Consider the following 72089-nt stretch of genomic DNA (forward strand, 5'->3'; position numbering starts at 1 on the left):
CTAAATACACATAAACGAAGTTTCAGGTGTATTACAATACACGCTAATAAATATTATTCGTTTTAAATGTTCCTCAAAAATACATATACATACAAAACCAACTTTATCTATATATTTTAATGAACACGTTATTAATTTTAATGCTTATTATGTATAAATCTATCTTACTATTTCGTAAGTCATACATTTACATTTTACATTTTTTTATTGTTTGCATTTAGGTACCACAACTGTAAAATTTCATTTTATTATTATTTCTATAAATCACTAGATATAGGTAGGTCATAGCTATAACTATTTATTTAGTGCCAAACAATTTGTATTGTCATTTTCATAAAAATTAAGAATATTGTATAAAAAATTGGCCATACAAATTACATTTTAATCAGAAAAAATTTAAAAAAAAATCAAATTATACGTTTTTGAAAGTTTTTAAATATTCTATTTCACTATACAAAAAAAAAAAATATTTAAGTATAAAAATGCATTATCTTTTTCAAGAGAAAGTCTAATCTTTGTAGATCAGAAGTAGATTTACTTATTAACATATTATTATATTTATTTTAGTTTATTTTTAAAATGATAGTTTTTTTTTTTTGGAAATTTACCAATATAACCAAAAAGAAGGTTAAAATAATCATCATACTGTACAATCCAGTATTGCCGAGTTTTGATTATTATAATTCAATTTAAAAGTTGTAGATTTTTTTGGAATTAAAAAAAATACATTTTTAATTTTAGTTAAATTATTTTATATTTGTTCAATCTCATCATCTATAATTATTATTAAGTACTAATGAGATAATTCCACACACTCTTTGAAATAAAATTAAAAACATAGATACATATTAAAATTTAAAATATAAACTTTATCACAGGTATAATAATATGTTATAATATATAAAGTAGGTAAGTGATGTAGTTACACGATACGATAGATTTGAGTTTTTTTATTCAATGAAACACTGGCCATGTGAACCACGAGAAACATCTATAAACAGATAAAATTACATATAAATAAAGTTTTAATAATATAAAAATTAAATAAAAATTATTATATTTTTTTAATGGCATTCGCATTAAAGCTACTTTTAATTATTTTATTTTAACACATTCGCTAAGCTTAATGAATATAACACATGTAAGATAACCTACATACACTTTTTTTTTAATATTTAAGTGTGCAGGTACGACTTTATAGGAACATTTCCTGTATTTATTTTTATCTGAATTTAATGAAATATTAAGCTTTCATGTACTAAATTTTTATTTGAAAAATATAATATGCGTTTTCAATTAAAATATGCTGTAGATGTATTGAAACATCTAAAAATGTAGATGAATTTAAGTACCTGTAACACAACATTTTAAATAATGTTTGTCAGTAAAAGCAAAAATAGTAATAGTGGTTAATAATAATTATTGCAAAAATAAAAATTGACAAATAGCATTCAAAACGACTAATTAAACCATTAATAAAACAAATCTATTCAATTGAAAATGATTTGCTTTAGTTTATTTTAATAGTAATGCATATAGACACACAATTGTTGCTAATCTATAATTTAAAATATAATTCATATTGTTTTTTTGTTATACTAAAAAAGAAATAAATTAAATCACATGTATGATATTATGATAAAATAATAATAAAAGACATTCATAATAATTACAATTTTATTTAGAACATACATATAATATAAATAATAATTAATAAAGCAAACAAAATATTTAAATAACATAACATTAATAAGTAGAAAACCTTTAAGGCTTGAAAAGCAAAATATATAAATAAAAAAAATTAAACATAATATTATGAAGGAAATAATACTGGATAAAATAAACATATTGTAATAAGAGCATGCCTAAAAGAATAATGACGTTATAATATATAAAGTAAGTCATAAAATGTACCTACGATTATTAATAAGGCCAACGAGGGTGCAAAATATACTAGTCATAATATACAATTTTGAAAACAAATTTTCATTTTTTTTTTTATTAATAAAATTATTTGTATTACATTTATATATTTATTATTATTTTATTTTATTTTTTAACTGATCAAAAGTAATAATTTATTTGGTATTTTCTATTTAAAGTAAGAAATACCTAACCATAAATAATGGATTTTCCTGATGTAATAGTACTACTTAAGTGTGTTAATTCCATAATATAGTTACATTATTTTATAAACGTGAAATAGATTGTTAAAAACTGTCATTATTTTCACACCGAAATAAAAAATTTTAGGATCTATGTATGTATCGATACCATTTTTTTTTTTAATATTTTGAATAATAATACTTTAGTTCATATTCCAGTATCTATTTGTATTATAGATTTAATTTTTTTTATTTTACCTTGTAGTTAATAGTTGTTTTATTTTAGTAAAAAACAAAACTGTAAATTGTATTTACGACTATTTCATATTAAAAACAAATGATATAATGCGTGGAACAATATGCAATAAATGATTATATTTTAAAAGGTTTAAAACAATGACAACACTATTTAATTTTATAAGCACACATGAATTTCTATTTTAATTATTTATTTTGAGTGGGTGAATCCTTGTTTATTTTTACTATCCGTGAATTATTTTAGTTTAGAACATGTAAAGAGAATTGCATTATGGATAACTTAAGTAGTGCCGCTGACAAAAACAACATTTTAAACAATATTCTAACTTGTAAGTAATAAATAGGAAATTCATAAAAACAAAACAATTTATAATTTTTATAATTTTCGTACTTAAATGCATACATCTGCAAACTTTCTATCAGTTAGAGGCTATACAATTATGTGTATTCGTATAGGTAAAGGAGCTATAAAATTAATTTATATTAAAATATATTTAGAGTTAAAAGTGAACATATATAACTATAATTTTTAACTTATAGTACATAATGAATACAAATTTATACCTTGGACCTTGATATAGGTATAATTACATTTTACATTTAAAACCTTCAAGTATAAAATCATTATTTTTTCACAATATTGGCAAATTTGAAGTTAAAAATGATTTAATTGTTAAATACATTTTTGCTTTAGTCTTTGATACAAATGTCTCTAAACTCTAAACTCTCCAAATAAATAACAACATTTTTTTTTTTTAATTAAAATATTCAAATTTTCTCATTGGCATATAATACGCTAATTCACAGTAGATTAAAATAACTTAAGTATTTTTTAACTACATGAGTATTAGTTTTATATTATAAGATTGTGAAATTAAATTATCAGGTGTAGATATTTAATATGTATAATGGCAATACTATGTACATACTATAATAATCATACATTCATACTAATAGATTAATTTACCTATTATATAATTTCATTATCTACAAATCGAATCTCGTTGTATCAAAGAAAAATAAGATGTTTTAAATTCTATTTGTTTATGCACATTTAATAACAGCTTAAAAGCCTTTGTAAAAATCTTTTCTTTTTTTTTAACAGAAGGTACCTATAACACGGGTGTCACAAATTTCTTAAATGCATTTATTATTCACGAATTAACGATATAAATATCATCAGTATATAATAATTAATATTAAAAGAAAATAAGTATATCTTTATGAATTTCCACTTAGTTTTCGCACTTGATAAAAAATGTGTATAAGTTAGCTACAAACAAACCTAAAACAAGAATAATTGCGTGTTTGCCTCACGCTTATAAAAATTTCTACGGAAAAAATGAATAAAAGGTATAGGTACAGGTGTGCTACTATTTTTAAATTTTAAAGTTTTTTTGCACGACTAACCCATTTATAGTATATGTAATTTCGTTCTTTCCCGCCGTCGGGTCTGGGAGTAGATATGATATGTATATATACCTATTTATTACTATGCATGTATATATACATATATTGGACAATTATCACTGGCACATTCGCTGGTAGTTTTCCAAAAATGCAAAAATAATAATAAAATATCATCGTAACACAATATGATGGTATATATATTATAATTGTATATTATTATACGGTCATGCCCAAACACACGCGTGCAGCAGTAGACTTCAACCGTCGTATATCGCAATCAGAGCGGCTGCTGCGAGAATACTTCGTACGTTGTTCTCATGGAACTGCTGCGACTCACGCTCGTGCTGCCACCGTTGGCATTTTTTTTGTTCTTCGGTCGCAAGCAGATGGACTTTACTAACGTCCAGTGCTGGAGCACGTATAGATACGGGTCCAGTGCGAAGTGCATAGCCAGAAGCATGTCTGCAGCCATGGTGAACGGTCGAATCTTTGTCTCATCCTCGATGAACCTGGATAACGGTATCGATATCTGTGAAGAAGTACACACAAGTATAAATGTATATAATTGTTTACATAAATAAATCTGATATGAATTATTTACTACCAAATTGTAAATTTAAAGATAACTGGTCCCGATTTCAATAAAATTATATCAATAGATTCTTTGAGACTAATAAAACGACTTTAGCTTCTCTTTTTAGCTTCAATAGCACATTGCTGTTGAGTGGTTAATATATAAATACCATTTTGATTCACCAAAATCGAATAGTTTTTTATTTATATATATATATATTGGTTATAAGAATATAATTTTTAAAAAAAATAAACCATATGTATCCATACCTATGTAGCTATGAGATTTTTTTTTTTAATAAAAGATAAATAAAATTTATTGTTTGATATTCAAAAAGCAATATCCTTATTTTTGTAGCTCCTTATAAATTAAAACACTGATCGATCAATTTTAATGACTATTTCAAAGATGTTCTTCTAAAAATGTAATCAGAGAATCTTTGAAAGTAGTTTTAACTACATTCGAAAATTTATCAAGTGTCAATGTGATATTATGGTCAAGTTTCTTTGCAAAACGAGGTACACCAATGCCGAATTTCACATATTTGCCAATTTGAAAAATTTGCTTTACATGAGGACTGAAGAGGTACAGATTTTCGGGTATAGGATTAGGTAGTAAGTACCTATATGAACATCATTTTAGAATCATGAGAATGAAATACTTATCTGTGGATCGCTTACACACATACACAAGCATTGGCTTCTATTAAAATATATGGATAAGTAGATAATAATACAGCGTGCTTACAAAAGATGCTTAAAAATTTTGAAAAATCTTAGCATGAAAATTAGTAAACAATACGATATTGGCATCTACCATTATGTAGGAATAGTAAAGTTTAGGAGTTTTTATAAGTTACCGGTAGATAGCTCTTAATATACTATATACCTATAACGCGATGATAATATACCTCGACAAAAAGCAATTTTCGTATATCAAAATAAGTCTAGTGTAGATTTACATAAAAAATTTATAGAGATGTTTTATGCCCGAAAAATACTCTAGCTATGTCTTGTTTACAATTAAAATAATTGTTGCCACTTGCTATTAGTGGCTTAAGCCGTCTATTCTATCGAAATACCACGTTTTAAAATAACAATAATTTAACAAAATTATATTATAATAAAACTAAAATATAAAATATTTGACGTAACATTCATTTAGGAACTCATTTTTTAATTTTAATTTAATATTAAAGTATTTTTTTATATTTTAAATTAAGAAATATTTTCAACCGTCTAATAAACACAATAAAACGTTTAAAAAAAATTTAAATTAAAGGAACGATGACTGCAGTTTATAACGTCCAATAAATATTAAGATATTATTATTATTTAATATTTATATTAACTTTCTTATTTATGCTATAATTTACTAATTTACAATATCACATTTAATAATAATTTATAATATTTACTATTACCTATATTCACTTTTAATGCTTTGATTATGTAATTTTTATAACATCCTAAAAACTGATAAAATATGTAGACATACCATGGTTTTATACTTTTATGGTGTATTCAAAAAGACATAGAATTCATATTTTAAGTTTAGGACACCTTCAAAACTTTCATTCTAATTTTGTTCAAAAGTCATTTTTTACTGATTACCAACTATCATTCAATAAATACACATATTTTTGGGAATGCAAATATAAATTAATTTAATATTAAAATTATCTGAAAATTATCAAAACGTGAAGATAATTTTATCGAAACAAAAATTCATCTATTGTTCAATTCAGGGTGTTAAATGAATAACGCAATTCTTGATGATTAAAATTGTATTTAACGTGACATTAATACTCTTTTATAACAAGCGTTGTAAAAAAATAGGCATAGGTATACAGAAATTCTTGTATTATATATTTAGTAAAACCTAATATTAAAAAATAACGCCAAAAAAATAATTACGCAATTTTAAATTTTCAGAATGCAATTTTACTCTAGAAAAATTCACGGAAATGAGATAAAAGTAATCTTATAATAATTAACGATTTATTAGGAAGATTATAATATAAAATTACATTATTCCACAGAAAAAAAAAAATTAACACACAAATAATGTCAAATTTAGTTGTACTAAATTGTTTTGTCCCTCAATAAAAGATTGTGTAATTAATCGCGTTCGTAATACCAATATAGTTTCTATATAATATTATTATCTGGTACACAACAACAATAACTGATAACAAGAACATTTGTTAAAATTATAATTTCATTTGTACGTCTTTTTTTAAATAGATACGTCAACGTAGATCACCAAAATATTGTATTTTTCGTGTTTTTTTATGAAAATATATTTAATAAATATAAAATATAATAATATGTTACAACAACTTTTTTTGTCATAAAATAAAATCTTTGAAATTGTATTTTTTATTTATAAATACAGTTTACAAATATAGGTACTGCATATTATATAAGCTATATTAACCAGTAGAGTCACATAATTTGTTTACAAACTAGCTAACTAACATATTTTAACATTCGATTGAAATTCAACTGTTATGATTGAATGTGTGCAAGGGTTGAAGGAAAATATAATAACGGTAGCCAACTCGTAGGTCGAAAATCCGAAACAACTATGTATTTCACACTATATAACCATTGATTAAATATACATCAAAAGTATATTCATTAAATATTTAATCAATGTTTTTATATTATATTTGTAACATTTTGTAATTTTGCTGTTCATAACTCCAGACCTTCTTGCAATAATATTGTTTATGCCAATTTATACACTGTACAGTAGAGTAATATTCTAATACTTAGTTCACACTGTAAATGTAGAATTCTATAATGTATTGTAGTATTTACCATTTGCGGGACCCAACATGTAACAAACGCGACGCACAGCAAAAACATGAGCCAACCGAACGCTCTTTCTTCTTTGGTAGCAGCGTTGCAAGTTAATGACGATCCTCGACTGATGCGTCTCATTAACACGTTGTGCTTGTTGTGAGGACTGTCCTTCATACACAGAGCTTTCATTACGGCTAAGTTCGTGTAGACTATTGCAAAGCATAAAAATACACCTAAAGCAATAAAATAAAAAATTGTATTTTTATTATGAATTGAAAAAATTATAACGAAACTCTTATTAAGTTTTAAAAACTTAGATATAAAAAAAAATGCTTATGAACTCGAAACTACAATTTTATTTGTAAATGTTTCCGATTTTGTGGAAAATTATAAAATCTACTATTATAAAGTCTAAATATATTTTGACTTTTATTTTTTAAATTTTTAACCGATCAACAATAATTTTATCGACAGTAATTTAAAAAAAAAATTTAAAAATCAAGAAATTCTCAAAACTAAACTATTGACTATAGCTCGAAAATCAAAATATTTTGAATATTTTATTATTTATATTGGTAAGAGATAAACTTTAAATATACTATAAACTTCAAAATATGTATTATAGTACAATAAATTATTATTTTTGTTAGGTACCTACCTGTATTTTATAGAAATAGAAAATGAATTTATTTTATTTTAAATAATGCCAAATCATTAGTTAAGTTTTTAAATTATTTGTTAATTTATAATTAATTATATGACCTAAACCTCGTTTTAAAGATTACCTACTTACCATGACCGAAATATAAGTAAGCGTATAACACATCCAAAGGCTTCTTGGCATTCCGGTAACGTACACACGTCAACGATTTCTCATCCCAGTAGAGACCAAATCCGAAGTATGGTGCGCACACTAAACACAGTACTCCTAACCAAAGTATGACCATCATTCGTTTGAGTAGACGAAGGCTAATATGCTGAAATCACATGGGTTCTATAATTAGTATATTATATTTTGTTGAATATATTATATGATGAAAAATTATGCTTGATAGAAAATGCACAAAGTATTTACAATTATTTGATGTTCTCGTCAATCATCTATAAAACTATTATAGTTTTTTAAGAAATCTCTGTCAGTATATTTTATATACTCTATAACCATTTATCTAACCCGATTTAAAAAAAAAATAAGAATTTCTGTTTTCTATAACGATTATTTACGACTTAGAATTATAATACATCAATATTATTTATATAATTAAAGATATATATGCATTTGTTTATTATTTATGATTTTTAATAACATCAATGACAAAAAACCATTAGTTATATTATATATATTTTTAAAACCGCTAAAAAAGTTGTGGTTCGCATTATTTATTATATATATAATTATACAGTTTTTATACAATATTTCTCTTTTTAAAAAACAAAAAAATTATCATATGATTGTCGATATTTAGGTCAGGTCCTAATGTTTTAAATTTGTTCGATATATTGAGACTGGTGAGGTTGTTAGTGTATTAACGGAATTATTCGTTATTATATGTTTGACTGTAATTAATATCATTCCGCAAATTTTACATGTTTATTGGTAATTGTTTGCCACTAGGAATCCACGAGTTAATCATATATGACAAATATATGAAGGTAGACTTATGACTTATGAGTATATGGATTTTAATTGTCCAATTACATAGTGTAGGCCCATAAACCTAAATATTTTTGTACTTAAATGTTATAAAGTTAACTATACTTATAAATTATGTTGGCCTAAACTCACAAATATATATGCATAGGCATAATTATCCTCAAAAATCATCTTAATTTAAACGAGTACACATTGTACACAATATTATGTAGGTAAAATGCAGTAAATATATTATCAAACTCGTCCAATACAGTCAGTGTTTGATGGTTATACAAACATACTTTTATAAACTTCTTATTAAAACATAGAAAACGTATTTAATAAGCAAAACAAACATTTGCAATAATATAATACATCATACTGTAGGTCCCGCTTGAAAATCAAAAGTAATATACGTTAAGTATTAGTTCACGTATAAAGTACAGCAACGTCCTGTATAATATGCGCCTTCGCAAACAATATATTAATATAGTGAACGGCCGATAAATCGATTCGATTTGTGTATAGCAATGCACATAATGCATATTACTATATCGTAATACATTATACTCGTATTTCTGTCGAAACGGAAACAGATTTTGACTCATCAAGTCGTGTATGTATGTATATATATATATATATATATGTATATAGGGTATTGACGCATATACATAGTATGATGATATCAAATATATACGAACTATAGTAATAAAATACTATCGCTAAAATCATGACTACTTTTAGGCAAATATAGAACGTATACTTCACCTATATTTTATATTAATTAGAAAAATTATATTTATAGAGTATAGGTCGTGGCTATAAAAAATAAAATCCTTAGTAAAATTGACAAATCTGCCTGTGCCCAAATACATAAATTTTATTATAATTATTTATTTATTTATTTATTTTTTTTTTTTTTGAAACACAAGTGTTTTTATGATAATTTCAATACTTTGTTAGAACGAGTGTTAAGATTTTTTAAATATTAAATAAATCTTATGCAAAATTTTAGTATGTGATGAAATAGAAATATTTTAATAGTTAGGAAAAATTAACTCGTGTAAAAAATGAGTGTTTGAAGAATATTACGCGATTCGATGCTATTCGTACAATGAAAAACTATATTGTAATACTCTACGTCTCTACTAGTCATTTTTAACGAAAAAAAAAGCATTAGACTGAAGTGTCTGAAGTGACGCATTACTTCCAACCACTGTGTATACATATACAACCGTCTGCTGGTGGACTCAACGGCCACCAACTCGACCTGATGACTTCGATAACTGTTAGTGATGCAACAACGTCTCGCCATGTAACTATACCAAGGTAACTATTATATGTATATGTTTTTATATTATATTGCTAATTATACTCTCATCACAGCTTACCAAGTCTACGTGATCTACGCCACATAAAATAGATTAAAGCCACTGCTGTTGCAAACTTAACTATTCCGGTGTAGCGTTTCCGTCTCACATTAAAATATCAATAAGTACTAGTTTAATATTGGCATCACACTATAGTGTTATTATTATTGTTATTATTATTACAACAAAAGCAAACAATATTTTTATTTATTTTTTTATGCCAGAAGATATATAATTAGATACTATTTATCTCAACGATTATGGTTAGGTTAGGACATTGTGTGTATGTGTTACTAAAATTTCAAGGTGGTCACCTATCCGGGAACTAGGAATGGAGCCGCTCGCTTAACAGCAAACAATATTATAATCGTTAACCGTTCGCTTGCGCGTGAGCAATTAAAACATTTCATAGATACCCACAACGTAAAACACGTGTCATTTTCCTTTATCGGATACGTAATGCAACACAATATTCATAGGTAAAGGTAGTACATTATATGTTAGCCTCGTACAATAATAATATAACATTGTTGTATACAGGCGCCTATCATATATAATGTTATACATGTAGTTAAACCTACAATTTTATATATTTATAGACAAACACATTACACATAACTCTACGGTCTCTACGGTATTATTATGACGACTGAGTCGCCGTTGCAACGCCAATACTAACGAGACTAGCATATTCGCAATATGAATATCAAACACGAAAAAAGTCACACACATTTTCTTACTGTCATATTATTATTATGACTTGTTAGAATTTTTTTGGCGCAAAAATAGAAACTTTCATAATGGATAAGCTGATGAATCAAAACTTTCAGTGATGCTCCATTCAACTGAAAATAGCAAATGTTATATAGCTAACAATAAGCATAACCTAATCTCTTCAGAACTATACCTATAAGGCTAAAGAACACGATAAGTCTAGGATTAGAAAAACATTTTTTTTAAATAATACTAAAAAAACGTTTTATTCTTTTGAAATATTTTTTTAATGTTTTTTTTTTTTTGTAATTTTTTAAACATGCTTTAAAAATTATAAAAATGCTTTGTTATTAGTGTATATAGTATGATCTACAAATAAAATATATATCTTACAGAAAAAATTCCTATACAATTTATGTTTTATAAAACTTTTATTAAAACGTCTTAAGCACATTCCAACCCTGAGTCAATAACTATAATCTATAAAACACAATAATATGTAGTAAGTGAATAAAGTAAATAAACAAACTAAAGTTTAGAAATGAAACGTTATTCGATAAAATTAAACACGTTATATAGATTTGAACAATAATAATTATATAAAAGTCAAAAGTTATTTTAATGGTCAGTGACAAAAATTGATCCTTCCATTCAAAATCGATTTGATTTAATAAAAGTAAAACGCCACAAATATACACAATTTAATTATATTTTTAAATAATATGTGCTACGACTGTAATGAGTTAATTGTCGAATTCTATTACAAAAAGACACGCACAGTATAATATATAATATAATATAAGTGTCGTGACGAATTAATTATATCTAGTTCCTCCTTCCTGCCACGCTAGGTAAACGGAAAAGAAAAGATTTCTGTGCGTGTGTATCTATACACCTTATATAAAAACACATGTACATAGAATATTTTGTTTTTACTAACGACCTTCAATATCATTAATCCAAGACTTTGCAGCTTGCTTGTATATTTTATAGTGTCACAAACAGAATAATAATTTTTAATCGGCAAAAATAGAATATAATAATTGCGTTGTTTGTTTTCATCGCTTAATGTATCTATATGTGATGCATGTCGTGTTTTCATCAACAGACATACATTTTCTCAAAAAAAAAAATTACGCGTCGTCAACCGTACACTGTTATCTGTTTTTCCACACTGGTGGTCTATATATTATATATATTGATCAAAGGTCATATATAGACTCAAATGCATCGAAACGTCTTATCAAGACATTTGAGATATTTTTTTAGCAACTCCCGTTCATTGCTTTTTCAATTAATCCCCCGCGGGTTAAATTTACCAATTTCAAAAAAAAAAAAAAATAAGCCAATTGATTCGATAATAAGGTCAAATGAAACCAAACCCCAATAAAATATATTATATATATATGTATAAAATAGTGTCGTATTAATAACTGATAAAATATTGCAAAATGTAAACAAAATATCAAATAATATTGATCACATCGTAGTTTATTAGTTTATTACAAATGATAATTATATTTATTGTATTATGTCACAATGCTTCTATTATTTATGCATATGTTATGTAATACAATATGATAGACATTATTTAATTATTAAACACGATTTTAATTAATTAATAATAAATTATTATATTATTTTAATATCACGCAGTAGGATGTATAAGTACTAAGTACCTATGTCTACGAGAATAAATTTAACATATTATATATTTTTATTTATATTAGTTAATAGGTAAGATAAAATATTGTGTATACTTACCTACTTATGATTTGTAATTTTATTTTGTTATGTTATCTTTAATAACTATTGCAATTATTTGCAGTATTGCGTGATAAGTTGAAAAACGTAAAAATTAAAAAATCAAAACTTTATGTAAATGTAATGTGACCATTAAAAAACCTAAAATCCTTAAAGATATAACTTATCATATCAGTTTTCATATTGTTATTTCCTAGAGAAGAAAACATTGGAATCTACAAAATATTTTTCAGTTAAACTTTGGTAGGAAAAATAATTGTTGTTTAAGAGATATATTCTATTCTATTGAAGTCTATTAATAAAATATTTCTAATATTTTCATTGAGCATTTCTTTAAATTAATGGATCTAAAAATATAATATTACCTGTAAATATTTACTATAACATTGTTATACCTTGGCAGCTTTATACTTGAAATGTAATTTCTAAAATATTTTAAATTACTAAACTTAAGGGGTAGTAATAATTATTCAAATATATTGATTATAAGATATTGATAAAAGCTGATTATAAAATTAAAAATAACTATCACACAATAGTACCATCATAATAAATATATTTTAATTTTTTTTATTTAAAATTATAAATAAAACAAGAAAATAATTGGTTTTTCTACCAATGTTTGTAATATTATCTTTTTCTTGTGGAGCATTTTTTCGCAGGTAAAGGCGGGAGTATTCTATACGTTTCAAGTAGTCCTATTGATTGTAAAACGAAACTAGTTGGTCATTTTTCATTTTTTTTCAGAAATTCTCTAATAAGCTCAAGAAGAAACTACAAATAAGTTATAATGAATTTAAGTAGGTTTGGTTTTAACCAATCTTTACATGGTCAATATAATTTTTTTACCATTAATGTTAAATTTAATAAAAAAAAACAAAATATGTTATACGCTCAACGCTAATAATATAATATGTATTACCTAATCATTATCACAACTTATTTTCCGTAATAAATTAGTATTTGTGATTCATATTACATTTTTTCAGATTTAAAAAAAATAATTATCTATAGATTATTAATTTTTTTAAATAATAATCGTAGATACATATATAACAATTTTTCGTTCAATAACCATTACATAATTCACTATTCTATCTTATACATATACAATTTGAATAATAGATGATCACTGTAAGATCGAGATACTTTTCAAGTCTTAAATTTTTTTTTGAAGTTAAGAATGATTAATAAACATAGCTTCATGCAATTATAATGATCCATGAAGTCTAATGAATTTAATCATATAAGTTTACACTAAACAATTATACAACGAATTAAAAATTAATTGATTTTTGTTTTACTATTAACCGAGTAAAATTGTTTGAACACAAACATATACTGTTTGGCATAAGTATGTTTTACAATTTAAAAATATAAAAATACATGATGCGTATGAACATCTGAAGAACTATAGTTGACTAATATGCATTTTTCTGTAATTCATGAATAATCGAGCATATTTTTAATATCATCTATATTCTATATGATAAAAACTTTTATGAAAAATTATAAATAAATTTGTTTTCAATCGAATATTATGAAATTCAATTACTTTTAGCATTTTATGTTTATTTTTGTTCACTTAACACAACAAAATACGGCTGTATGTACATTCTCTCAAGGTCTTTTAACATACGTCTCATTAGAGTAACCGAATCGAGGTGCCTCCTATATACTATTCAGACTTTGAAGTCTCCTTTTCAATCACCATTATTCAATGTTTGTAAATAGTATGATAATAATATATATTTTACATGCAGGATACCAATGTAATATAATATTACTAGCAAGTAGCAGTATAACTCGGCTTCGTCCAGAAAAAAATGAACAAATATGAAATATAGTGCTATAGCTATTTTGATATAATATCTTGATTTTAGTGTATCTCAGTCAACGTTCAAATCGGCGTCGGTGTTTCTCGTTCTGTGAACTAATTCGATCGGGATGGGAAATCAATTTAGCTGTAACGAATTAAATATTGCACTTGGTATGTTTTCGAACGCGGTTCAAACTATACTTTTTCTACACTTTTTGGAATCTCAGAGAACAATCTCTAACATTTAGGTAAAAAAAAACAGTCGAGTGGTTTTCGAATATATAAGCAAAGTACACATATAATTCATTTATATATAATATATTATAAGTTTCTTTTATTCTTTCGACCGATCACAAATATTTATACGAACAGAAAATATTCGATTTTTGTGAACCAAAACGAAATTCTCACGTCAGCTAAGATTCATTTAGGAACCTAAATGGGTTGAAAAACTAAGTTATAAATACTCTTCCGGGTCTCAAGGAATACATTTATATGCAAAATTTGATGCCAATTAGTTCAGCAGTTTCCGAGATTACCGGATACGAATCAATTAACAAAGCATAATCACTTTCTATGTACAGAGGAGAAAAATATATAGCTATCTGTATTCGGTCTGTAATCTGGTATAAGCAATATCGAAAAATATCTCCTGCTACCCCGAATACGTGTTATTCGCGTAATGCCGCAATTATATACTGAACACGGACACTGGACGACGTACGTTTATAAATTATAATATAATATATCTAAGTCGTATTTAATATAACGCTGTGTCGTATCGGTTGTTATTAGTCGAGGAAACGACGATACGTTTGTGTTCGTTCGGCGTTAATATTCCAACAGGCACGCGATGGCCGGTTGCAAATTCTTCGCCATTACATTCCGTGGGCGACAACAATAATATATTAATGAAAATAAAAATATCGGCGACGTGGAATCGTGGTTGTGCGCAGATTTAGAAAATATGCTTGGCGAATATTATAGGTATATCGTATAATATATCAATATATACATGTCATTGCATCGTGTTATTGTATTATTATTATTATTATTGTACATGGTGTCGATGAGCATTGTGTAAAACATACACACACGACACACACTCCCTCGCTAGCTATACACAATGTGAACGGGATCCGTGTCAGCATACGCTCATTTACCCGGAAACGGGACAAAATAACTGCGTGTTCGTTTCAGGAGGGCTGGCAAATATTTGTTCGTTTACCTGTATGCAATTTTATAAATACGAAATTTTTTTATTTTTTTTTTTTTTATTACTAGTAATTCGCCCAACCTTGAAAACTGATACGTGAAATTGACTTGCATTTATTTTTCATTATAGTGCGATAACAATCGTCAATGTCAATAGCGATAAGAACACTGTCGTTCGGAACAAAAAAAAATATTATTTCTAATGCATTGACTATTTCATTTGAATTCAAACGACGTAATGACAAATGAGTATATAAGTATAATATATTATATTGCGTATATCTTTTTATTTGTACACCAAATCCCAAGATTATATTTGTTAAGTTCGATATTCTGTCGATCTTACGAGATCAATCGTCAAATATACGCATTTCATACATATAATTCAAAGTTTAATATTCTATACATTTATATTAATAATGTAAATATATGAATTTGTCATCAATAAACAAGATGAAATTTTATTTTTTATATGATTTAATAAACACTTAAACGTCAAATTGTATTGAGATCAATAATTATACAACGATGGAAAGTAAATCATGCACGATCTTTGTCAACTTAAAACAATTTAAGTCTTAAGTACTTACTACCTACAGTCTAATGAAATAAAACAATTACATTAACTTAGTTAAATCAATATATACTATGTACAACGTGATTCGCCAAGCATTATGGATCCATTATTAAGTACTTTAATTAATACATTTATTCAAATCATGATATTTTTTTCTTATTCTCGTAATTTATGTAGACTACATTATTTTAAAAAACTGATATTTTGTGCCATTGGAGACATTATTGTGATTATTCAAACTTATTTTTTTCAAACAAGAACAGACATTTTTATTGTAAATTTGTAGACAATTTTTTTTTTTTTTTAATATTTAATGCAGTGTTAAAAATACTCAGAAATTGTTTACAAAAAATTATAAAATGTTAATGAACTGTGTAAAATTAATTAATAATGATATTAAAATCATCACAACATCCATATCTTTAAGATCTATTATCAAAAACATATTATTTATTATCCTTAATACATCAAGTTAAATAACATAAAAACTACTGGGTTAAATTTCAATCTAGATGCGTTCATTTTTTTTAAAAGTCATCTGCTTAATAATTAAAAAACAAAATTAATTCTCATTTGAAAAAAAAAGAACTTCCTCAAATGGTATAAGAAAAATCAAAGTAAATATTTGAAAATATAGTCCTCAAGTACCTATACTTAAAAATACTTACTTAAATAAATTTGTAGTTCAAGAAAAAGCATTATTACGTTTGATAAATCACATGTTATATACTAAAACACAAAAATCAATATTAGATAATATAATTTAATTAATTAATTCAGATTGAATAACAATAATTATTATCAAAAAACCCATTAGTTAAGTTAATAAATTCATTTTAGTAAACTAATTTAATTACATTTATGAAAATATTTTTACACTAATAATATTGTATATAATAAGTGTATTATATCTATACATATACTCGGGAATACACTTAAATAATGAGATAAGCGTCTAAATTCAATGACGAATATTAAATTATTAGCTAAGACAAAATGATTCAAAAGTAACACAAATTAAACATAACACATAATTTGTACTTTGTTTATTACATTTAAACAACGTAAATGATTAAAATGTCTTAATTTGACTTTATTTTAATATTTTAATTTATTCCATAATTAATATATAAATTTCTATAGTTAAAAATGTTTATAAGTATGATATTTATGATTCTTATTAATTTATTGTAAACTATAAATATATCACTGAAAATTGTCGAATCTAAAAAACATTTAATAAATCTCGTTTCAAATATGTTAAACATTTTAATGTTATAATATTATTTGTTTATGATCTTAAACAAGTTTGTTCTATATAAATGATAACTTATTTGATCAATACATATATTTTTGTTAATATTTAGCCATGGGCCAACCAATAATTTTACAATATGTTTTTTTTATTTGATAAAAATTCATATCACAAAATAAAATAAAAAAACAATGAATATCTAAAATCTAATTAGTATCTGACCTCATAAATTTAGAGCATAGTGTATGACTTATCGAATCGTAGTAGAACATTTTACAAAATAATATACTTCACATATAATATTGTCTATATAAAAAATGAATGCAAATATATGATAAACATCACAAATGACAGGTTTACGATTTTGGATGTACATTTATTTCTTTTGGATATTTAAAACAGCGACATTATAAAGTTCAATAAGACAGTGTGTTATAAATTATATTTATAAAACGATTGGGTAAAGTATTAGGCAATGAATCAATGTCTTAGTTAAATCTATGACTTGACTCTTTGATAGACAACTGATGTAAATAAAAAAAATTATCGATTTCTATTTATATTTTTAGTATAATAAACATTGTTCACATTTAAAATCATATTAATGAATTAATTAAAAGTTAATTAAAAAATAATGAAAATTAGACGTTTAATATTTATTATATATTGATATCTTTCTAAACAGACAAAATTTTTTATGATAAATTTATTATGATACTGTATCACTCTATACAAAAGAAAGTATACTAATAATAATATTATATATTAATAATAATAATAAATTTATGTATAAGTAGGCAAGGCGCAATCACTGATATTGATGGGCGGAATGGGTACGGTGTTATAATTAAATTTATGCAACTGATAAAACCATTATTTATGTGAAAAAAAAACATAAATGATTCCCAGTGAATACTTTACGTCACATTAATAGAAATTAGTTACATTCGCATTAAAAGTCAAAGAGTATAATGATTAATTATTTATTATAAAACTAAATGTTTGTGATACAATTTACAACCTAAACGTTTTAAAATAAATTTTAATATTACAATAACTATGTATAAACCTATAAAATAAAAAAAAATATTTCGAATTATGTTTTATTTATTATTTTAAAGATATTTAAAAACTAATTGTTAAAAGAAAGTTTATTCGTAAATTCCAAAAAACCCTCTACGTTTTAAGTTATACTTAGTAAATAATAAATTCAATATTAATAAAGAAAATTTCATTAAACTTGTTTTACAACGGTTTAATTTAGTTTTTTGACTATATCACAAAATAGAACAAAAGAGTGAAAAATGAAAATATAGGTTGTGCAAATTGTACTATCTTTCAGAAATATCAAAAACCTATTCGCAGCATTTTTCATCAAGAAAGTCATCTTTTAATGTAATATAGGTATGTTATGTGTACGTAACATACCTACGAGTATTTTCACGGATGAGTTTTCTTTAGAAACGTTAATTCAATAAAGACCAATTTTAATGGAATTGTCTACAAATTTAGTATCATTTTGTCTCACGAACGTGAACTTAGTATACATCATGAACTCAAAACATTTTAAATATTATTATAGTTTTGGTCTTATGCAAGTTTTAAATGTTTACATTTTTACAGTAAAAATATAATTAACTATATTATGTTATTACAGTTCTACATTGTTTACTATGCATACGATTTACTACTGAATTTTTATTTTTAAAGTTTACTATTTGAGGACATTTCTGTTCTTCGTAATCTGAATAATAAATAAATATGGGAGAGACATCAAATCCTTGTGATACAAAGTTATATCATATTAATTACTTGAATGTATACTTGTCTTATGTATATGATTAATAAATAGTAATCATATATTATATTATATATTTTACCTAACAGTCACGATTAGTATACATACAATTAGTATAATATTATAATTTATTTATAAGTTGAACATAATATTATTATAAAATATAAATAATTATTCACGATCAATCATACTCGCAATTTCATAGTAAGCCGATCGATTTAGTTATATTTTATACGTAATAATATGCAGTTCTGTCTTCATCAGGCCCTGATTTATGCAAGTGCAGATGGAACACTTGCACTTGGCCCCCAATTTCTGGGGCCCCCAGGCTCTGTAAGTTGTAGAAAATTGTTTTTTTTTTAATTAATTCCACAAAAATGTATTTTTAAAATGTAATACCAACTGTCAATGTTCAAAGTTAATTATATTCTTATCATTAAATTGTCAGTTGAATTTTGGTTATTTTTGTCATTCCACACCCCATTTCTAATCACTTACCATCACAAAATATTAAAATAATAATAATAGGAAATTATTTGAACATCGGAAATATTTGATACTTAATAACTAATTTAAACTTGCTTATGATAAAATGTTATAAAAATAGAAATTATAGAAATTGGTCATTTTTATTTCATTTTAGTTATATAAAATAAATTGTTAAATTAATAAGTTATTTTCCATTTTTATAACTTTATAGAAGACTGAAAATTAATTATTTTAATTTAAATTCTTATAATAAAATCCTTAAGTATTTTTAATATTTTAATATAGTATAATTTTGTTGTTATATGATGTTATTTAATTAGTATTGCCTTTTCATTATCCTTAATTTACAAGATCAAGTAACTAAATTGTATTTATAGTACATGAAATAAAGTACAAATATTTTATGAGTTTTGAGATAGGTATTTTGGCATTTAACACTTTTAACCATATAGAGTATACTCTATGCTTTTAAAATATAAATATTTTTTTTTATTATCAACATTTCCCCCCCCCTCTATGTAGATTTTTTTTTGAATATTTTTTTGATTTGAGCACCCCCAAAAAAATTTTGCACTTGGCCCTAATTTTATTAAATCAGGCCCTGGTCTCCATTCAAAATTTCTTCATTCGCATATTTTAACTCAACTGTCTTTAAAAATGTCATATTCATATAATTAATCATGTATACACACTCAAGAATGTATATTCTAATCATGATTAAATTAAGTGTATACTTAAATAAGAAAAAGTGATTTTTTTGAAAATGTTTTATTCAGTATAGTTTTTTATAAGACAATGGAATTGTATTTATAATTTTTTTTCTTGTTTTAATATTTCTTATCCATCAACTAGAATATATTTTAAGCCACTATGACAATTTCTAATCTAATAAAATTATGTTGAAATTTAAGCAAAAATATTTTCTTTTGTTACTTGGAAATATTACCTACAATAATGCACATTGTACAGTCATATAGTTAATAAAACACTTTTAGCTATTGAGAATTATTTTGAATGTAGCTTTGCTTACATATAACTTACGTTTTATTTTAAACATTATACCTTGAAAAAAAAATGTTCAACTGAAATTGCAATAATTCCCCTAAATATAAATAAGTAATTGATACCATAAAGCTGGTAATTGAAAAAAAAATGATAATTTACAATTTGATTGTTTTATCCGCGTTTACAAAGGTTTTATAAATTCCTAAAACATTCCATCATAATTAATTGTTACTGACAACGAATTAAAAGTTTTTTATTTTAGTTAACATAATAAATATACGTTCAAATTAAAATTTCATACTATAATATATGGTAATAACTATAGAAAAAATGTTAAAAGATAAAATATAATATAAATAGTAAAAATGTTAAAATTGTATGTAAAAACAACATCATTAAACACATTCATTCTATAATATTTAAGTATTTTGCATAATTTAATATATTTATAACATATTATATTTTTGACACGTTACACTTTAGTTTATGTACGTGAAAGTTACGGGTACCTTCACGAATTCAATATAATTTTTAACTCAGTAAATATAATACAATTAATAAATATTTACAGTTAAATTAATGTTTACAAACTATGTAAAAAAAAATGTTATTGTCTCAATGCTTTTATGAATCAAAAAAAAAAATATTAATATTCAGTTGCGCGTTTATTAGGTTACAATCAATATGCAATAATATAAAAAGTAAGTACTTAGGTATACTGTTTATTATGAGTAATGTTTCATCACTCAACAAGCCACACACTCGGCATACAATCTCATTAATACCTACTAAATATCATACACAACTATAAAAACACTCACAATGTATACATCAAAATGTATATATATATTTATGGTTATTGACTTCGACGTTTTTGATTATTAACCTAATAATATACGTTTACAAAAAAATGACAATTTTAAATATAAACATGATGGGGTTACATCTGTGAAACACTTAGGACTTAGGTGTTGTGCTATTACTGCAGCTATTAGTAAAGTTTTAAAATATATTTACAATATTTTTATTTAGTTAAAAAATTCAGTACATTAGTGCTGGTCTCTTCGTTGAAAGCTTCTTCAAGGTTATTCAATAAAGACAGTAGTTTTGTATATTTGAGAAATGTTAAATTAAAAGTTAAATTGTTAGATCAGTTTGGAATTCACTGTATTTGGGTGGATACTAAAAATTCTTTGAGAACAAGTGGTTTAATAGGAATATTTGATTTTGTTTTTACTATACAGAGATTTCATGTCATCTTTTTTCAAAATTATAGTTACCTATTTATTGGCATTAGAAATTTTCAACTTTTTTAGTTTCTGTTTTTATAAATATCGATAAAAAATTATTCTCTAGGTCAAAATTCCTGTAAATTTAATACAAGATTCCAAAAAAGTCTTAAATCTGTGTAAAATGCATAACCAGAAAATTTTTTTAACAACTTTATTCAGAATTTAAAAAAATTGAAAACTATTTTGTAGCTAAAAATCATAATAACTACTCTTTTCTTATCTAAGTTTTGAAAATTGAATGTAAGATTTTTCATAAGCATTATTCATATTACGCATACTGAAACCATAAAATCCAAAAAATGTATTAAGATTATTAATTTATATCGACATGTTAAGTTCCGATTTGGATACAATTACTTATTTAAACAATAAATAACGATAACATATTAATTATTCTGTTAAAAATATTATTCGTGGGAACTTTAGCTTTTATAAATTTTATTATATGCAATAAAATTTTTGATTTATTTTTAAACATTGTATATTTATAAGTACTATACGAATCTATTTTTACTGTTTTGTAGTATTTACAGAACGATATTAAATTGTAAGTTATATAAGTTGGTATAATATGATATAAATATATATTTTTATAATAATTAATTATTAGTAATATAATAGATAAAATATTTTTGGAAATAATAATATTAAAAGTAAAATAAATTTCTTTAATAGCTATATCCAAAAAACACATCACTTGGTGATATAAGCTGATAGATCGTTTCCGTTCAGAGTCGTTTTTTTGTACAAGGATATGTATTATTGAATTCAAATTTAACACACCTATAATAGTGACCCACTCGACACCTAATATACTGCAGAGCGGTACCCACTTTTTGCTGGTAATGATGTGCCATCATATTCTTTTTAAATTTAAAATGTGTAATAAAATAATTATAATGATTATTAGCCATTAAGGATAAGAATAAGTTACAGATATTGAATAGGACAAAATATAACGATAAGATATTACACACACATGTACACACATACACGCACACACATTAGATGTAAGAGGAGCCCAGTTTTCAGTCAAGGCACCAGACGCGTTATTATTGTCTTTTTGTACAGATGGTCAAAGGCGAGTGTAAAAGACTACGCGGATCGTTTATACAGTAAAACATAGTTAGTTAGTTATAAACGTTTGTAATAATAATTTAGAATACGTATAATAATGTGTGTTAAAAAGTTAAATAAAATTAACAGAAGTGAATCAAAGAAAAAAAGTCTTATTATTTTAAAATATAAATCGGTCACCTCATCTTATATCTTAGACGCTAATCACAGTTTCAATAGGCAAGTCACTACAATAAGGATCAAAGAGGTAAAATTAATAAATTATAATATAATAAGTAATTGAATTAAAGACATATAATCGTCCCCGATAAATTAGAGTATTATCTATCATTACATATTTTTTGCTTGATCCGAAAACTTTAATGTCATTAACCGGTATTATAATGATTGTTGGGAGAGGAATCTTTTTGGTCGCAAGAACTAATGTTTTATTAGCCATCTCTCGTTACCGGTTATACCAACATTTGTTAGAATCTTAACGATTCAAAAAATAATTAAAAATTGTTCAAAATTCAAATCGCTAGCTACAACTTATAGCGACACGCAACTATGCTATCAAGAGTATTCAATGAAAAGTTAACCATCTACAAATGTCTGCTCTGCATGCGAAATAAATAATATTATTGGTATCTATCCAATTGCATTACATCAACATTTAAAAGTTTAAAACACATTGAGGTTGCCAATAGGTTATTCGCGTTAATCGTATGTTTCGAATAAACCATTCCTCATAAATTAATATAATATAATGATAAAAATAATATTTACACTATAATAATAAATATAGCACGTTGATATTTTAAAAATTTTTTAACATCTATATCCCGATGACTATATGTTATTTATACATGGTATTATTTAGCCATTAAATATATGGAACTATTGTGTATAGTAAAAAGTCGTCTAAATCACCGAGTCCTTCATCGAAGCGATTTTAAAATAAATTTATCAATTCTACTGATTTCTCTAAATGAAAACGATATCACGTTATTATACATTTTACATAATACCCATTATAGAACACAGAGATCGAATAAGATAATAAACGCACTTAAATAATTAAAGTTGCAGTAGCTGTACAGTCTGTAAACGGAATAAGAAACCTTATAATATTGATAAATAAAAATATTTTAGAATATTAATGCGTACAATAATTATTGTAGTTTATTTATATAATTGTTTGTTTGAAGGACATTATGCTGTGTATAATTATATTGTACATACTGTTACGTTATATCATATTTGATGCAATTCGCTTAAAAATATTGAACGTAATAAATATGTTTTCATTAAAATTACATAGAACTTATATAATTTATATATAAGATGTTATATGTGTATAAATAAATCAAATTTTGAAATTCAAATAAATGTATTAGTTTTACATCCGCGATTGATTGATTAGGTATTTGGTAAACACACTCGACATTTAATAAGAAATAGCCACTAAAGTGTACCTTACACCATATTCATATACCTACTGGTTTAATAAATATTATGCAATATAAATTATAGATATAAAACAAATCAGATTTCATAAATCTGATGTTATTTTCATTTTATCGAAAATACCTATATAATTTAGAGAAACCAGAAAATGATCAATGGTCATGAATATGAAATATCGTTTAAAAGCTACTATAGACTACATTATAAATTTCATCTTTCAATACACATTATTATTACTATTCTATTTTTGTTTTTTGTTTAGATTAATCCTTATGGCTGTAACAATATTACATTATTAGTCAATAGTCGTAAATCATAATGTACCAAACAGTTATTTTAACATATCAACATTGTTAGAAATTATTGATCTATAATATCAATTAACGAAATGATATTAATTTGTTACTACTCCAAAATAACATATTATCTAATAGTCCAAAAACTTTTGTCACTGTGTGTTACCATGTGTTACTTATAATAAAATTATATCACATAATAATTTTTAGTTCTTACTATAACCCATGTTAGATTATATTAGGTTAACTTTTGTCAATATAAAATTATAGTAAATTATTTACTTTAGTTTTCGTATACTATATATACATGTACTCTTTTTTTTTATTCTTTTGACCCATATAATATAGCTCACCTCAATCCCTATCATTTTAAAAATGTACTTGTTGAAGGGTCCGTAATCATAGTTTTTCATTTTTTCAAAAGAAATAACATAAACACGTATTTTGTTTTGCTAAGAAAATATTAAAAAATAAAACCATTATTACGTCTTTTACAAGTTAGAAAATTCTGAAAGACTTACACTATTACCTTTTACTTTTTAGCTATAACTACTAAAAATAGGAAATAATATTATTGATTTATTTAATAAATGTAATCATTAAAGTGATTATCAGTTAAAATACATTTTGTTTAAAAACATTGTCTATAATATATTAATATATATTTAATTTCAAGTAAATAAGCTTATTTAAAAAATTTATTATTAAATGTATTATTTAAGTAATTTAAAAACAACAATTTATTTCAAAATTGCTTAATGTATATAAGTAGTTAATATTTAATCTATTTATAAAATAATAAAATTAAAAAATATATATAATAGGTTTTATAATATTTATTTAATATTGAACACAATTTGTTCAAATTTTTAGTTTTAATTTCCATATACTTATATTACTATAATTCATGTTATAAGTTATAAGTTTATGACTTAACTACCTAGGTAATATAAAAGCTTATGTTAAATATTATAATAAAAACAGAATAGATATTTGATTATCAAATTCACCAGTAAGCATGCCTATAAAAAAAGTAAAATAATAAGATCACATTATTACACTATTGAATGTTATTAACGAAATTGGCATATAAATGACATAAAAGCATGCGATTTTTTTTTTTGTTCGAATCACAATAAATTACTAAAGAGAAAACTAAGAAAGATAATCATCAAATTATTTCATTGTGTAATTGGCACACTTTTTTACACACACATTTATTTTTGTTCTCCATTTGCACCTTCTACCCTTCCTTCAATTCAGTCATAATATTATTATGCTAAATTATGACCGTATTTTTCTATTTATTATTGACAGTTCTTAAACTATGGAAATATATTCTTACTATAGTCAAATGACACATATTATAAAATAAACTAAAACTTAAGAAAATTGCTTAATTAAAATAATTGCTGCATATTTAGAGCTAAAAATGTTAGAAAAACTTACCAAAGTATATTACGGTATATGATTTATAATTTCTATCCGTTATAATATTAATATTGTAAATTAAAACTGCAGTTCGAAATCATATAATTTTTAAAAAACTACCTTAAAGTGAGACATAAATACATAATTATTAATAATTTAACTGCCTATCTCAGTTTTACATAATTTTAACACACAGTATACAACTAACAACTATTCATGGTTGTTTTTACTTATATTGACTCTTATTCAACTATTCGAGTAACACAGAGATTTAAACACAGCTTGTGTGATAATATATTAATTTCTTGAAATAAATAAAAGTTTTTTAATATTTTTCTCAAATGATTAATTTTAAAAAAAATTTATAAATACATATTTATATAATACTATTATTTTCAGACATAATTTGTAAGATAATAAATTTAAAAAAAATTTAAACTATAGATTAAAATATTATATTAATAATATATAATAAATGATACCCTATGATTGATATTAATTTTTTCATGTTTAATAAAATAATAAATTGTATATGTTCATAATTCATTATAATAATTACTTCATATTATTCAACACATTAAATTAAATATTTTATACTTACGTGAATTTCATAAAATTTCCTTATATTATTAATTTCTTATATTTCAAAATTCGGCAAAAAATATTTTTTCAAAGCATAAATTAATCTGAGAATTAATGTCATTTATGAAAAATCTTACAGAATAAAATTCAATGACATCGAAATAAAATTAACAAAATATGATGATCGAATTTTTAACACAAAATCAGTTTTGAACTATGATGAAATGTATATTTTACCTTTCCACATTTTAGGATTAATTCATTGTTTGTTGATACACCAACGAATTTAATAAGCTTTCATTGTGTACACAATTTTATTAGACGAGCGTGAGAATATTTTTGAAAAAAACACAAGTATACTAAAATCAATCGAAAAGAAAAACGAAATTCGATGAAAATTTCATATAGTGAACAGCTTAATTACACACGATAGGGCGTCAATAAATTATTATTCAATTAGATAAGAATGATGTACCTAATTTAACCGTCCAAACTTTGAACAATATTTTTTACGATATGTATGAAAGGTAGTGAATTTGAATAACTATGATCTGCATAAGTCAAAATAAGAAATTTATTTAAAAATATGATTTTTGACAACAACAAAATAGCCCAACATTTAAATCTAAAACATTTGCGGGAGGCATCGACAATGTTATTATTATTGTTTATTACGACATGGGGCTTTTGAACGATAACTGAAATTCAATTATTGAAGAACCTTGCCAATTTACGTATTATGAGGAAAATAAATCAATAATACGCTGCACGTGTAATCGTATAATAATGCACTTTTGATTACGATTTTATTTCATTGGTCGATTATGGTTATGACACTTTGAAATGACTTGTTTGCGCCCTGATAACCAACGTGTGTAAATCTGTCTTTGTTATCACGCGTCGCGCGTCTCGAACATAATAATACAAAAACACGATTCGTGCACAACACCGCTCGCCGCAATATAGTAATAATAGGTATAATAAATTTTATTATGTTTATAGAATTCGTACGTGTAATATTAAAATTGGTCCAGATGAGAACCATTGACTTTTATGATATTAAATATTGTTATCGCAGACGCAGAAGTGCGGGAACATTGCGTATATTATTTAATGTTATTATGTACCTACTACGCTTGCCCAGTGATTATTTTAGCTAGACTCGCCCCTAGCGAGTATACTATTATATGCTCGAAATAACATATCATATTAGGAGAATATTAATTTCCACTCCCTTGTTTGTCTAACTTAACAAAATTAATCAACTAATTAAGGTTAATATTTGCCAGAGCTGGTTGTGATTTCAAGTCAACAATTTAAATATATTATATACATAACTTATATTATATATATATTTCTTTCCTCAAATATTTCGATTTTTAAAAACTAATATTATAATGACTATTTAAGCCCACGCGCTGAAGAAAATTATAAATATATTAGTGAATTTAAAGTTAAAACAATTAAACATTAACCCAATGATTTAGTAAGCCACCTGCTAATGGCTACTATATTCACAGCGTAGTTACTTTGATGACAAAAATGTATAAAAAATACTTTGAATCCTTTTAAAAATTAAAATAGTTGAAAATCGTAGACAGATATTTTACCAATTGGGTACCAAATGAAAACATTAAGTGTTTGGTCCCTTGTTGCAGTCCTACCAATGCATTGTGAACTATAAATTAGAACTCAACAGTTCTTATAACATGTTTATGTAATGTATATGCACGTCCGTATAAACAAATTAGTGATATGTATAGACAATTTTTAAGGAATTTCAAAACTAAATTATATATCAGACATATTTACAGATCATAATATTATATTATGCGTATTGTATTGTCTATTCGATATATTCTCAAATCGGCATTTTTATTGATTCCGTGTTAAAAACGTACGTCTAGCGTATGCTCTCATAAATTATTCTTCTCTCGAAATCGTTAAATGTATCAAAAATTCTCTTTCGAGCAGGTGATGCGTACTATTATAAAGGGTGACGCGCGTGGATATAATAGGCGGGTAGTGAGCTGCAGGGGACAGGTGTACTAATAAGTTCCTACCTATACAATGTAAGCCCGCAGATCGAATATACACGGTTATACGCGTGCAGCAGCGACAGCAACAGGTATACTACGATGGGTACGCACCTTTTGGTAAAAAAACGGTTTGGTGAGCGCCAACCAGCGTTCGACGGCCATCACGATGGCCACGCACCCTGAGCCCAGCCCGAAGAACCGCCACAGGACGCGGATCCGGCACGACCACACGTTGTTCTTGGTGCTCGGCCATTGGACGCTAACGAACATCTGGATCAACATGCCAGCGAGCGCGATGCAATCGTTGGTGGCCAAGCACCGCAACATGAACCCGTGCTTCTGGTTGCTGCTCGACCGGGTCCGGTGTAGTATGAAAAGCGCCAGCAGGTTGCCGAATATTCCGAACCCGTACAGCCCGGTAACACCCAATTGCACGCCGGGACTCTGCAATCGACCGCCGGCCTGGACCGGAAGCACCAGCGTCGCGGGCGACGACGACGCGGTCGCGTTCGTCACGGCCAGCTCCATCGGATCGCGGTCGTGTTCTGCGTCGCGGTCGCGTTCCGCGCGCGTGTCGACCGGCGCGCTATCTCCCCGCCGCCCCGTCCCCTTCCCACCGACGCCCGGCACAACATAATATAATAATTAATAATATTATGATAATACAAATATTGTACGACCACCTCTATTATACACGTGTGTACCGCGTATTGACAATTATCGTTAATATTATTAAGACATAATACTAGTATAATAAACGGTTATGATATATTATGGTTGTCGCTATAATATGTTATCGTACGCGATATTTATATTATTGAGCGAGTGCACTTGCAGGTGCTGCACTGCGCACTTCGCGGCCTGCCACTTACTGTCACCGCTGATGGGATCTTTTTGCGTGTACCTATTATCGTTTTTTTCCTCTCGAGAGTCGATTTCGCGGCGAGTGCATATCATATTATTTAATTTTTATGTTATAATATACAAATTGCATTATTAGTTGTCGATACTGTACGTAAAACGGTGTGCAAATAAATCAAAACGGAAAAGTTAGATTTTGCGGTTTTCATAAAACTCGCTTCGTTTCTGACGGTTTTCTCGAAAGACCCTTCTAAACAACCGCGCGCGCGGGTGTGTGTGTGTGTGTGTGTGTGTGTGTGTGTGTGTGTGTGTGTGTGCGTGTGACAAAGTTTTTAAACAATTGTCGTCACCCCGTCGGCAACAATTAACGACTGTTGTACTCGTAGTACTCGAAACTCCGCCGATTGTTTGCAATTATTACGACACGCGCCCCGTTATTGGAAGTAGTATATTTTTATGACGACGTTCGCGGTATACACTATACAAGGTTTTTACAATACTTAAAAACTTTCAGGCAGTTGAAAACGATGTTAATAATAACACAATATAAAAATTACTGTAATGATAATGATAATAATACGCTATAAATATATAAATATAAATTATAATACTCGATCGATAATTTGATTTGATTATGATAAAACGATTAACGACGGATTTATTTAAGTCTATACGAACATAGAACGAATAAAAAAAACAATAAATTCAACATTATTGTCACAAAATACATAATATAAAATTCGATGTACGCACAATCTCATTGTCGTCGTCACATTGTTTTGGCAGAACATAATATTACCTATTATTATGTACGCAAAACGTGAATTTAGCGTTATAAATACTATAATATTATGTGAAAGTATGTCTTTACGCACGGAGTATATTACAACTGTCTACAATTGGCGTTAATGCTAACCGAATTATGACTGACCATCATCATTATGATTATAATATATTATGCTCATCGATATACAACAGTATAGTAACACATTACGCGGTTTTCGTGCTGTATAATAATTATGTTCGGATTTTTATCGTATATTATTACATAGTACCTATACGTATATACGTACATTATTAAAAACGCGCCTTATCTCTGACGACCGCCCAACTGCTGAACCCCGAGAATAACGGTGATAAGGTACGAACTCTAAACCACGCATCGTATATTTATTTATAAGTACACAATACAGCTTCATGTAATTCGCGAAGTCACCACGTTACGTTATTATGATATCACAAATATATCCATTATAAAAAACTTACACGATTGCAACGTCACATTTTAAAAATCGGGATTTTAAACTATAGACTTAGTAGAAAATATCGAATGTCAATACCTACGATCAATTATAATACTTGATTTTTGAGTCAAAAGCCGACCGTGACTGCTGTCAAATAATAGGTTCACGCAAAACCTTTTAACAATTAATTGAAACATGTATGGCTATAACAAATATTATATACACTTCACCGCTTCAATCGAAAAAAGTTATATATTTTTTTTTTATCAAGGATATTCATAATTGCAAAAATTTGAAAATTAATTTGTATTAAAAACAAATTCAATAAACATTTTCAATTTACAATTTACATGGCTATACAAATCTTAAAAATTGAATAAAAAGGTTAAATTAATTTATTTTCATTAAAATTAAAAAAACTTTCAATGTAAAACCTATAATTAAAATGTTTATGAGCGTTTAAAAATTTTATATTTAAACAAAAAAAAAACTATATACACAAATATCAAATGATTAATAGATAATTTTTCTTATTGAACATTTTTATAGTAGAATTTCGAAAATTTCTGACAGCTAGTATTTGCTTTCATTATTATTTCCTATACATACACAATGCAATTTTCAAAATGTTCAGCTAATTTTAAATTTATAACGTATAAGTAAGCGTACACATTTTGAATTTATTTAGTTTTTTACCGATATATTAATACTTGAAAATGTAATATAATATAATGTTCCAACAGTATGTTTTTCTCAAAATAACTAAAAAATATCAAAAATGTATGTTTTATTTTATGCGCAATATAAAATGTTTAATAAAATATTAATATAAAATAATATCAACGAAGATTACCATCTATCTCATGTTATATTATGTTATATTATATTGTTTAATTTTTAATTATTTATTTTTTATTTTTTAATTGTTCGTTACAGCTTTGGCAGCATAGGCTTTTAGCTTTGTAAATTTATACATTATATATTTACATTTTATACAATTGATTACAATAGTAAAGACTTATAAAGTTATAACTATTTAATTTTATATTGTTTAGTGTACAATGTTGGAACGTTAATAATCAGTTAAAAATTAACTACAATTAACAAAAATACCTAATGTTTCAAATGTTTCAACTACTTTCACTGAAAAATGACATGAGTGATCTGCACTTCTTTATTATTAAAACAAAGATGTTTTAGAATTTTTACTCATCAATAGTTATGGGATGGCAAACCACGAGCAAAATATAAATTTGGGCCTGAGCACAGAAATTAAAATAGTTAATCTTTTATTTTTTACATATTTTCTAAAGATAATGCCAATGTTGTTATTCTGAGGATATTTTACACATTTTTGAGTATTTTTATATAGATATTGTCTTTGTTAGGTAGACATTTGATTTTTACTTAGGCAAGTACTGTACCTATAACATAGATTAGATAGGTACCTAATGTTCAATTATTTTGATTGAACTTGACCATGCACATTATGATTCGTTTAAAAGTGAATAATAAACACTAATTGTAATGAAAAGGTTTTAAAAATATATATATTTTTTTTTGTAATTTCAAGTCATAATAAAACAATAACCTTTAAGAATAAAATATATAAGTATAGTTTTTTTTTATGTTATTCAAAATGTGAAACTGTTTACAATATCCAACTTTTTTAACAGTATGATTTTACTTTGGTGACCAAATGATGTGTGTCGTCATAACGTACTTTTATTTTGATTTCAATACACTTTTAATGCAAGGTTCATAATGCAGCTACGTAAAAAAATGAAGAAACCCGGTTTAATTACTACAAATATTAAAGCTCAATGCTTCATGATAATCCATAATAGCATACCATAATATTATACTTTGTTTTCAATATAAGATATTAAATCAAAATATAGGATAGGTAATGAATAATAACTAATAAGTAAATAAGTAAATTGTATTAAAATTAAAAACTAATGCAATATAGCAATATATAAAATACAATTTAAACAAGTCAATTAGAAATGTACGTAAATGCATATAGTTTTATCGTGAAATAAAATTGAATACTTTTAAAAAAAAAAAAAAAATGTTATTTATTTATAATTTTTTTATATTCTATATTTCTATGTATTATACTATATTTTTTGTGAATACTTTATCAATTTTCGCTTCTAACCTATATGGCTATATGCTATAAGATGTTACCTGCTATAACTCAAATAAATAATTCAAATTATATTGTCTATACTATAGATAGACAGATAGTAATATAATAATATAATTATTTTATGACTATATAAAGACTATTAGACTCTATAGGAATTAGCTATATATAATAACTATAATCTTATATGGTATACCAACATTATAATACCATTAAAACTGAACTCAATTATTCTGATAATATGCTTACAAATTTATATAGTTTTGTTTACTATTATGAAAAATCGAAAAAACAACAATATTAGGTATTTTCCCAATCTACTCCAGACTGTAGTCCATCAAACATACACACAAGACTATAAAGATGAATTATATTTAATAACTTATGATGTCTACTTACTGTCAATTTATATTTTATAGTGTTAATATGATTCGAATGTACCTATGAAATAATCATCGAATTATGAAAAATATTTACTTCATTCAATAATATGATATAATGAAGTTTGATTTACTAATTATATTTTGTATATTAATTAAATGTCCAAAGATCAAAATAATTTAAACTGAATCATTAAGAATTTAATATGGTCCACAATTTGTTGTCAAAAAAATAAAAATAAAAATTATAATTATTCACTTTGAAATACATTTTTAATTTAAATTATTTATTAATTCATATCGTGTTCATAATCATATTGATCCTAGATTTTCTAGGACTTACACAAATAAAAACTTCACTTAAATATAAATACGTAAATATTGGTATCTTTAGTATAAAACAGAGGTCGGCAAGTAATTTCTATTAGAGTCCTAAAGATTAAAATAATAAATCAATGAAGCCCAGTGAAAAAAATCTTTTTCAAAACTTTATACATAATGAAGTAAGTACTATGTGTTGACAGGGTCCAGAGTTTTGCTTTTCGCAGTTGCCAGTTGCCGACCCCTGGTATAAAATATGGGAATGTAGATAAAAATTAAAAATTAAAAATTAAAAAGACTTTTATAATCTTATAGTCATAAAATAAAAAAAAACGTATAACCTAATAGAATAAAAATAAATAAATAAATAAACAAATATTTATCACAATATTAAACGAACAATCTACAGTTTGCTAACACATATTTAAATCATAATAGATTTTTTATTTATCAAAATACTTCCCCTGCGAAACATTAAATGAAAACTTTTTTACTTATGAATTTTAATATTTAATTTTTTAATTTATTTTTATCATGACGTACAAACTCTAATACTGATTTTTTTCTGTGTACGTGCAATTATTACTATTCATACGATTCCGAGAGCAGTCGTGTATACAATTCAATAGATACGCTTCATTGTAGGTAAAAAATTAAAATATTTAAAATTTGAATCCCTTTTGAATGCGATTTAATACATAAACATAAGGCTGCATATTTAATCACGAATAGAATTTAAAATTCAATGTACCAATGCTATACTATAAGCGGATTTCAGTTCATAAAATACTAAGCATTCTGAAAATTGAATTGAATAATTATAGATACTGTAAAAAATTATTTATTATTCTTAGCCCCTATAAGAGAGTATCTACTAGTAGTATACCTATAGTATGCAATAATACGAAAATTAAATTTTTAATGCGAGTTTTAAAAGGAATAACCCCCCCCCCCCCGAAATTTTCGGATTTTAATTTATTACGAGAAAACTAAAATTTCTAGTACCTGTAACCCCTTAACCCCCCTCAAAATTCAGGTCTAAGTACGCCATCGCACAATTCATTATAAAAAAAAAAAAATGTAATGATCAAAGAAAAAAATTATTTATTTATATATAATATAAATAATATATCCATTCAAAATGTCCAGGGTTTAGGAAAGCATAATCTAATAACCCTATAATATAGATTATAGAATCTTCTGCAGGACTAATAACAACAGTGCCATCTACTAGCGTCATTTAAACTATTCTGCACTCTCGACGTCTACCGCTCTTTTTTGTCACTACTCAATAGAAAACTCACCATTATTTTTTTTTAATTTAATTTAGATTTACTAATTTCCTAATTTTTTTTTTCTGTTTAAAGGATTTGGGCCAACCAATGTGATTTACTAATTACCACTGCAATACAGCGTTTCTTTTTCGCGGTCAACATCAAACGTTATTTTTAGAAAATATTTCAAAATATATTTTAAAAAATATTATATTTAGAGTATCTATATAAAGTACATAATTACTTTATATAGGTTATTATATTACAAGTTTATTTGTCATTGATCAGCTAATATTTTTTTATATTAAACATTTTAAATGTTTAATAATATATGTTATTTAAAATACAACATTTTTGTAACTAAAATAAGTAAAATTCCTTTTTATTTACCTATACCTATAATTGCTATCTATCTATCTTTATATATATATATATATATATATATATATTTACCCCATTAGGCCACTAAATACAATGTTGATGAAAATAAGAGATAAAATTTTTTGTATCTAATTAGTTATAAGTTTATTACTAGTTTTAAATTTTGAGCATAGTGATGAATTTATTGATTTTACAATGATTTATGTTTTTTTTCTGTCTGTCATCAGTCATCACTTTTGTGCCAACAAAAATGCTCTGATTTCATTTTCTGAATCTAGAGGATACTTTTGCAGATTATAGAATTTATCCACAAGTCCTCAACTATACTGAACTACCAAATATTAGTCAGTGTTTTTATTGTTAAGTTATTTTGAGACTATTATGTTATAACTTAGAAGACTTATAATTATAAAATTAATTTTAGTTTTTCTTATAACTGTTAAATTCACTTTTATAATTATTATAAAATGTACGTAAATTAAGATTTAAAACATGTTTTTAGACTTTTTTTTTTATAAATCATTTTTACTATCAGTATGCAGTAAAAATGATTATATTTAAAATTGTATTAAAAAATATTAGTAGTGGGAACTTAGATCTTTTCCATAAAAGTATTATATTATGCAATAATATTTTTTAAAATAAGTAGATTATTCTTAAGTTTATGAGTTTATCTATTTATTCTCGTACGCCGTTACAATGGCGTACGCAGGATTTTATAATGAGGGGAGAGGTGAAAATAAATAATTACTTAGTTGTCACAGGCTTATTGGCTTAAAAAATAAAATAGTTGCTTTTTATTTCTTACATAAATTAATATTTGTATAAGGCTAAGTATAAAACTATCGGAATGTTGGCTAGCTTAACGATGTTTGGATTGTTGGTAACATCAGTTCAGTTGTAATCATAGATTATAGATATCTATCTACGGGCTATTGTCGTAATCACAGACTAAGATATATATAATACAATATCTTAGTTCGTAGTTGTAATAAATGGGCAAATACACGCTTTGAGACAATATATTAAATCATGGTTAGATTTAAAAACAAAAATAATATTACAAGCCATAGGGGAGAGGGGCTTCAGGCCACTCTACCGTTTTCAGATAAAATTAAATCCAACCAACCACTAACCAAACAATTATATTACCCCTTCATTAATGTAAAAAGTTATTTATATGAATAAATATTATATATATATATATATATATGTGTGTGATGATTAACATACTATAATACGTCAATAGCATAAATTAAGATAAACATCATAATATAAATAGATAATAAAATAATAGATATCTAGCATATTATCTTAACTTATGGCCAATAGTAAAATAAATTAATTTAAAATCAATATCATAAAATGTACTTATATTGATAAGAACTGACAAAGTTTTCGCTCAGAATCGTTTTTTGTATGCACTAATATATCATTGAATTCAACTCGATACACCTAGACACACTTTTCCTACAGCTTGCCCGCCTTTTGTTTTACATGCATATTGACTCAAGATAACTATGACATTTGTAATGTAATGCTTTAAGATTTTTTTTAAGTGAAACAATTTAAGAAATGTGCCAAATATAATAATATTTTCATACTATAGGCGTACTCTGCAGGTGACACATGTGAAACGGGAGGGCTGAGACAATCTGCAAAAATTGGTTCTCAACTATAACCTAACCCCAACCGATCTAATTAAAACGCGGGGTATCGTACGGTATAAGCTACAGATACACGGGCACGTACTTTTCGGTAAAAAAACGGGTTGGTGATCGCCAGCCAGCGTTCAATAGTCATCGCGATGGCCACGCAACCGGAGCACATCGCGAAGAACCGCCACACGATGCGGATCCGGCACGACCACACGTTTCTCCTGGTGTTCGGCCATATGTCGCTCACCAACATATGGCCCAACACGCCAACCATCACTATGCAATCGTTGGTGGCCAGGCACCGCAACATAAACACGTATTTCTTGTTTCTGTCTGACCTGGTCCGGTGCAGGATGAACAGTTCCAACAGGACGCCGAACACGCCGATCACGGCCAACCCTGTGTAGGCTATCAGCTCGCCGAAGCTAGGTAACATAAAACCATATGAGCCCGGAAACTCCGCCGGTATCGCGGCCGATGACAACGCGGACACGTTCTCGACGGTCAGCTCCATTATCAAATCGCGTTCTGCGCGCGTGATGGTGACCGATGCACTATCTGTCCAACGCCGAATTCAACTCCTCTCAGACTATAAACACGGAATATAATAATGACAATTATTGTTATTGACTGCGTCTACAATATGCGCGGATATCACTAATTATTATTAAATATACGTATTGCATGTGTACGTCTATCGTTATGATCGTGCAACTACGACATTTATATTATAATAAGCCAATAATCAAGTGGACTGTAACCTAACCTAACCCAGCCGCCACTTTTCGTGAGCCGGACTATATTAAACAGTCAGTTGTTATTGACAAAATATCGTTGAAATAACCCTTAACGATCATAATACTAATGACTAACAACGACTGTTTGCGTGTTAACAACTGTTAAGTAAATTAATTAAATTGAACATTTTTCTATTTGCTCAAAGAAACAAGGCCTTCGGGGTATAAGGGCTCTAACCTATGATAAGCCCTCTCAGAAGCCATGGTCGTCAATTACTGTAACGAAACCCCCACTACGGATGAAAATCCTTTAAAATTCCAAGTTACGATATTAGTATATAACTGTACAATTTCGGAACCCTTACAGTGAAATAATAATTGCCCAAAATTTATAAAATAGAAACTTATTGTAAAGAGTTTAAAACACAAATTTAGATTAAAATAAAATAAAATTTTTTTCATAATTTTCTGTATGATTGTGAATATTTTGTTGTTTTTTTTTTTTTTTGGAAATAATAAGTAGATTAAATTTAAGATATCATGTATTCATACTATGAACCTGAACACACTGATTTAAAGTAAGGTCTAATAGATTACTCAAAACTTCCAGACTAGGTGAGATTTTCAACTATAGATTGCTTTAGCATAAAACCATCCTAGCTAATATATTAATTTCATCTTGACTCACGAAAATCGAATAACTTTTTGTTTTCATAGGAATAAACATTGTAAACATACTACTAATAACTTTTATTAACATATAATTTAGATAAATAATACAAGGGGATTACAGCTTACAAAAAACGGGTGGAATTTGAAAAATCTTAGAACAGGAAGTAAATCATCGGTAGATAACTCTTGGTATAATACACAAGCGTGATGGGAAAGAATGGTTTTGTTCTTATAAATCCATAGCGTAATGGCAACACAGCTTGACAGAAAGTATTTTTTGCGTATAAATTGTGATTCATTATAGGGTTTGGTGGAGATCACATCAAAAATGTATAATGATGTGTTATACTCGAAAAATACTCCCGTGAATCTCTTGTTTACAATAATTATTGTTGGTATAAACGGTTTATGCAAAGCAATTTTTTTTAAATTTCTCATATCTTTTGTAAACACCGTAGGACTGACTTAAAATAAAGCTGCCGATATCCCTAAATTCGGCATTCTTAACACTAATACTCAGTAGTACTATAAATATATATAGTCATATAATGTATTGTTGTATTTACCATTTGTGGGACCCAACAAGTGACAAACGTGACGCACAGTAAAAACATTAGCCAGCCGAATGCTCTTTCTTCTTTGGTAGCCTCGTTGCAAGCCAATGACAATTCTTGGTTGGTGCGTCTTATTGTCACGGTATGCTGTTTGTTAGAACTATTCTTCATGCACAGAGCTTTCATAACGGCTAAGTTCGTGTAGACTATTGCAAAGCATAAAAATACGCCTAAAGTAAAAAACAAAAATTATTATTTTTATTTTTATTTTGGATCCATTTTATAAAATGGATCGCAAACGTCCATTTCGTGACACGTATACTAATGCGATATCGATACGACATAAATATACATGAACAATGATTGTTGTTAGACCAATCTAATCTTTATGTAATGTTCAAAAGGCACGATATATAAATTCAATAAATTTACAGTTGATATCTAATTAGCGTATTAATTTATTATCTACTGTGCATTTTGATAAATTTATATTTTGGTCAAAATATATTATCTATAATATAAAAAAACAATTAATAATGATCGATTTTTGTTAAAATAGTCGTGTTATCATAATTCGAATTGTATACTACTAATATTAAAAATTATTATTATAATATACTTTTTTGAGAATTTTAATAAATAAAGTCTTGTGTTATTTAATAAAATATTTTCTGTATCTCGAATTATTTTTTCCCACAATCGATTATAGTTTGTATAATTGATAGATGGACATTTTAGTTTTTCTTACCACTTACTATTTAAGTAACTATTTAATTGCCAATTATATCTTTTAATGTTATTCCAAATGTTATTTATATAAATATTTTTAAACTCGATCTGTAAAGCCGGATTCACGGATACGTCGTGTTCCTATAGTATCATATTCTAATCATGATGAAATTTACTAGCCACGATTTACCAGGAGTTGGACCGAGCTTAACTTTTGGACTCGCGCGATAGTAAACATAACTATTTACACACCTTGAGAGTTAAGACTGTGTGCAGTGCAGCAGAAATAACAGGTAAGTACGCATCTTTTTGTAAAAAAGCGGTTTGGTAAGCGCCAACCAACGTTCGACAGCCATTATGAGAGCCACGCACCCAGCATTCAGCCCAAAGAACTGCCACAGGACGCTGATCCGGCACGACCACACAATCTTCTTAGAGTCCAGCCATCTGATGTCCATGAATAACATATGAATCACCCTGCCGACGAGCACAACGGAATCGTTGATGGCCAGGCACCACAACATGAAGACGTTTTTCTTGTTGCTGCTTGATCGGGTCTGGTGCAATATAAAAAGCGCCAGCAGGTTACCGAGTATGCCGAACGCAGACAACCCGATAGAGGCTATCTGCACGCTGATACTCGGTAAACGGGTGACAGACGGAACCGAAAGAAGCACAGGTGTGGCGAGCGATAACGACGCATTCGTCACATTCACCACGACCAGCTCCATCGAATCGCAGTCAAGTTATGCGCGCGGTCGTGTTCTGTGTGCGCGGTGACAGATGCACTATCTGTCCAACGGCACGATCCCTCTCAGACTAATCATGGCACTACATAATAATTTTTTTTTATTATAAATATTAAATTATCATACAATTACAAAATACAAACAACAAATACAATTATGATTAATAATCTCCCTTAAGCCGAGCTTGTGTTAGATATAGAGAATATAACATATTAATAACTAAAATTAATGCATGTTAAAAATAAAAAGTAATAGGTAAAAAAAAATAACAATCAGTTATTGTTTCTACATTTTATACATTTTTAAACACTACATAATATATACTTAAGAAGATTAAATTTAAACTAATACTAAGAATAACCATTTATAATATTTATATTCAGTATATTTTTAACATTACTTTTTTATATAATGACCATTTGTATCTACTATCTCCATTATACGTGCGTGTATCGCTTATTATTTACTATGAATCTATAAACATGTTTATTTCGTGTCGTTATATTTATTTATATTTATGTATATATACTACGCCAATCGGCAGTTATCGTTTTTGTAACTGCGTACGCATGTACCTACAAACGATACCTTCATAAAAGCAAATATTGAAATATGTAAGCAATTACAATAATTTAAAAAAATATAAAAGTTTAGTTCTTACTATTTTAATAGTATTTATTTAAAAAAAAGTAAATATTAATAATTGCCAGTATTTTGCTATAGTACAAATTAGATAAATTTAATATTAGAAACCACCCTTAAAGTTAAATATACTTAACTCTTGTACCTATAAATTGTAGTACTTATTGTATTATTTTTAAAAGAATTAATAAACTAAGTATTAAATGTTAAATTGTTATAAAACATGTTTGCTCAAAAAACTATTAATGCCTCATAGTTATAATTCATTTTAAATGGCCAGAAAATGCAGAGCTTAAGCACCCTCAGTTTTTTTTAACGAAATTGCGCCTATAACCGTATACCTACGTTATAATACCATTAAAACTGAACCAAATTATTCTGATAATATGCTTACCAATTTATATAGCTTTTTTTACTTATGAAAAATTGAAAATACTCAGAAGAAGTATATTCGAAACATGTATTACTCGAGTAATAGCTGATTTTTTTTTGCTTCGTTTTTTCCGTCACGTATTTCTTTTCTTTTTTTTTGTGCACAGGATTTCTATTTATAACTCAATATAGTTTTATAACTTTCCTCAAATATACACTTACAATATTACAAATACACACAATTCTTAAAATTAAAAAATTGACTGTGTTAGGTAGGTACTAATGACTAAGTATCAAATTATATAATTTACGTGATCATAATATATTATTTTATTTCTTTACGCGCAACGATCCCGAAACACAGCGTCTAGTGAGCTTGTTGTACTGACTAATGCGTGAAAATTTGATCTACACACCTATCAATTATATTACCTATGTAATATATTCTATTATTATTATTATTATTATTAAACAGTCAGTCGTTATCGAGAAAATATCGTTGAAATAACCCATAATGCTCATAATACGAATAGCAATTATTAGCAAACACAAAATAAAAACAATCACACGTGTACAATTTACAATCTTATCTTTTATCATAATTATACATTGCATAAAATAAGTATATCATAATCATTGAATTTAGCACTCTATTTTTTTTTTTACTAAAGAATGATTCAATAATATTCGCATTATCCAGTAGGAATTTGAACAAAACGTATATGAAATGTAAAAATTGACATAATTAATAATAAAAATGAATAATGCTTATCACAGAAAGTTAAAATGTATGAGAACACACAATTACAGGTCTTTTAAAATACAACGTTTGCGTCAAAAATGAATTCAACTTTCTGTAATACTAATAGCAAAATAAATTATTTTACCTAATAGCAGTATCAACGAATATAACATAAATCATACTCTTAAATTTAGTTATATAGGCGAATAGACGGTCTCCGCGCGCTCAAAATCGTTATTCGTTTACAATGTTATATCATATAAGATCTTAAAATAAGTATAAGCTTTATCATAATAGATATAATAAAATGTAATGATATGTAAGCTGTAAATTAATTAATGTAGTTACACAATACGATCAAATTGAATTTTTTTATTCAATGAAAAACTGACCATGTGAACCAGGTAGAGCTATTATTGAGAGGCTACTTCCGTCAAAATATTTATGTTATAATACTTTTCACTTCACATTTGTTTACTGTTTCATAGACAAATTGTAAATATCTTATAAAAATAAAAAAAAAACGAAAACTTTTTATGTGTAATAATTATTATACATATATATGTACATATATCATATATGGCAATATTCACAAGTATATAAGCTGGTTATTTTCCAAAATGAAAAATACTAATATAATATTATCTTAATACATATGAGTGTATATATATATATATATATACATATATACATATTACAATTGTATATTATTATGCAGTTATATGCTCAAATATATGCATGCAACAACAGACTTCAGGCCTCGTATATCGTAATCAGAGCGGAACATCTGATAATACTTCCTCCGTTGTTTTCATGGAACTGCTAAGACTTACGCTCACGATGCTACCGTTGGCATTCTTCCTGATCTTCGGCCGCAAGTAGAAAATAGTCTTTAGTAACTTCCAATTTTGGAGGACGTACAGATACGGGTTAAGCGCAAAATGTATAACTAACAGCATGTCTGTGGTGATGATAAACGGCCGAATCTTTAAATCATCCTCGATGAACCTGGATAACGGTATCGATATCTGCCGGGAACCATACAAACGTATAAATAAATATGAAATAAGTTTTTTACTACATAATTATTGATTTTCAAAACTACTAGTTCAATTTAAATAAAGTTATATTAATAGATTCCTCATGATTTCCACACTAGATGAGATTTTCAACTAGAAAATGCTATACCATAAAACCATTCTGGCTAATATATTAGTTTCGTCTTGACTCACGAAAATCGAATAACTTTGTTTTCATAGAAATAAACATTGTAAACATACTACTAATAACTTTTATTAACATATAATAATTTACATATATAATACAAGGGGATTATGGCTTTAAAAAAACGGGTGAAATTTAAAAAATCTTAGAACGGGAAAGTAAGTATTCTATATCAGAGAATAACTCATAACCTTTTGTAAGGATAGTTCGGGAATTTTTTTTTTCAGTTGCCGGTAGATAGCTCTTGGTATACTACACAAGCGTGATAAGAAAGAATGGTTTTGTTCTGATAAATCCATAGCGCAATGACACCAATACTTGACAAAAAGTATGTTTTGCATATAAATTGTGATTCGTTATAGGGTTTGTTGGAGATCACATCAAAAATGTATAATGATGTGTCATACTCGAAAAATACTCCCGCAAATCTCTTGTTTACAATAATTATTGTTGGTATAAACGGTTTATGCTAATCAATTTTTTTTAAATTTCTCATATCTTTTGTAAACACCATAGGACTGACTTAAAATAAAGCTGTCGATATCCCCAAATTCGGCATTCTTAACACTAATACTCAGTAGTACTATAAATATATATAGTCATATAATGTATTATTGCATTTACCATTTGTGGGACCCAACAAGTGACAAACGTGACGCACAGTAAAAACATCAGCCAGCCGAATGCTCTTTCTTCTTTGGTAGCCTCGTTGCAAGCCAATGACAATTCTTGGTTGGTGCGTCTTATTGTCACGGTATGCTGTTTGTTAGGACTATTCTTCATGCACAGAGCTTTCATAACGGCTAAGTTCGTGTAGACTATTGCAAAGCATAAAAATACGCCTAAAGTAAAAAACAAAAATTATTATTTTTATTTTTATTTTGGATCTAAAATATTATATTTGTAAATTTTATTATATTGTCGAAATTACTCTAATTTATAAAATCTACTGCTCATAAAAATAAATTATGACTTCGTATTATTGAAATTTTTAGTTGGCATTTGAACAACTTATGAGGGACCTTATAACATATTTTTAATATTTTTAATCGAGCAAAATTATTATTATCGACAATTATTAAAAATCCAAAATTTCTCAAGATTATAAATAACTCAACAATCTAAATATTTGAATATTTTATTTCAATTTTAATTTACGTATTTACCATGGTTCGTTTTTGAGTTAAATCAAATTAACAAAATTAATTTTTTCAAAAACGGGTTTTACTTAATAAAATTATTTTTATTTTGAAAAATATTGAAAATTTTTAGTTTTAATTCTCAAAATTACAAACTAGATTCAATTTTGCATCTGAAACTAATCTTAAGTATAAAGATGTTATTAACTACTTATTTTATATACAGACAAAAAAAATGTTATTTAATAATTGATACATTCATCGCTCAGCTAATAATTTATAATTCTAATTATTGCTTTGCTTTGTTGGATTTTTAAATAAATTGTAAAAAAAGTCAAATCTATTTATTTAATTTAAGTGTTTAGCTAAATCCCCTAACTGTAATCAATAATAATTAACATTTAATTTATTTTTTTTCATTTGTGTTCTAATAATATTTAGTTTACAATCAAACATATAATTTTAAATAAAACTCATATTTTTAATGAAACATCATATAAACATTCTTTATATTACTTTTAATAAGACATTAACTTAGAATACACTATAAACTACAATATATTATTTATAATATAATAAATTATTATTTCTGGTTGGTACCTGCTTCTTATATTTTATAGAATTGAAGGAGTGAATTAATTTTATTTTAAATAATATCAAATCATATATTGTTTTTTAAACTTATTGTTTATATATTTTTAATTAATTACATGACCTAAAGCCAGAATATAAGGTTACCTACTTACCGTGACCTAAATATACGTAAACGTGTAGTACGTCCAAAGGCTTTTTGGCATTTTTATAACTCACACACGTTGACGATTTCTCATCCCAATAGCGACCATATCCAAATCCAAAGTATGGAGCGCACATGAAACACAGTACTTCTAAACAAAGTATGGCCATCATTCCTTTAAGTAAATGTAGACTTATGTACTGAAATTACATGAATTTTACAATTAATATTAATTTAAGTAGATTTATTATACGATAAAAACTATAATTGGTAAAAAATGTGTGAAATATCAAGTATTTATAATTAACAATTATTTGGTGCCCTTATCAGACATCCATTAATTTATTTTAATTGTTTGAAAATTCCTGATTATATTTGTATATTCTATATTCATCGAATTAACCAATACAATTAAATATGAATTTCTATATTCTAAAATGATTATTTACGATTCAGGAGTATAATGATATACTTATCGATATTATTTATATAATTAAATAAGTCACCTGGATTATGTTAGGTATATATACATTTTCAAAAATCTTTAGATAGTTGATCTAATTTTAATTAGAATTTGTGAATACTTATAAAAATTATACATTTTATCTTTATTATAATATTTGTTTGTACCTACAAAATAGTTTTGTTTAAAATAAAAATCATTTGATTATCCATGTTATAGATCTTGTCATAAGGTTATCCTTCCAAGTTATGTGATATATTGAAGCTGTAAAGTTTGTTGGTATATAAATTATTATAATAATTGAGTCGAAGTAGTTGAACTTTCAATAACTATTATTGTCCTAACGTTGTTTTATATTTTAGATATAAAAATATATTTATAATTATACTATTTTATATTATATCATGGAAAAGATTTCTGGGATGAGTTTTCATAGACTTTCATAAAACACCGGGGGCCTCCAAAAAAAAAAAAAAATTATATTATTATAATTTATATTTTATTTTGTTACAAACATATTATATTATATAATGCACAAATTATCACATTACAGATTAATATTAAAATATAATAATCATGATGATTATATTACTTATATTTTAAATTTAGATCGTAATAACTATACGATTTTGTTAATTTATTATGATTTTTTTAAATATAATTCTAGGGAGAGGGTGGGCAAAAAGGTTTCATGGGCTGCATGCAGCCCACAAACTGCGGGTTAGATCATCCTAATTTAAACTATTCTGCATCATTCTCAACATCTGTCGCTTTTTTTCGTCACTACTCGATAAAAAGCTCAACATCATTTTTTTTTTTTATTTCATTCAGATTACTAGCTTACTAATTATTTCTTCCATTTTCAGAATTTAGGCCAACCGACGAGGTTAACTGTTTATCACGGCAACGTAACATTTCTTTTTCGTTGTTAACATCGAACACAATTTATGCTGAGAGGACGTTCCAAAATATACTGAAAATAAATATTGAATTTATTTGAATTAAGAGTACTACTATTTTTATTTAAATTATAGAAATTCTTAAAACTATAGAAAATCTCATTCAAGATTCCACATAAATTATTCTTATATCTGTAAAAAAAAATTAAAAATACATAGTCAATTATGTATGGTAAATAATTGTTTTTAGAAAACAATATTCATCAAAATCTAAATAATTTTAAAATTTTAATTTCGTTATTTTATTATAGTTCAAAATTATTATTCATGGAACTTGAAACTTTAACATATATTATAAATTTACAAAACTTAATGATATTTTTAGAATAATTAGATTAATTTTAATGTATTATATGTTTTTACTATGAATCTCATCATATTGTTTAAGTAAAATGTTATAAACACAAAAGTTAATAATAATAATATAATATGATTTAAATATATACTATTATAACATAATAATTTAAATGTTTTCGGAAAAAATGAAATCAGATCACCGTAACACCAATAGCATATTAATAAATGATTAAATTACATTTTAATAACAATATCAATTGACGCATTAAATATATTTATTAGTGATATAGAATGATAGATAGTTTCCGCGAAGAATCGTTTTTTGTATACCTATAATAATTATTAATTATACAACATTGAATTCAAATTTATCACATACATTTCAATTACTTACTTAATGATGAGGTAACTTCACTGTAAAGTAGTTACAACAGAACGATCATCTAATTACCCTTTTTTTATCCATGGTTGACAAATATGTCTAATCATTTACCTTAAGCTAAATAACTTAGGACTGCTCTTCTATTAGTTTTTTCCAAGAAAAATAAAGATTTTTTAAACTATATTTGAACTTGCAATGTTATTGCTATAATATTCTTTGTTATGTCATTTACCCTCATCATACTTTGGTTTATTTTCATATAAGTAAAATATTATAAACATAATACTTATATTTAATTATAATAGTCTTATCAATTTAATACGATTTAATACTTCACAAATTTAAATAATAATTTATACATTTATTTAAATTAATTGTAAATGAGATTATAATAAATTATATTATCTATACAGAGATGTTTTGTAAATCTAAAAATTTATATTTACTTTTTCGAAATGTGTTTTAAAAGTTATCAAACTAACTACACATTTTACAAGGACACAATATTTTCTATATTACTGCACAATATACAAAACACAGTATATAAAAACATTACCAAAAATTACTGAAATCTGTATTATAATACGTATACATTAGATGGTTATATATATCATATACATATATGTCACATTCATATCACGAAATGGACAACATTTGAATCTATTTTACAAAATGGAAAGTTATTTCTCAACTTTGGGTAATTACAGAATATGCATTTTATTTTGTGAAATGGATACTTACATTATACTTAACAGAACTTATTCCGTCATTTAAGTCCATAAAGTGAAGAAAAAAACTTTGATTTTTAAATTTAAATTTTATTATTATTCATAAGAATATATTTTATATATAGGTACTTCAAAACAAAATTATTATCAATTTAAATAAGTTTGTGAATTAGTAACGAGAATAAAAAATAAGGAAATATTATGTCTATAATTTATTAAAGGTTGGGTAAGATTACTTATATTTAAGAATATACTTTCAGTGTTTACTTGGTATGACAACTGTTATCTGTTTATCAAAAAAAAAATGACAGTCGTAATATTATTTTTAGGTATTATCTATTGTATATACATTTATTGTCGGTCAATAATTGTAGATAATCCGACCAACCAATGCCTAATATTCTTCGTTTCTTTACTTTGTATTTTTAATACATATTATACGTGTATTAATAAGTATAAGTGCATAAGAGTGGGCGGTGGTCGTTTGAACGAAGGTAATTATTTTGACCGAAAAAATAATAGTTCGTTTGGGATGGTCATTTGTATCGTTTCGACGAGTGAATTTTTTTTTACCTATGCAAGATAAAAACTTAGTGACAAACACGGATAATATCGTTGCTAATCATTATTCATCACTATTATTGAAAACAAGATTACGATTCAAACATGATTTTGTTTAATTAATTGTTGAGTATATAATATTATAAGCATTTTCAAACAAAGCCAATAGATTAATTTAAAATATACTAATTATATTATATGTAATTTTATTTTTTATTTTTTGATTGTAAATTACTACCTATCTATATAATAATATTACTAATATCTATACCAATATTTTTTTTTTAAATAGTATTCATTAATTATGTTTATTTTATATTATTTTGTTTAATTAATTATCAAGTGTACATTATAAGCATTTGCATACTTATTCGCTCAAACGGCAAACGGTATATATTTATTCAGTCAAATAGACCATATTTTGAGTCGATTTGCCAGAGAAATCTACGCCACAGTAGCGGATCCAGAGTGGGGCGATCGGAGTGATCGCCCCCCCCCCCGTTCTCTCAAAAAAAAAAATAGTTTAAAGTCTCTGACTTTAATTTTTGACGCAATTATACTTCAAGGGTAACAAAATTATAATGATATATTTTATTATTATTATTATTACTATAAACAATTTTTTTTTTGTTCTATACGAGACTGTGGAAAGTAACATATGTATGTACCTAAATAAATACATAATCAAAATTAATGTGTGCCCTTTAAATATCGCCCCCCCCACCTTGTTATCTTGGTCTAGATCCGCCCCTGCTATTCCCATTATAGTGGATTACCAAATGTTATCAAATTTAAGAACTATATTATATGTAATTAGAAAACATGTTGTTTTACAATAACCCTTAGACCACCCTTACAAATCGTATAAACATAAATTGCGCCTGACGAAGAAAAAACAATTGTAAATTGCGTCCAATATATTTCAAGTATAAGTTTCTATATGTACTATGTAGTGAATTTCGCCCAGCAAGTATATTATTTTTGATAGCCATTTAGCATAACCCAGATGACACTACGTAGAGACGACTATCACTGTACTCTAAAAATTATTATTTTTTCTTTAATTAAATAATATAGTTGGGTATCGTACTGAGTATATTAAAGTATATCAAGTTGTTAAAAATATTTTTTGTTAAGTTAATTTATATTGAGTAAATATATCAACGATATATATAGCACCCGTTAAAATATCCATGAATACTAAATAATTGAAGGGTATTTCTTCTCACATTATGCATATTTCTTTAGATATGTTTGACATCATTAACCTTGATTAAACTCATATCTTAATTATAAACAATTGCTACTCCATGAAGTACTTTTACTGGTCTTTCAGAGATACTTCCGGTTACTTTTCATTTTACATTAGCATGCTAATCTATCTGCTATCTACAAATACAATTTATCATTGTAAATTTTGAAAATCTATTTCATTATGATGGTTTACATTTTTTTCAGTTATAATATTGTTTTCTTCCATCGTTTTCAAAAATGCTCAACACGTTTTTACACTGCATGCCACTTTGTTTCACCTAATGACAATTTATTATAGTTTTAACTTTGACAATTTATAATTTTTGTACATAATAACCACATTTTCTTTCTGGCTAAATCTAGTACTTACGTAATACGTAAATCCATATTGTGTTGTGGTACACTATTACTTGCAAACAATTTATAAAAATATTACCTACGTTCGGCTTTTCCACTTATAAATTAACAACAGTATTTAAAATAAATAAAATGAATTCAAGGTCACTTAGATACTATGGAAGCAATTTACTATACTATTTTTAGTACATGTTCGATGTGGGCGCAATTTACCATCGCCCTATGAACCAAGATGTGCAAGTGTATAATCAAAATCGTAATTACTATGCTGTTATACACGAATAACCACGTGTTTGACATATTCAACATATGTGGTAGTAGCTGTTATGATCATATGAACCCACACAAATTGCACCTACGGAGGCAATACCTTTCAAAGCACACAACAACGAGGCCGTGGTCAAATCATGGACTTCAGGTATAGAAAAAGAGGGCTAGGATAGCCACATATAAGGAAGCACTCAGCACAGCATATAGTCATATGTACCAGAGTTCATATGTTTAAGTCACACGCTATCACATGCTTCTGTATACTCGTACTTATATTAAACTAATAAAACACCATTTTAAAAGTATCATTGACTTTACACTTATTTCGAATCAACGACTGAAGCAACGGAAAGTAGACACTCTACAGTATACTGCATTATGTTCCTTTTTTTCGTTTTATATTTTGCTTGTAAATAAATAAAATAATAGTAAGACAAATAAAATAATTTTTATAAAAAAAAAATAGATTTAAATTATAAAGAAATAAATCGAGCAAAAACTAGATAGCTTCGACAAATTAAATTCTATTATTCAAAATTTAGTATAAACCAATAAATATATAAGTTATTTCATTAATTAAATATAATTCTACAGATATAGATCATTATAATTCATGATTTTTGTCCCGAATTTAAATTATAAACTTTATATATTTTATAATTATAACTAAGAAAATGAGACATAAATAATACCTCTAGAAAAGGTTTATTTTTTTAAACATAATTAAAAAACAATTCTAAATTAGCAAACAAAACAACAGTAACAAAGAAGGAAAAATAAAAATAGGTATGCTTGAACCTCAAAATAATCTTAATAATAAATGAAATTTGTAATATTAAATAAAAAAGATCAAATTTATTGTTTAGTTCGCCATATAGAATAAAATTAAAGTATAAATAATTAAGTTTTTAAGTTCTCTATGTGGACATCCAAATGATGGAACAAGTTCCATTGAGTATAATTTAAGTATTCATTTCAACAAATGTAATGAATATGGACAATATGGTGTAATTACTCGAAGTAGAAAAATCAAGGTTTCATTTTATGAAATGGATTCAAACGTTGTGCATTTAATATTTTCATGAAACGTACATTAACACAATATGGATACGATATAAATATACATAAATAACGATTGTAGTAACACGAATCTGATCTTTATGTAATATTCAAAGGCACGATCCATAAATTTAATAGATTGACAGTCGTCATTTAATTAGCGTTTATCTTCTGTTCATATTATGAAGTAAATTTATAATTTAGTCAAAAAATATTATCTATAATATAGATAATATGTAATAGTATTATATTATATATAATATACAAGATTATTAAAATAAAATACTTTTTTTGAAAATTGTAATAAATAAAGTGTTGTGTTATCTAATAAAATATTTTCTATATCTCGAATTATTTTTGCCCACAATCGATTAGAGTTTTCAAAGTTTATCTGTATCCATTGTCTATTTGTTGCAAAATAGTATAATATTAAATTTATTGAAGTTACTATGTACAGATTTGTAAACTAAGTTAGAAAGTCCATAATGTCTAGATTAAAAAGACTTTTTTTTTATATTAATACATAGCATGCGCCAATTTATTTGTTCAATTTATTAATGTACTGCGACTGTAGTAAACTTTTTTTATTTAGAATTTATTTTCTTAACTCAAATATACAAATACAATGCATTTGTAAGTTGACGGTAGTACAACGTTTGAGTGATGACTGACTAGTAAAAACATTATGAATATATAGTATACTGATCGCATGATCGTTATCGTCGGTCGCGACTATCGTGAGTGATAATATTTATTACAAAAAGATATTATCTACTACTCGTATAATATTAGTTTATTAAACTTTTATGAGCTCAAACATTATGAAATTAATAAAAATGTGAAACATTTACATATTTTACTGACCACAAAAAGTTATTATTTATTATAGCATACAATGATCTTTTCAAATGTAACGATTTCAGCAAAAATTAATACGACATTCTGTATTACTAATTGTAAACTAAATTAGTATTCCTAATAGCTATACATAAAAAAAATATAACGGGAAATATACTTAGTGATATAGGTAGATAGACTATATTTTCTAAGTATTCATATTCACATTCTATAATATATCATTGAATTCAAATTTTACATATCTATCTCAGTGACCTACTCAACACTTACTATATATACTAACGTACTCAGCTTTTTTTTAAATTTTAAATGTGAATCAATAAAAATATCAAAATGTTGTCATTTAATAGATGGTACTCATCACTAAATTTAATTATATATATTGTTGAACATTGTGTTAGGTACAAAAATAGACACTCTGGACAAGAATAATTTATTAATAATTAACTTATATATCAAAGTAATATTGAAGGGCAGTCGTCTAGAAGCCAATGACTAAATCGTATTAAATAAATATATTTACAATATTCACTTGCCCGTCTTTTTAAAATCTGATTTTTCCGTCTATTTTTATAGAATAGGTAATCAGTTTGTAAAACAATAATGTAACCAATATTACTAAAAACTTTAACTTGTAATAAATACAAAAGTTGCATAATTCTTTAATTCTAAATAACGGTTAATGCAAAACATATACAACGTGTTTAACTTGTAAAGAACGTAAGACAAATTTAATACTTTAAATGCAGTCCCTGATGGTATTTTTTTATAAATATTAACTTTGATAGATGAACTATTTAGTTTTTCTTACCACTTGCCACTTAAATAACTATAATATTGATCATATAGGTAAACATTGCCCATTTTATTTTTTAATGTGCAACTATTACAAATGTTATTAATGTATATATTATTTTAACTCGATCTATAAAGTTACCAGGTTCACAGCTACGTAGTATTCCTAAAGTATCATATTCTAATCATGGTAATATGGTATAATTTACTAACCACGATCTACCGTGAGTTAAGCCGACCTCAACTTTTGGACTCGCACGATAGACGACATAACTGGCCTGAGAGTTAGGGCTGTGTACAGTACAGCAGTAGTAACAGGTAAGTACGCACCTTTTTGTAAAAAAACGGTTTGGTAAGCGCCGTCCAGCGTTCGACAGCCATTACGAGAGCCACGCACCCAGAATTCAGCCCAAAGAACCGCCACAGGACGCTAATCCGGCACGACCACATAGTCTTTTTGGAGTCCGGCCATCTGATATTCACGAACATATGGACCACCCTGCCGACGAGCACAATGAAATCGTTGATGGTTAGGCACCGCAACATGAAGACATGTTTCTTATTCCTGCTTGATCGGGTCCGGTGCAATATGAAAAGCGCCAGCAGATTACCGAATATGCCGAACACGGACAACCCGGTAAAGGCTATCTGTACGCCGGTACTCGGTAAACGGACGACGGACGGGACCGGAAGCACTGTTGTGGTGAGCGATGACGATGCTGTCACATTCGCCACGGCCAACTCCATCGAATCGCAGTCGTATTCTGCGCGCGTCGCGTCTCGCGTTCTGTGCGTGCGGTGACAGGTGCACTATCTGCCCAACGCCCACGATCCCTCTCAGACACGGCACTAAATAATAATTGTTTTTTATTGTTATTAAATTTGCATACGATAACAAAGTACAAACAACAAATACAATTTATGATTAATAATCTCCCCTTAGCCGAGCTTGTGTTAGAGATTGTGTGTATGACATATTAATAACTAAAACTAATGAATTTTAAAAGTAAAAAGTAATAGGTAAAAGAAAAATAACAGTAAGTTATTATTTTTGCATTTTAAACATTTTTAAAAATTACATAATATACACTTAAAACAATTAAATTTAAACTAATACTAAGAATAACCATTTATATACAGTATTTTTAACATTACTTTTTTGTATAATGACAATTTGTATTAACCACGCCATCCATTATACATGAGCGTATTACTTATTATTTTATATGAATATATAAACATATTTATTTCGTGATCGTTATCATTATTTTAATCGTGTACCTACAAACGACATCTATATATAAGCAAATTAGCAAGTGGTTACAATAATTTAAAAAATATATAATTTTAGTTTTTACTATTTTAATAGTACCTATTTTAGAAAAATCAACATAATAATTGCCAGTACTTTTTTATAGTACAAATTAGATTAATTTAAGAGGCCACCTCTAAAGTTGAATATTGAAGAACTTTTTTAACTACTTATCGTGCATGCATAGGCAAGATAAAATTTAATGGAAAAATATTTTAATAAGGTTTATACCTTTTATTTTTTATATACAATATTATTACAATCACTTTTTATTATTATAATTTTTTCTAAATTGATCTCTGTAGCTGTCAAAATAGTACATAAATTATTATTCATAACTCATAATTCATAACCATTATTTTTGGAAATGGTTTGACATTTGTTATCTACAAAATATTTAATAATATATTATTTAAATAAAATTGAACAGTTATAGGTTTCTATTTTTATGAATAACCTACGGTGATTATTTAGGTTTTTCTGTTACTATACTTACCTATACTATTTCATACTATAATTGTTTTTTATTTATATTTACATAACCACTTTAAAATATATTAAGTTTGTTTACTTTAAATTTTAAAACTTTATATTTGTATTATGTATACATATTATATTACCTAACTTATTACTGTATACAATTAAAATTATTACCTTATTGTAGAAATTATAGTAAATTTATTTAAGATTTTTAATAAATACACAAGGGAACTATGGGTAAAAAAGTTTGAGAACTACTGATATGGGGAGGAATATACATAAATTAAATGTTTAAGTCATGGAAAGTACCTATTTTTTTTACCTTTACACGTAAATTTCATGTGTTTTTACGATACAATAAATTAACCATACATCACTGATCGCATGATTATTTAAAATGATTCTAAAATAAAAAATGTAAATTTATAAGTATTCTAGTAGTCTGTAGAAATGTAGAACATGATATCTAAATTATAAATAAATTTAATCCTTAACAATATTTTGTAAAATAAGACTAAAACATAGATAGAATTAATATTATCAAATATTATAGAAACTCGCAAATTTAGGTATTGCAATTTTAATTTAATTCATTAATTTGTAAAATTATTATTCAAATTTCACACGTAATAATGTTTTTCAATTTTATTACAAACTGTATGCACACTGTAGTATACTGAAAAGAAATTTTCTCGGGTGCGTCCCAAGCAAAAAAGGTCATATTTTGATGTAGCCCAAGTGCGTCCCAATTCATTTGCCACCCGTGGTAGCACCTGCCACCATGAGATGGTGAACTGGCTTACACCCAATAAAATATTTTGTTATTATTATATTAATTTAATTTGTTTGTCTTACAACCATTTTAAAATGTTATGCAGGTGTACTATATAATATTCCATAATAATTATATTTTTATATTATTTATTGATTTTTATTCGATTTTTCAATGCCACAATTTTCACATAAACGAATTTAAAGATTTATAATTTTGGTAAGTATTTTAAATTCTGAGCGGATATATAAATGAATTGATTCTACAATAATGTGTTGTTTTGTTTTTGTGTCTGTGTACACGATAAATAATCGATGAAATGCTTCGTTTTTAACATTATGGGTGATGGTTTTAGATTTAGTTTGTACTTTAGAGGTCAAAAATAAAAATTCTCATTACTTTTTTTTTATATAATCGGGAAAAATGAATAAAAAAATTAAAATAAAACGGAGTGTCGCCGGTTTCCGCCAAAAATAAACTGTCTGTTCAAATATTACCGCCAAATTAAATAAAACGACATTTCTTTTTCTACCAGTTATAAATTATAGAATTTTAAGTTTAGGAACTCTTACGTAAAGATTTAATAATATTATATTGTTTAGTAATTATAATGTGTATACAGATACCTACACACTATACAGATAAATAATAATTATACGCCTACAACTACTTAAATCATTACGCACCACTTTTTTTCTAGCTATTATATAAATACAGTAATTTATAAAGATATTGTTCAAATTTTTAAAAAAAAAGATTGAAACAAAATATATGAAAAAATGATCACATTCTAAAAAACTAAAACATAGTTGTAGACACTTATAATAGTTACCTTATACTGTTATTACACTTACGTTCATTATGGGTTATTTTGAGGTATAATATAGCTTTATAGAATTTAATTTCAATTTTAACCAATGAATCGATATCGATCGATGACATATTGTTATTAAAACTATGCAAATATAACACTATATATTCAGTAAATAAGTAAATATAATAATAATTTTACTTTTACACAATAATATGCATTTTATTTATTTTTTAGTTACACGTAACTATTTTTTTTTTTTTACATTGGTACTAATAAGTGTTAATAATTTATTGCTATTGAATAATTAGATTTAAATTAGTGATTATAATACTATATTATACTTTAACAAAAAAAAAAAATAATTTTTAGAAAAACTAATTTTGTCGGTATTTTTTTCATATTTTTATAATATTATTGAACTTGTATAAAAAAATCGTGCGTTTTAATTTAAATAGTTGTAGGTGTACAGTTATTATTTAACTGTATAATGCGTACCTATTATACAGAGTAATTCTTTTATCATGAACCATTCATTAGTTCAAAAAGTATTCATATTTTTGAAAATATTTTTTTACATAGTTTGTATTAAAAAATTATATTTTTAAATATTTTTTATCCTTATATTCTTTTAAGTTTCCTACTTTTTTGAATGACAATATAGTTTTAATTTCATATTCCAAAGCAGAATAATTTTCTGGCAAGTAGTTTATAAGTTATAAGTATTTAAAGTTTAGATTCGCGGAGTGAAGTAGTACGGGGTTACCCCGTAAAATGTTTGTTTATTACTCCGCTTGTCTAAACTTTAAACACATATAACTCATAAACTACTCGCCCTAAATTCGATTTTTATGTATCAAAATACTCAGAAAATTATTCTGCTTTGGAATATGAAATTAAAACTATGATGTCATTCAAAAAAGTAAGAAACTCAAAAAAATATAAGGATAAAAAATATTTAAAAATATAATTTTTTTAATAAAAATGTTGTTTTTTTAATAACTTGAAACTATGTGAAAAAATATTTTCAAAAACATGAATACTTTTTGAAATAATGAGTGATTCATGATAAAAGAATCACCGTGATTACACATATTAGTTACTAAAAAATAAAATATTATGAAATCTTTACGTTAGGACCCTAACGTAACCAAACTATAAAATTTATAATTTATAGCTGGCGGAAAAAGATATTGGCGGATACCGGCAATACCTGTAAAACAAGAATTTTTAAGCTAAAAACCAGTTATTCAATAACGAATAAAACAATAGAAACTTGAAATTTTCATCAAGTGATAATATTGTTTCTTTATATCTATATGATATAATTTTTAAAATATTTTGATCTTTTGTTGATAACATTTTATGACTAGGTAAAAATACGAGAAATTTTAATTCAAGATTCTTAACATAAAAATATCGAAAATTAATAATCACAATTTTTTTAAGCTATTAAATTTAGAATTTTGACAAAATTCGTCAAAATCTTGAAAATTTAAAACAAGATTCATCAAAAGTATATTATATTATCATGAATTTTACTATAGGTACTCAAATAAATTTTTGATTTATTTAAAAATATTATCTATTTATACTATGAATCGATTCACAGGTATTTACAGATAGGTGTTAACAAATTTTATATGTATAAATAAATAAATTTTAATATTAATCTGAGCTGCCTAATTGTATATTTATTAGAATCTTTAGATGCGTATTTAACACTCGTCAAAATCGATTAATTTCCTATTTTCTATTTAGGTACATTCGAACTCTAGCTTAACTACCTAAATAATACTTGACATATATTGTACATAATAATAATTTTAGTGCAATAAAAACAATATAACATACATATTATGTAATATATAAATACAACAATTTTCATACCTAGGGCCTCGCCAAAAGTCACCACTACGCAGTAGGTACTTCAGTTGTGCGTGATATACTGATATTTAATTGCATGGTCTTCCAAGACCACGTTTATCTCCTTGAGTTTTTAGTGATAACCATAACTGATAAGTACGAAGGCTTGATTATAATAACAGTAATAGTGATATATGAAACAAATAAAACTATGATAATAATAATTAATAATAATATTATGTTCAAACGTTATAGTTATAATTTATTAATAGATTCATATTACAATTAGGGCCCGGAAGTTCATGCATTTTCATGTTATTACTGAGTACATCAAAAAGTTGCAGGGTAAGCTAAAAATTTGAATCACAATCTAATGAGTTCAAAAATGAAATTTTAGTGTACATATTTTCGCATAATTTTTGAAGTTTTTTAAAAAGATGTACATATTTTGAAATAAAATTGTATTTTACTGCATTATACTTGTTATTTTTTTTTTTTTTATTAATAAAGAAAAAGATTTTGAGTTTATTTCTAAATTTATTTGTTGAAAAATATGTCTTTAAAAAAACGTTGCTAATATAAAAAAAACTTGATTAAAATTAATGTCATTGCTTGGTTGCAGCCGCAATAATTTCGATTATTTTTAATCATTAATAACTTATTCGAAAATGTAAATATTAAAAATCTATCTGGTCAATGCACAGGAAATACTTTTTTTTATAAAATATATAATAAGTGCTTTTGCTATAACTGAACCAGAGAATCATAATCGTGGAAATACGGAGTATCTTTGTTTCTATTTTATGTGGGATAGACAAAGAAAACAAATGCCGGTGTTATAATAGAATTCAAATTTTAGATTCATTGACAATGTTAATAGATTGGAATAGTGACACAACCAAGTAAGGTGTTTTGGTTGTCTGTACTGTTCAATTTGAACCGTTATTTTAGAAATAATAGTGTTATAAATGTTGAAATGTAATTAGTCATAGTATACTGTATACACTCGAATAACCTCACTTAAAAAATACTGGTTGTGCCACAGGATTGGAAATACTAGTACTAGTATATCAATTTAAATTTAATATAAAAATATTTTTTTTTTTTGATAATGATTGAATTCAATATTCATTCATATATCAATAAATAAAATCATAAATTGGCAAACTTTTTATTCAAATTGCACACTGATATATTTTGTTCAAATTCATTGACTGAATTGCACCCTGCAGTTTACTAAAAATACCTTTCTTAATTCTTTAGTTAAACAACAATACAATAATACATAATTACACAAATTAAATTTAATTTAATCTGTGATAATGGTTAACATTTATAATAGATTAATTTCAACTGCTTTCGATTATATGGATATTATGAATTATGATAATAATACTAAATTAATTAATTAGATATGGATATTTTTCTCATTAAATGATTTACTCAAACATTATTTTGTAAATACATTAGGTAGGGAGATATGAAGTTCAATATATATATACCGTGTATTATCCCAATAACTGGTCCAAGTTATGTTAAGATATGATTTTAAATAATGAACCAATAAATAATAGTTCATTTCTCCTTTTAACCACATCTGAAGTCTGGACAAGGTACTAGAGAAGTTATAATAATTTTATAGGTTTAACAAAATGAGCTCGGTTTATTTGTCAATATTAATAATATGTAGATAATCATTTAAACTACTAATACCACTAATTTAAATTTAAAATAGAAAAGTTAAAGTAGAAACTAAAAAGGAAAATAGTTCAAGGATAATTTTTATAATTCGAGTTTATTTAATAAAATATAACATACTTTTCACATATATCATACTTCAATATTGTTTTCGGCACCATTTGAAAACACAAGCTTATTAATTTGGAAAAAAAAATTTTGTTTAAATATTATTTTTATTATTTGTTTTTCATTTTATGATAAAAGCAAAATTGGCAAAGCTATATAAATAAATGATAATAGATATTACAATAATTACAACGTATAAATGAATACTGTTATAATAATTAATAATAAAAAATTTTTTTTCATATATTCAACATATATATATATAGCTTAATTTAATTAAAAATTAAAACCAATTACAGGTAATAATCTTTAGATAAATAATGACTTGAAAATAAAACAATAATAAAAATTTTGCTTATAAGAAACATCCACTGTTTCACAAATACAGTTGGCAGTTTCAACTCATAAATTTAGTATTAGTGAACTACTACGTGTCAAACAAAGACAAAAATTACTACGTTTTCTTAGCCTTCCGTTTTGATTGAGTTTCCTGAAACACACAATTGACAAAATTAAATATAGCAGTCAGATGAGTAATATACAGTTGATTTATTTTTACATTTGGCATTGTATAAGATACACAGGTCAGTTTTTTTTTTTTGGTAGTAAAGTTCAGTTCAATATTTATTTTAGACGGACGCTAAACCAAGTGTGACATATCAATTTAAAAAGTATTTATTAAATTAAGCCTTATAAAAAAAAATTAGAATTTATTTAATTTACAAAATAGTGATTAAATTAGGACGTATTGATAGTGTTTTACAACAGTGGTTTTCAACCTGGGGGTCACCAAAAATAATAGACAAAATAATTTTTCCATATTATTTAAAAAAATTTTTATTTTGTTCTATATCTATACAATAACATGCCGAGGAATATAATCTTAGCTTAAGTATCCCATTAACAAGTAAATAACAAGTTACATTGTACGTTTTTAAAATTGTATTTATGTATTTTTTTATAATTGAATTTATTGTGTATGCTTAACATGCGTTTTAAAATAATGTTGCATTATAAATTAATTACATTTTTAAGTGTAAATTAATCAAAATTGTATACCATATAAATATTTCATCAGTAATTAAATCAAGTTTTGATGAATAAAACAACGTTTTTATTGAAGGGTGCGCATTAAAAAAAAATAAAAATGAGGAGTTGCAATCCAAAAAGGTTGAAAACCACAGTTTACACAATATTTTCTTTTTTTTTTATATTGAGATTGTCTTAATTTTTTTGATATTGTATAAACTTTAAAAGAAATATTCCTATTATACCTACATTATATCTTGCAGCAAAATTGCCATTAGCCAATATCACAATAATATTATAATTTTGAATTTATAACAACTTTTTATCAAACTAATAACTATTAAAAAAGTTGTTATATACTGACACAAAGATTTTAATATGTATTAATTTATAAAATCTAAGGAAATACAACATAATATTTATACATTATTTTTTTATAAAACTATGAGATATATTTTTTAATGCACAGTTATATTAAACCGATGTCTCTTAAATCTTATTATATATATATTACAAAGAAATAAATTACAAATAAAAGTTGTAATAGGTAAGTAATTATAATTACCTTGGCCTTTTTAATGTCAGCCTTTTTTGACTCTTGTTCATTAACTGACTTATTTTCAACATTATTTTCAACGACACATTCTACTTTATCTCCATTAACTGACGAACTACTGCTAACACCAGTATCATAGGCAGGTTCATCTGATATATGTGATTGAGATGATGAAGGAGATTCTGGGGACATAGTATCTTCTCCATTTATAATTGGTGGCTGCTCAGTCGAGTCCTTAGCCAATTTCATTTGGTTATCAATGGCTGACTGTAGTGTTTCTTTAGACTGATCCGCTGAAATGCGACCATGACATGAGTATTAAGTTGGCCAAAAATTTAGATTTATTTACATTTAGATTTTGCATTATCTGTGCGTGCAAACCATTCCGCCATTGCACACATGCTGACCTCTGTGAAACGTTCAGCCATTTCTCCGGATATCGCATCTGTTGGCAATTCAGGCATTTTTTTCCCATGTTCCAACTTAGATAAAAGGGCCTGTCGCTCAGAGTGAAGAGTTCGACATAATTTTTGTAAGGTACTCAATTGTCGAGTTGCTACAGATAAATCACTTATCATTCTAGTACGTTCAGAGGTCATTTCATCTAAAAGTTGTTGACAGCGCTCATAGCGCATTTTCCAACTAGCAGACTCTTTTTCTTGTTTAACTATTTTTTTTGACATCTATAAATAAAAAGAAATATTCAATACAAATAAAGCTTATATTATAATTTACTTTTTAATTTTTGTTACTCACTAATTCCATGTCTCCTTTAAATCCAGCAAAAACTTTATTACTTCGTGCAAGAGCATTTTGAAATTCTTCATATTTTTCATTATATAGGGAAATTTGGTTTCGCAAATCTATTTCAGTATTTTGCATTTCCTCGATTCTGGTTTGATATAGTCGTATTTCCTTTTGAAAAAAAAAATTATTTTGTGCATTACAATTTTAATACATTTGAAACAAAATTAAATACTAACCTTTAATAAATGAGTCTTCTCGTTTAAAATAGTTTCTCGTTCTACACTGATTTCCATATTTGCTTTGGCTAGCTTAGCATCACATAATTGGGTCTCAAGCTCAATTTGTTTGGCTAACTTAACTACTTGCTACAACAATTAACAAGTTTTCTATACTATGAATTAATTCCTAGTTAAAACTGTACAATAATAGTAGTAATAAACTTGAATGTGCTTACAGCGCCATTTACCTGTTCTCTAAGCTCATACTGTTCGCATACATTCTTAAGCCTAGAAGACATATCCATATTGTCATCACGGAGTTTGTTGTTTTTCTCACTATTTTGTTGCATCACTGAAGCTATTTCACTTAAAGTGTTTTGAAATTTATTTGTCATTTCTAAGCGTTTATCTTCAGCTTCTTTGACACGTTTCAGACTCTCTTCCTAGAAAAAAATACATAGGTTTTATTAATAAATTAAAATTAATATGTAGAAATTTGATTATTACTCTTATTGCTTTATTTTGTTTCTGCAATTCCCTACATAAACTCTCTAATCGACTTCTTGTCATAACTGCTTTATTCATTTCACCTCTGACTATATCACGTTCTGTTAATGCCTGAGATACTCTTTTTTCAGTTTGTTTATAAGCAGTCTAATATTTCATAAAATTATAAAACCAAAAATTAATACATTTTGTAAAAAAAACAAATTTTACTACTTCTACATTTTTTAAATTGTATTTACTTTAAGCTTAGTGTTTTCTTCCATAAGATCTGCATACTTAATGCATAATGCTGCTAGTTTTTCTTCAGGTGTATTTAAAGAATTCATACTGTTCAAAACAGTTTTCAATGCTTGAGCTAAATGACGATCTTTTTTTTTACGGTTCTTATCATTAGACGGATGATTTGAATCTGCTATATCCAACTCGGAAGCTTGAGTGGCTACAGATGTACTATCAGCAGCATCTACCTGTTTGGGCAAGGATTCTGTAACTGTACTGGACACACATGACGCATCTTTTTGATTACTTGGCTGTAAAATAAATTATAATTAATAAAAAACTAGTGACACTAAACTTTAAAAAAATATACTAACCTGAGTAGTCTTGTCAACAGAAGATTCTTCTGACACGGTAGATGTAGTCTCCATGTCAATAAAATTAACCAAGTATTTTGTATGTTACAATAAACTTCAATAGTGCATTTATTCAAATGTTTTTAGACTGTAAGAAAAAATATTAGTTAGTTTAACTTTATATTATTTTAACAAGGATAAGTACCAATATTAAATTAATAATAAGTTTTATGGATGCTTTAACAATGTGCTTGACATTGTTTGATGCTCTACCTATATACATTATTGACAAATTCTTGATTATTAGGTATGTGTGGATGATCACAATTTGATATTTAATCGTACAGTATTTCTAAATATAAATAGATGGTGTACCTATTTATGTGTATATTATTTTAATGAACGTGCAGTATTTTGGGAAGAAATTACATGCACAATGGAGAACTGAGTTAAACTACACATGTGTCGACAATGTGTTGAAGTTGAATGTGACAGTATGATAAATTAATCATACAGTTGAGCTATTCTTACAGAAATTAATTGGAAATTACAGTAACTTGATTATATTGTGTTTAAAACTATTTAAAAATACATAATATATTTCTATAGTTTCTGTTACTAATGTATTATTAAAAACAACAGTAACATGATATAGGTTCAATTTTAGATTGTATACATTTTTATTAGTTCCTTTTTAAACATTTTCCAGAAATAAACTCAATGTAGGTATCCACTTACGTGAAGCTATGGACAAATAAAACTACAGATTTCTGTAAATGCATAACATTTAATAGGACTATAAAATACTTAATAGAGTGTGTGGATTGTCTGCGAACAGGCTACAGAATCAAGACTAACAGGGAAATGAGACACATGGTTTTATCTAACAACGAAAGATGCACAATTCCGACGAGCTGGGACGGTAAGTCAATGAATTAAACGAGCTAACAAGACGATGGATGTAGGTGCTGGTAAACAGCTGCCGACGACAACACCCAAAATTCAGTCCGGGGGCCTGAGTGGCGAGCAGAACGCGTGTGCGGTCAATGGGGACACGACTTACCGGTCTCGAAGAATGAGCACTTGCGTGATGCCAACAGGATGGACGATTGTAAATAACAATAATAACAATAATAATAAATAATATTATAGGGTATCGCGTTCACTGACCGAAATGTAAGCACGTTGGATGATTAATGTGTGTACTTTGTCGTCGTCGTCGTCGTAGTCGTGGACGGGCGGTGGCGGTGCAAACGACTGGCAAGAGGCGGCGGCGGAAGCTATGTTATTATAAATGCTAAGTCCGGACTAGGTACACGGCGTTCAGCGATAATGCACTAGTAAATGACCTAAAACGGTAATCGGTCGGTGCAGGACGGACCCGTACGAAGAAACGGGATGGGTAACGTCGGACAGAGTAGAATATGCAATATATATATATTATATATATATAGTTACTAATGTATATATATTTAAATATATGTATAATACAGCAATGTTGTGCGCGTGTGTATGCGTTGCGTATCTAAAGGGTCTGCGGTTGCGGTGATGGTGGGGAGTGAACTTGTCGACATGTAAACTGTAGAGTGGTAGCCGCGGCGACTGGTCCCCGGTGACCGACGAGAATCGTGAACCGGCGCGCCGGTGCCCAAGATACCGGCTCGTAAAATGGCAACACTGTATGCAGCCGCCGCTTTTTTTTGAAATTCAAATCTATCGTATTACTATAGATTAAACATAATTGATAATAATATTATCTTAGACTGTGCCCCTAACCTCGTGGTATTACTAATAATTTAGCTGACTTTATACGACGTTGTGAGCTGTGACAATGTTAGTTGTACCAATGATGGATTAAAACGTAGCGAGTCAGTAACAAAAACTTGTAACGAACATGGGATTCACATAAGCACTTGACGTTACAATTACAACTTGGGATATTCTTACAAACCATTAATGTTTCATTATTCTGTATGCGACAGTACTCCAATGCCCATAGCTGTATCAATAATAGGACCTATTTGTGTATAATACATAAATGATAAGGACAGCTCATCCTTAAAATTTTTTAGAGGATTAAGAAAATAACTATGAGGCCCAGCGGGACAATAATGGTATAATAATAATTTAGAAGTTTGACATTCATTTATATTTTTAAGTGATTAATTATTATAGTAAGTATTATTTTATTATTTTTATTGGTGCTTTTTTTTATGTTTTATTTTTTAATGTTAATTTTTTTTAAATACTAAATTCTTTATTCTTCATATTAGTGAGTTTGAAATTAAAAATTTATTTCAAAAGAATTTCCCATCTTAGAAACCTAAACCAAAAAAGTAATATAGACTTTGAATTATACAAAAAAGTCATACATAGCAGTTGCTTTTTGATACAGATACAATATAATATATAGGTATATAAATAACCAAGAATCAAATTATGGCTATGAGCTGTACATGGAACTAAAGAAATTCAACTCTACAGGGTTTTCTGAAAATATTATTATATTCCTTAGTTTTGTCTTACCATATTTATCTCATTGTCCCTATTATTATAAAAATTTTCTCTGTATGAAATACACTATTTTAATTTCTATAAAATAATAACATTTTTGAAACCAATTTTTCAATTTTTTGGAAATTCAAGGTTTTAGAACTAAAAAAAGTGCCTGAGTCGGGCATTGATGCTCTGTCCTTAAGGATAGCTCAATATACCTATATATAACGAACTGCATACACCAGTCGTACTTGAAATACTACTGAAGTGTTGAATAAATAATTAATAGATATAATAAAATTACTCTATTAGTGTATAATCTTACTAAAGATTCTTTTATAACTAGTTGTAGAAGAGGTTGATCTATCTTGTAAAGTATTTGAATAAATGTATTAAAATACTATTTTGAATGTATTAGTGTTTGAAAATCCAATACTTTTATAATTTAATGTTATAAATGTAAATACTTTTCAAAAATTAAAAAAAATTATTTGTCAAATTTCATATTGCCTTTTAATAATCATTATATTATTTTTTTTATAACTAAAATCAAATTATTAAACTTGCATTTTATATTTCATTAACAGTGCTTATTATTTAATTAATATTAAAGTATTTCAGCATTAAAATAAATATAACAAATGAAATAGATACCTCGTCAAAGTTCTACATTATAATGATACATTTATTTCTAATTACACAATTATTTTTTTTAGATAAGGGTACAACCATGGCTAAATATTTAGCCATGGGTACAACTAAAAAAGTATTTAAATACTTGCCAAACATATGACTTTTTCTCTTAAAATTGATTGTGAATATTTTCTAATAGATATATCAGTATCTGTAATCTGTATTTAAAATTTTTAAAAAATGTATTAAAAAACTAGTGGAGGTTTAAGTATAATGTAAAAAGATAATAAATATAAATAATAATATTATGAATATTTATGATGGCGTTGATAGTGGATTCCTTCTCAGATTAAACGCTATCAGCAGGCTGTCAGTAGATGCAACGTGAAATATCTTTACAACAGACATAACCTACAAAAAATATCAATCACGAAATCATCACGTACTATAGGGTCATTATACGCTCGTAGCTCTGCAGGACTGTTGAGTGGACAAGATACATAATTTATCATGGCTAGATGACGGATGTAAACAAAATTGTAAATAGTTGTGAGTGTTACGACTACGATTGTCGAGTATAACAAAAAATAATGTGTATAACTGTATAAGTATTAAGTGCAGTGCACTGTGCACAGACTACGATCGAATGATGTCTGTAAATAAAGGGTAATTATTTTTTTTCACGTACATTCTAGTTTTTTAAGTTTAATAATAATATTTAAATTGATTTATCATCTTCAAATATTATTATTATCTGTCTTGGGTATAACATTTTATGTACCCTAAAGACTAAAATGAAAATATCTTAAAAATTGTTTTAGAATGTTCATTTGATACTTAAAAGTGTGTTAGATTTTTATTCATTTTCTAGAGATTTGTATTTTTTACCTTTTAGTTTTATTGGTTACAGGTGATGTGCAAAACATTGGGTTGTCATTATGGACACCGAGTCTATAAGGTCCATGAGTGAGTACAGTTCCAAATCCAAATACAAGAGTCACTCACTAAAATCTGGTGGTAATCATAGATCTAACAGTTATAAGTAAGTTTTTTAATTTCTTGATTCAGAACTTATAGTTTTTAGTTATTTTTAACATCTTTATGTATAGAAACAATACTCGAACTTCTCGCAAATATTCTGATAGCTTAAATAATCCATACGAAACAGCTATGGCACCATATCAAACTACTGTGATGTTAGATGATACAAGAGATGGACAAGATGTTGTTGAAGTGCAAATATTACCTCAAGTAATTATTTATGTTATTATTTTAGAGCTCAAATTTTTTTTTCTTCAATTATTCAAGTATTAATTATCAGTTTATTACTTGTCTCACATGCATGTATTCATATTTTATAAAATATAGATGCCTAAGTAAGTTTAATACTTATGTTGTTATAAAATTAATAAACTTGCTCAATATCTAATTTAGTTTACTTTGTTTATTTTCAATAACTTAATCATCTTGAGAATTTTAGTTCTGTGAACATACAATGAACTTTAATAACATATTATAGTAATTTAGCATTTATTTTCTAATTGTATCTAATCAATAATAATGATAAAAAATTCTTAGCTTCTCTATTACCTATTAGATTACATTACATTACCCATTACATCTTATGAAACATCATGTCAAATAAATTCTAAAATATTAGATATAAAATTTTCTTGTTTTGATTTAATTATCGCAGAAGTTACAAAATGTCTACCAAAAATAACAATAATTCTTTTAACACACATCTTTAACCTGATATTAAAATTATCTTCATTTCACTGTATCATGAAAATTTCTCGCATAGTTATGTTTACTAAGCTAGACAAATCTCTGAACTCTATAGGCTCATATAGCCTGATCAGATCTTTACCTTTTTTCTCAAAAATATGCAAAAGATTTATTTTACAACACTTCCGCTCACACTATCACAAATCAAATACTCTATAACCTCAATTTGGTTTTTACACCAAACAGCACAATTCATCAAGTTCTCAGATTGGTTGATGCGATTACAACATTACTTCAACACAAATAATACTGCACTAAATAATAAAGAGATATATTATGACCCCGCTGTTTAATATTCATGTATCATATGAACCTGTATTGCAAGATACCCTTGTTGCTGTTTATGCAAATGATAAATCCGTGAATATTCTTTAATAGCTTTGATAAATTTTAAATCCAACCTCAATCTTATTTTATTTCAGTATGGTTCTCTAAATGGAGAATTTAATTAAACCGCTGAAAAAACAAATATGAACAAAATCAAAACTTACCAGAATATCACACTATTTAAAATCACTTGTACTCCATACATTTTAAATCAAACCCCTTACGACGACTTAAATGCCAAAAAAATTGTAGTATTTTAAAGTGATTTTTCTCACATCTAGATAAACATGAAAACACTAATTAGAAAATTCCTTAATTCTTCTTAAAAAAGAGATAATATAGAGGTCTTTTTCTTTAAGCTATATTTTTTTCTCTTCCTTTTTCACTTCCAAACTAAGTATTACTAGGTACTTGGTGACTTCTTCAACTAATAATCTCTTTATTTTTTTCCTACTTTCTTCACATATGCATATTGTACCATTTTATACAGATTATATAATTCTCTTAAATAAATATATATATATATATATATATATGTATAAAACTGTTGTTTTATTATTAAGTAACATTAGTAATAAAATAATAAATTGTCATTATATTAATTTTTATATTTGTTTATATAGGATGAAAATTGGGGTGAAAATACTACAGCAATTACTGGTAATACTTCAGTACAGTCAGGATCCATGGAAGAAATGGGTGCTCTATGGCCAGATACTGAGCAAAAAAGTGCTTTTCCAATATTGTGCCATCGTTATATAGCTACTACCTTGACTGGGCTTTTGTCTCTAGTCGCTTTTCTTAGTCCGTTAGCTATGCTAGTTTTACCAAAATTAGGTAATTTATTTGTAACATATTAAATATTTGATATTTTTTATTTTTATAAGCCAAATTTTTACCTTATTTACTTATATTTGATCCATTAACAAACGTTGAATACCTATGTACATAATGTCTTCTAATGAACTCAAATATAAATTATAATAAAGGCATCAAATATAATTTTATAATTTGATTTTTTTTTTATTCTAAAAACGTTTATAGGAATTAAAACTATAGTTAACATTCTAACATAGTTTAAAATATAATATATTAATTAATGTTGTTATTCTTTTAATTAGGTGTTTTTAGTCCTGCAGCTACAAATCTTAGTCCTCAACAAAGAGAAACACTATTAAATTGCGGTGCAGAATGTAAAGGAGTGTTAGTTTCATTAGCATTCAAAATGTTTTTATTAGCTGTGGCATCATGGGCAATTTTCCTACGTCCCGTGAAAGCAACTATGCCCCGCATTCATGTTTTTAGAGCAATCGTCTTAGCATTAGTGTCAATTTGCTGTGGTATTTTTTGGCTTTTCTATGTAGTTCAAGTCACGGAGGGTAAGTTTTGATCTTTATTACTCAATAATATCCAATAATATGTATTTTAATAGAATCTTAGAATCTTTAAGTCAAGAAACTTAAACCTCCTTTTTTATACAATGATTACATTAGATATCAATTTTTATTATATACCTAGATAGTAAGAATAAATTTAAATATTTTGTTTATAAAGAAAAATATTATTTTTCTAAATTAAGTTATAAAGTATATGTTATTAATATTAATAATGTTAATATGTATTAATTATTTTCTTGAGGTTTCTATTCATAAGACATATATTATAAAATATCAAATTTATTTTTCAGGAGTACGAGCAACAGCTACAGGTGAAGATTTGCTTGAGTATCGTGCCTTGGTATCCTATTCTTCTTCCCTATGTGATTGTCTACTTTGTATTCATTATGTTGCCATAGTGTTAATGGAAATAAGACACCTTCAGCCAGCTTTTTACATCAAGGTATATATTTAATAAATTAAGTAACATTGGCTTTAGTTGGGTTTAACCTATTATCACATAAATGATTAAAAACCGCTAAGGACAAAATCACACATATATTTTAATAATTCTCATAACCTGTTATCACATTGTCCAAATTGACATTTTTAAATGTCATCTAAATTTCACTATAAATAATACAGATACAGATAATAATCGATACAGATTATATCACTATCAATTATTTACTTATCTAAAATATTATATACACATAAAAATTATAATTATTTATTTGAAAATTAAAAATCTAAACAATTTTAAGTATTTTTCTGTTTTTAAATTTTAAATTAATTTTTATTTAAGATATTTTTTTTTTCAAATGTTTAGGATATTTTTGTGTAATTAGGTTATATTTCATTTGTTTAAGGTTTCACAAGCTGCTTATAAATTATAAAACTTGTTCAAAATTAAATTTTATGCATCAAATACTCCTTAAAAATATTTTGCTTTAGAATATTAAATAAATATGTACATTATCATTCAAGAAAATAAAATATTAAAAATGACAATAATTTTTTTTTTTATTTCAATTGCTTTTTGTAAATGTTTTAGAACATAAAATTTGTAAAAAATATTTTTGAAAAATTTGACTTAATTATTGTGTAAACACATGAATGGATTCTTTTGTATAAATGATGACTTCAATTATCTACTTAAAATGTCTATTTTAATATTTTATAAAAGTAAATCAATATTTCTATAGTTGTAATTTTTTTTATTATTATTATGTGTTTTATTAATTATAATTTTAAAAAGTATTTTGTTTGCACAATTTTTAT

General features: G+C 26.2%; 6 protein-coding genes across 10 annotated transcripts in view; 1 reads left to right on the forward strand and 5 right to left on the reverse strand.

Annotated features, from left to right (window-relative positions):
* Nucleotides 1–813: 813 nt before the first annotated feature.
* LOC113551575 (prostaglandin D2 receptor-like) lies at nucleotides 814–29496 on the reverse strand. The gene is made up of 5 exons (XM_026953882.1): nucleotides 29074–29496; nucleotides 7951–8134; nucleotides 7173–7390; nucleotides 4082–4302; nucleotides 814–991 (listed from the first exon to the last, which is right to left on the reverse strand). Exons 1-5 carry the CDS (start codon nucleotides 29488–29490, stop codon nucleotides 955–957), a joined length of 1077 nt encoding a protein of 358 aa, XP_026809683.1. The 5' UTR covers nucleotides 29491–29496; the 3' UTR covers nucleotides 814–954.
* A 7419-nt stretch (nucleotides 29497–36915) lies between these two features.
* On the reverse strand, nucleotides 36916–39414 carry LOC113554408. Of its 2 annotated transcripts, none has more exons than XM_026958236.1 (2): nucleotides 39209–39414; nucleotides 36916–37822 (listed from the first exon to the last, which is right to left on the reverse strand). In XM_026958236.1, exon 2 carries the CDS (start codon nucleotides 37745–37747, stop codon nucleotides 37277–37279), a length of 471 nt encoding a protein of 156 aa, XP_026814037.1. In that variant the 5' UTR covers nucleotides 37748–37822; nucleotides 39209–39414; the 3' UTR covers nucleotides 36916–37276. Both variants share the same exon structure in this region, with proteins under 2 accessions (XP_026814037.1, XP_026814038.1).
* Nucleotides 39415–40185: 771 nt separating this feature from the next.
* Nucleotides 40186–40656, reverse strand: LOC113552492 (prostaglandin E2 receptor EP4 subtype-like). Its single transcript, XM_026955364.1, has one exon. The coding sequence runs from the start codon at nucleotides 40654–40656 to the stop codon at nucleotides 40186–40188; it is 471 nt and encodes a 156-aa protein (XP_026811165.1).
* Nucleotides 40657–43034: 2378 nt separating this feature from the next.
* Nucleotides 43035–58864, reverse strand: LOC113553265 (prostaglandin E2 receptor EP4 subtype-like). The gene is made up of 5 exons (XM_026956495.1): nucleotides 58778–58864; nucleotides 53843–54361; nucleotides 45540–45729; nucleotides 44279–44496; nucleotides 43035–43458 (listed from the first exon to the last, which is right to left on the reverse strand). Exons 2-5 carry the CDS (start codon nucleotides 54257–54259, stop codon nucleotides 43204–43206), a joined length of 1080 nt encoding a protein of 359 aa, XP_026812296.1. The 5' UTR covers nucleotides 54260–54361; nucleotides 58778–58864; the 3' UTR covers nucleotides 43035–43203.
* A 1949-nt stretch (nucleotides 58865–60813) lies between these two features.
* On the reverse strand, nucleotides 60814–65660 carry LOC113552033 (alpha-taxilin). Of its 3 annotated transcripts, none has more exons than XM_026954689.1 (10): nucleotides 65252–65660; nucleotides 64210–64336; nucleotides 63856–64146; nucleotides 63617–63763; nucleotides 63346–63552; nucleotides 63128–63256; nucleotides 62901–63059; nucleotides 62494–62827; nucleotides 62154–62437; nucleotides 60814–61049 (listed from the first exon to the last, which is right to left on the reverse strand). In XM_026954689.1, exons 2-10 carry the CDS (start codon nucleotides 64261–64263, stop codon nucleotides 61014–61016), a joined length of 1641 nt encoding a protein of 546 aa, XP_026810490.1. In that variant the 5' UTR covers nucleotides 64264–64336; nucleotides 65252–65660; the 3' UTR covers nucleotides 60814–61013. The 3 variants fall into 3 exon arrangements, with proteins under 3 accessions (XP_026810490.1, XP_026810489.1, XP_026810491.1); XM_026954688.1 differs by having other exon boundaries at nucleotides 65359–65659; XM_026954690.1 differs by having other exon boundaries at nucleotides 63358–63552; nucleotides 65359–65655.
* A 2140-nt stretch (nucleotides 65661–67800) lies between these two features.
* The window catches only part of LOC113551838 (vang-like protein 2), a 6264-nt gene continuing 1975 nt past the window's right edge, over nucleotides 67801–72089 (forward strand). Inside the window, exons 1-6 of one of the 2 annotated variants that reach the window (XM_026954364.1) lie at nucleotides 67801–67983; nucleotides 68228–68359; nucleotides 68427–68568; nucleotides 70056–70269; nucleotides 70554–70811; nucleotides 71120–71271. In XM_026954364.1, the coding sequence (XP_026810165.1) occupies nucleotides 68256–68359; nucleotides 68427–68568; nucleotides 70056–70269; nucleotides 70554–70811; nucleotides 71120–71271 (870 nt within the window). In that variant the 5' untranslated portion in view covers nucleotides 67801–67983; nucleotides 68228–68255. Of the gene's footprint in view, nucleotides 67984–68227; nucleotides 68360–68401; nucleotides 68569–70055; nucleotides 70270–70553; nucleotides 70812–71119; nucleotides 71272–72089 lie in introns of those variants that run through there. The other variant, XM_026954365.1, reaches the window with a different exon arrangement.

This window comes from Rhopalosiphum maidis, chromosome 2, assembly GCF_003676215.2.
Source record: "Rhopalosiphum maidis isolate BTI-1 chromosome 2, ASM367621v3, whole genome shotgun sequence".
In the NCBI taxonomy this organism is placed as follows: Eukaryota; Metazoa; Arthropoda; class Insecta; order Hemiptera; family Aphididae; genus Rhopalosiphum; species Rhopalosiphum maidis.

Excerpts from the sequence above, each read along its gene's own strand:
- LOC113551575 (XM_026953882.1), bottom strand. The coding sequence starts at position 29,490 with ATGGAGCTGGCCGTGACGAACGCGACCGCGTCGTCGTCGCCCGCGACG. Across the intron at positions 7,391-7,950 it reads TTACTTATATTTCGGTCATG|GTGTATTTTTATGCTTTGCA; the intron begins GTAAGTAGGTAA and ends TTATTGCTTTAG. Across the intron at positions 992-4,081 it reads AGCAGTTCCATGAGAACAAC|ATGTTTCTCGTGGTTCACAT; the intron begins GTACGAAGTATT and ends ATCTGTTTATAG.
- LOC113554408 (XM_026958236.1), bottom strand. The coding sequence starts at position 37,747 with ATGGAGCTGACCGTCGAGAACGTGTCCGCGTTGTCATCGGCCGCGATA.
- LOC113552492 (XM_026955364.1), bottom strand. The coding sequence starts at position 40,656 with ATGGAGCTGGTCGTGGTGAATGTGACGAATGCGTCGTTATCGCTCGCC.
- LOC113553265 (XM_026956495.1), bottom strand. The coding sequence starts at position 54,259 with ATGGAGTTGGCCGTGGCGAATGTGACAGCATCGTCATCGCTCACCACA. Across the intron at positions 45,730-53,842 it reads AACCGTTTTTTTACAAAAAG|TACATAAGTCTACATTTACT; the intron begins GTGCGTACTTAC and ends ATGTAATTTCAG. Across the intron at positions 43,459-44,278 it reads CTTGTTGGGTCCCACAAATG|ATATCGATACCGTTATCCAG; the intron begins GTAAATGCAATA and ends GGTTCCCGGCAG.
- LOC113552033 (XM_026954689.1), bottom strand. The coding sequence starts at position 64,263 with ATGGAGACTACATCTACCGTGTCAGAAGAATCTTCTGTTGACAAGACT. Across the intron at positions 63,764-63,855 it reads AAGAAAACACTAAGCTTAAA|ACTGCTTATAAACAAACTGA; the intron begins GTAAATACAATT and ends ATGAAATATTAG. Across the intron at positions 61,050-62,153 it reads CTGACATTAAAAAGGCCAAG|GAAACTCAATCAAAACGGAA; the intron begins GTAATTATAATT and ends TGTGTGTTTCAG.